This window comes from Emys orbicularis, chromosome 1 (genome assembly GCF_028017835.1).
Source record: "Emys orbicularis isolate rEmyOrb1 chromosome 1, rEmyOrb1.hap1, whole genome shotgun sequence".
Lineage (NCBI taxonomy): Eukaryota > Metazoa > Chordata > Testudines > Emydidae > Emys > Emys orbicularis.
Window position 1 is genome coordinate 255,586,879 of NC_088683.1, and position 60,948 is coordinate 255,647,826.

The 60,948-nt window shown below is 45.8% G+C and overlaps 2 protein-coding genes across 2 annotated transcripts; one reads left to right on the forward strand and one right to left on the reverse strand.

The window, feature by feature from the left end:
* Nucleotides 1–3,437: 3,437 nt before the first annotated feature.
* On the reverse strand, nucleotides 3,438–13,218 carry CHAMP1 (chromosome alignment maintaining phosphoprotein 1). The gene is made up of 2 exons (XM_065399934.1): nucleotides 13,148–13,218; nucleotides 3,438–7,109 (listed from the first exon to the last, which is right to left on the reverse strand). Exon 2 carries the CDS (start codon nucleotides 7,044–7,046, stop codon nucleotides 4,233–4,235), a length of 2,814 nt encoding a protein of 937 aa, XP_065256006.1. The 5' UTR covers nucleotides 7,047–7,109; nucleotides 13,148–13,218; the 3' UTR covers nucleotides 3,438–4,232.
* A 24,015-nt stretch (nucleotides 13,219–37,233) lies between these two features.
* Nucleotides 37,234–49,882, forward strand: LOC135893669 (F-box only protein 36-like). Its single transcript, XM_065421581.1, has 4 exons — nucleotides 37,234–37,329; nucleotides 39,249–39,357; nucleotides 43,506–43,678; nucleotides 49,718–49,882. The coding sequence occupies exons 1-4, from the start codon at nucleotides 37,234–37,236 to the stop codon at nucleotides 49,880–49,882; spliced, it is 543 nt and encodes a 180-aa protein (XP_065277653.1).
* The last annotated feature ends 11,066 nt before the right edge of the window (nucleotides 49,883–60,948 follow it).

Here is a 60,948-nt window from a genome sequence, read left to right on the forward strand (position 1 = left end):
TAAATAAAACAATTTAAATGTCTGTCTGGTGATGTTCTCCTCCTAATACAGAATGGCAAGAAAATCATCTAAATATTAATGATTAACCTGTGGAATTGGAGATAGTTCACCTTCCAATGACTTCATAAATATCTGCTTCAGTTACCTTTGGTAAATGAAATAACCAATCATCCATTTTCTGATATAGCTGTAAAATTAATCTGAAAAGTTTTCAAAATAAATCACTTTAAAAATGTATAGTGTGTACCTTCTAAAAATGAAACCTACATCTCTCTCTGAGTTGTGAAGAATATGTATTAAGGTTATAACAACCAACAATAATGCACTTTTATGTAGAAATCCATGATTAAATCAAGTCTTCCTGATAATTTAAATCAATTTGATTTAAACCAAATCCACCCTGGCTAGAGATATCATCCCTGCCCATCCTGGCTAATAGCCATTGATGGACCTATCCTCCATGAACTTATCTAGCTTTTTTTTTTTTTTAAACGCTGTTATAGTCTTGGCCTTCACAACATCCTTTGGCAAGGAATTCCACAGGTTGACACTGCATTGTGTGAAAAAATACTTCCTTTTGTTTGTTTTAAACCTGCTGCCTATTAATTTCATTTGGTGACCCCCTAGTTCTTGTGTTATGAGCCCATGAAAGTGACCTTCAAATCCTCATGTGATTATGGGAAAACTAGAAGCATATTGCCTGGTACATTATGTACTTGCCCTCCTTACAATGCAGGACTATTGTCTACAGTACAGCCTATAGTATATTGCTTTCATTGGAAGTAACAGGTTGACTTCCCACCGTTGAAAAGTGCAATGAAAATACACAGTCCGTTACTAATATTTATTCCAGTGTAAGTGCATTAATATATGGCCAAAGCAGATAAGCATAACTTACTGTATCTGTTGGAAAATAGCAATGTTAGGTGAGTAACATCCAAAAATAATTAAAACAAAAGGATCCTGACAAAAGGAAGAAACGAGAGTAGCAAAATACGGACCCTGGACTTCAGAAAAGCAGACAGACTCCCTTAGGGAACTGATGGGCAGGATCCCCTGGGAGGCTAATATGAGGGGGAAAGGTGTTCAGGAGAGCTGGCTGTATTTTAAAGAAGCCTTATTGAGGGCGCAGGAACAAACCATCCCGATGTGCAGAAGGAATAGCAAATATGGCAGGCGACTAGCTTGGATTAACAGTGAAATCTTCGGTGAGCTTAAACTCAAAAAGGGAGCTTACAAGAAGTGGAAATTTGGACAGATGACTAGGAAGGAGTATAAAAATATTGCTAGAGCATTCAGGGGTGTAATCAGGAGAAGGCACAATTGGAGTTGCAGCTAGCAAGGGATGTGAAAGGTAACAAGAAGGGTTTCTACAGGTATGTTAGCAACAAGAAGGTGGTAAGGGAAAGTGCGGGACCCTTACTGAATGGGGGAGGCAACATAGTGACAGATAATGTGGAAAAAGCTGAAGTACTCAATGCTTTTTTTGCCTTGGTCTTCGCAGACGTCAGCTCCCAGACTGCTGCACTGGGCAACACGGTATGGGGAGGAGGTGAGCAGCCCTCAGTGGTGAAAGAACAGGTTAAGGACTATTTAGAAAAGCTGGACGTGCACAAGTCCATGGGGCCGGATCTAATGCATCCAAGGGTGCTGAGGGAGTTGGTTGATGTGATTGCAGAGCCATTGGCCATAATCTTTGAAAACTTGTGGCGATTGGGGGAGGTCCTGGACAATGGGAAAAAGGCAAATATAGTGCCCATATTTAAAAAAGGGAAGAAAGAGAACCCAGGGAACTACAGACCATTCAGCCTCACTTCAATCCCCGGCAAAATCATGGAGCAGTTACTCAAGGAATCCATTTTGAAGCACTTGGAGGAGAGGAAGGTAATCAGCAGCAGTCAATATGGATTCACCAAGGGCAAGTCATGCCTGACCAACCTGATTGCTTTCTATGATGAGATAACTGGCTCTCTGGATATGGGGAAAGTGGTGGACGTCATATATCTTGATGTTAACAAAGCTTTTGATACTGTCTCCCACAGTATTCTTGCCAGCAAGTTAAAGTAGTATGGGCTGGATGAATGGACTATAAGGTGGATAGAAAGCTGGCTAGATCATCGGGTTCAACAGGTAGCGATCAACGGCTCCATGTCTAGTTGACAGCTGGTATCAAGCAGAGTGCCCCAGGGGTTGGTCCTGGAGCCGGTTTTGTTCAACATTTTTATTAATGATCTGGATGATGGGATGAATTGCACCCTCAGCAAGTTTGCAGATGACACTAAGCTGGGGGGAGAGGTAGATATGCTGCAGGGTAGGGATAGGGTCCAGAGTGACCTAGACAAATTGGAGGATTGGGCCAAAAGAAATCTGATGAGGTTCAACAAGGACAAGTGCAGAGTCCCGCACTTAGGAAGGAAGAATCCCATGCACTGCTACAGGCTGAGGACCAACTGGCTAAGTAGCAGTTCTGCAGAAAAGCACCTGGGGATTACAGTGGATGAGAAGCTGGATATGAATCAGCAGTGTGCCCTTGTTGCCAAGAAGGTAACGGTATATTGGGCTGTATTACTAGGAGCATTGCCAGCAGATTGAGGGAAGTGATTATTCCCCTCTATTCAGCACTGGTGACACCACACCTGGAGTATTGTGTCCAGTTTTGGTCCCCCCACTACAGAAGGGATGTGGACAAATTGGAGAGAGTCCAGCGGAGGGCAACGAAAATGATTAGGGAGCTAGGGCACATGACTTACGAGGAGAGGCTGAGGGAACTGGGGTTATTTAGTCTGCAGAAGAGACGAGTGAAGTGGGATTTGATAGCAGCCTTCAACTACCTGAAGGGGGGTTCCAAAGAGGATGGAGCTAGGCTGTTCTCCGTGGTGGCAGATGACAGAACAAGAAGCAGTGGTCTCAAGTTGCAGTTGCGGGAGTCTATGTTGGATATTAGGAAACATTTTCACTAGGAGGGTGGTGAGGCACTGGAATGGGTTACCTAGGGAGGTGGTGGAATCTCCATCCTTAGAAGTTTTTAAGGCCCAGCTTGACAAAGCCCTGGCTGGGATGATTTAGTTGGTGTTAGTCCTGCTTTGAGCAGGGGATTAGACTAGATGACCTCCTGAGGTCTCTTCCAACCCTAATATTCTATGATTCTATGGTTCTATGAAAGGGATTGGAAATGGGACAAAACACTAAAATAGTGTATGCGTTCCCTACCATGGTATATTACAAGTATTTTCTTCCTCTTACATTTAATGCTCCTTTCCAAAGTACAGACATGGGAGTTTAAACTATTTTTACTTCCATGAACAGAAAGCTATAATACCTACAGAAAAACTTCAGATTTATTCTGCACTGAATGCTGCTATACAAAAGTATTTGAGACTACAACATAGTGGACTATCACAGGCTTTTCTTTTAAAGACTAGACAAAAACAATGCCTAGTGTTCAAGTTAGCCTTTTATTAAAAGATTGAAGCATAACATTTTACCAGATACAAGAAATTCAGTTTTCTCTGGCATACCAAAACATCGGAGTCAACAAGAGAAAATTCTGGTTGCTATATATATATAGTAAATCTGATATTACTCCATCAATTTAATGTATATTAGCACATGCTTAAAACATGGTCAAAATACGTCACAAAATAAGTACCTTGACATTTTTATAGTCAGACAAATAATTCAAAGAGATGAGAGCAGTGAATTTCCAACAAATGCTACATACTCAATCACAAGCTCATGGCATAATTATTCCAGAGAACCAACATCATTCTTTCATGCCTGTTCAAACTTTCAGTTTCATGGGCTACTAATTTTGAGGCTTTGCTTCACATTTTAAAAAATAAGACATTTGAGAGATGTGAAAAACTAAGTTCAGTCTTCACAGTAATATGATATGGATTGTTTGCCACACACACCTCCACTTTATTGCCTGAATGTTTTACAACAATCTTTACAAAACTAGTTTTCACCCCTGTTTTGGTTTCAGAAATATAGCATCTCTGACTAATAAAGTATGAATTTATTGATGAATAAAACAGGGACATGAATGTGTATTTAGAACAACTTTTGAATAATAAATCCTTTCAGTAATACAGCTATAAGACAAGTTAAACACAGTACAATAAACCATGCATCTTTTGACTTGTCAGATCAGCTAAACTACTTACTTAGCTAACATACAGCAATACTTACATATTTTAGTAAATTAAACTCATTGAGTATAAGAAAAAAAATCACATTTGTTCAAGTGGTTCAAGGCTGTCCAATTGCTTTTTATTTGTATCTTCACTATGACGGCTTTGGCAATGGGTTAAATGTTTCTTAAAGCCTCTGGGAAAATTTGATTCAAAATTACAGCGTGGACATTTAAGCAAACTTTGACCATGAGCAGCAACATGGTTTTTAAGAAGGGACTCCAAAAGAAAAGCCTTTCCACATATTTTACATTTGTAGGGGCTTTGAACATTATGCTTGTTAACTAAATGATGCAAAACAGCACCTTTTTTCATTGCACGACAGCAACAAATTTTGCAATAATACTTTCCCTTTCCACGCTTCATATATTTTGCAATCTCTTCTTCTGAGATGAAAGCCTCTTTCTCTTCTGTAAACTGCAGTATGCACTGTGGCTGAATGGGAGTAGTTGCATCTATTTTGCTCTCTTTGTTGTAATCAGATGATTCCGTATCAAACTGTTCTTGATCACTATTTGATTCTTGTTCTTTTACCTCGACAGAATCCATCTCTGTTTTTCCACATTCACTGTTATTTAGTTCATTATCGGAGGTCTCCTGGTTTTCCTTCTTAGGCTTCTTTTTGGGGCATGAATACAACATATCTTCTGAAGGCTCCTTCACTAAGATTGACTGCTCTTCCTGAGACAATAGATCATCAAGTGTTTTTTGGTCTTCTAAACTCTGAGCTAGGAAATCACTCTCATCGGACTCAATGGGTGTCTGGGGCTCAGAGGAAACAGCTGAAGCAGGTTTGAGAGACTCAGGAAAAAGAACATTTTTCTGGACCTCAGAGGAAACAGAAGGAGCAGGCTTGTGGGGATCAGTAGAAAGAGCATGTTTCTGCACATCAGAGGAAACAGCGGGAGCAGGTTTCTGGGTCTCAGAAAACAGAGCATGCTTCTGGACATCAGGGGAAACACCACATTTCTGCGGCTCAGTATAGGCTTGTTTCTGCGCCTCAGGAGAAACAGCAGGAGCAGGTTTCTGGGACTCAGTGAAGAGGGCATGTTTCTGCGCCTCAGGAGAAACAGCAGGAGCAGGTTTCTGGGACTCAGTGAAGGGGACAGGTTTCTGGATCTCAGGGGAGGCAGCAGGAGAAGCTTTCTGAGACTCTGGGAAGCAAGTATGTTCCTGGACTTCAGGGGAAACAGCCGCAAGTTTCTGGGGCTCTGGGAAGAAGGCCTGTTTCTGGACTTCAGGAGAGAAAGGAGCAGGTTTCTGGGACTCAGTAAAGAGGATATGTTTCTGGACTTCAGGGGAAACAGTAGGACCAGACACCTGAGGCTCAGGGAAGAAAGCACGTTTCTGGACCTCAGACGAAGCAGCAGGAGCAGATTTTCGAGGCTCAGAGAAGAGGGCTCTTTTCCGGGATTCAGGGAAGAGGGCCCGTTTCTGTCCCTCGGGGGAAATGGTGGGGGCAGACTTCTGAGTCTCAGAGAAGAAGGTTGACTTCCGGGACTCGGAAGTAAGTTTCCAAGACTCTGGAGACATTGAGGGAGCAGGTTTACGAAGATCAGAAAACAAAGATGATTTCCAAACTTCAGAGGAAACAGTGTGACTAGGTTTTCGGAGTTCAGGTGAAACAGGGGGAGCAGACATCCAAGTATCAGGAGAAAGAACAGGTTTCCAGCCTTCAGGGTATACAGAGGAGATGGGTTTCCATGGCTCAGACGAAACAAGAGTAGATTTCTGGGGTTCAGAGAAGGATGCAGGTTTCCAAGGGTCTGGAGCAGGCCTCCGCGGCTCGGGGGAGACCACCGGGGCAGGCCTCCGCGGCTCGGGGGAGACCACCGGGGCAGGCCTCCGCGGCTCGGGGGAGACCACCGGGGCAGGTTTTGGAGGCCAGGGAGAGACAGCGGTGGGAGATTTCTGTAGCTCATGAGAAATAGCAGCAGCAGGCCTCCAGGGCTCAGGAGAAGCAGAGGGAGCAGGCCTCCACGATTCTGGGGAAATTGCAGAAGCAGGTCTGCGGGGCTCCGGAGACAAAGCAGGAGCAGGCCTCCGCGTCTGAGTCATATGCCTGCGGGGTTCCGGAGACACCGCCGGGGAACGCCTGCGGGGCTCAGGGGACACCGCCGGGGAACGCCTGCGTGGCTCAGGGGACACTGCTGGAGCAGGCTTCTGGAGCTCCGGAGACACCACTGGTGAACGCCTTCGAGGCTCAGGGGACACCGCTGGGGCAGGCTTCTGGGGCTCAGGGGACACTGCTGGGGCAGGCTTCTGGGGCTCGGGGGACATGGCTGGGGAATGCCTGAGGGGCTCAGGGGACACTGCCGGGGCAGGCTTCTGGGGCTCGGGGGACACTGCTGGGGCAGGCTTCTCAGGTTCAGGGGACACCACCAGGGCAGGCTTCTCAGGTTCAGGGGACACCGCCGGTTTCTGAAGCTTGGGGGAAATAACTAGGTCAGGTTTTGGGGGTTCAGGGGAAAGGGCAGGTTTGTGTGGTTCAGGGGAAAGGGCAGGTTTGTGTGGCTCCCGAATGAGTGTTGTTTTCAGGGATTCAGTCTCAGCTTCTAACTGATCTTTCTGGTCTTCATTCCACTTTTCAGGTACTGCATGTTGTGATGTGATGTGATAATAAACGTTGCAATACATCTTGCTGGTAAAGAAACATTTGTGACAGTGGAACAGTTTTGCACTTTTCTGATAAAATATAAGTTTACCTAAACCAGCAGCATCCATTTCATCACAATACTCTGGGTGGATGGTACCCATATGAATTTGTATGTTTTCATAATCTGTCCCTCTGAAACTGCAGTGATCACATTCTAAACGCTCTGATGTTTTACGCAGTATCTGGAACATGTCCATTTTTCTATGGTCCGTTGGAGCTTGCACAGCACTACAAGTCTAAAACAGCAAGCTTCTGTATTCCTGCAATAGAGGTAAAACAGTGCATATTTAGCTCATATAATACAAAATTTACTTTTTAAGTTTTGTTCATTTTGAATTAGCTTGAGGCCCTTCTCCATTTCTAGAATAAAAATTAATCCCAGCTAGATCAAGCCAATCCAGACATTTACAAACTCTCAAGATAGTTACGAAAAGTGTCATCACCATCTGAATCTTTCTTCACACAAAATCCACCTACTTCTCTTACATAGCAAATTGATATATGAATTTAATAAATTATTGAAGAAATACAAGTACGATTTCCCCTAGGCCTGCAAGTCACTGCACAAAGTGGAGTTTGTGCAAGTAATTTAAATTCTATTTCTGTTTACCAGGTGGATCTGGTTGGTATATATTTATCAGCGGAGCGACTCTGCAAATAAACCACATGCAAGGGACCTATGTAACAAATACTTAGCTCATGGCACCATGTTCATCTGACAAACATTTCTTTGCTTGAATATGAGAATATTTATACTACACATTTCATCTGAAAAGTAGACAGCACTTTGCAAAGTTAATCTTTGCAAAACCACTGTAGGACTGTTATCTTCATTTTACAGATTAATAAACTATAATGAGAAATTAACCATCTGGGACAAGGCCACATAAGCATTTCATAAAGCTGTAAATAGAATCATGAGGTCCTGACTCTGTCAACTACTCTATTCACTAAACCCTCCTTTCCATACAGTAATTATTTTTCATGAAAAAACACATTTGTGGCACACAAAATGACTGTAAATTACAAAACCATGCTGCGGTCTGAAGTCTGTCTACCTGCTGTTGTTACATTTAGGATTACCGACATTGAAAAAGCAGAGAAAAAAATATTTCTTTTTCAGTTTTTGTGCATTTGACAGCCCTCTTTATAGGTGGTTTCTCCAGTATGTATGGGTTTTTCACACAATGGAAGGGAATAAAAATGTTTATAAAATAAAAAACTGACTGTAAAACCAAAACAAAATCACAAAGAGATTAAGACAGATGCAGTAGAATGGGTGACAGCGGATGGATCACTTGATGATTACGTGATCAATTCATTCCCTCTGGGGCACCTGGCATTGGCCACTGTTAGAAGACAGAACACTGGGCTAGATGGATCTTCGGTCTGACCAATGGCCAGTATGGCCGTTCTTATGTAACTCATTTTTAAAAAACTGACTAGATTTCAACTGATAGCGTCTCCAACAGTGAAAAGTGACAGTGTGATAACAAGATGTCCAGATAAATTATTGCTGTAAATAGAAGACCCAGTCTAACCATATCCCATCAACCATTTTCACCTGTTTTCATCGGTGCCCTTGTACTGGGAGAGGAATGTGTGTGTGGTAGTAAATTATTAATAATATTATTGTTAATATTATTTATTTGTATTGAGGTAGTGTCTAGGAGACCCAGTCTGGAAGTAAGGTTGAGTCACTGCTCTAGGGCTGAGAAAAAAAACCTTCACATACGCACAGAAAAATGGTCACCCAACTGTACACTTCCGTATTGAGAAATAATTAATCTACCTAAAAGATGGAAGCTTTTTCTTTTTTCCTGGAAGACATGGCTTTGATTTACACACATCTTGAAACCACAGAATCTGAACTAGAAACATGGGTTAAAAAAAAACTTTGAGATTTTATTATTTATTTTAATCCTTACTATAACTCTGGATGGTCTCACTACTCATACTAAATGTTCAATCCTTTTATGAATCCTGCTAAACTGCTGGTTTCAATTATATCTTGTGGCAACAAGTTCCACAGGCTAAATGTACATTATGTTGCTTTTTAATTTTATTGAACACCTTATCCTTTTATTGCGAGAATGGGTGGATAAGATGGGTCCTTTTACCTTTTCCATACCACTTATTATACATATCTTTATTATATCCCTCTCTATACTAAACCATCCCAAATCTCTTCAACATCTTTTCATATGGAAGCTCTTCCATACCCCTAATTATTTTGTTGTCTGTCTCTGAGCCTCTCTCTTCCTCCCTTCATGTCCAATTATTTTCAGAATTTCTTGATACATGGCATATTACTAAACATTCTTGGGAGGCTGAATTATTTTATACTTCAATGCATTTTATATTTATAGGAATTTCTGTGGTTTGACACTACCCTTTGGCTTTCATTGTCTCCCAAATGAAAGCATAAAAATAAGATGAGTCTGTAACAGATTGGGATCAGAATGCATCAAATTGTGAGCTCCATTTTTTATTGTAACCACCACACTGTGCTACATGCTAAACATGTGCAATGTTGACTAAGTCTATGTCTACACTACAGACATTAGAGTGGCACAACTGTACCACTGCAGCTATGCTGCTGTAAGGTCTCCCATGTAGCCACTCTACGCTGATGGCAGAGAGCTCTCCCGTCAGCATAATTAAACCATCCCCAACAAGCAGCAATGGACACAGTGCTGTCCACACCAGCGCTTTTGTCAGTGAAATTTATGTAAGGGGTGTGGTTTTTTCACACCCGACTGACAAAAGTTTTACCAACAAAGGTGCTAGTATAGCCATAGCCTCTAAGACAAGTCTATTGTAACATATTGAGCCACTATCCTACCCAGGAGAGGTGCTTGTCACCTCACTGAAGGACTACCACTGAAGGTATCAGAGCAATCTAGGCCAGTGGTTCTCAAACTTTCGTATTGGTGACCCCTTTCACACAGCAAGCCTGTGAGTGCGACCCCCCTTCTAAATTAAAACCACTTTTTTTATATTTAACACTATTTTAAATGCTGGAGGCGAAGTGGGGTTTGGGATGGAAGATGACAGTTCTAGACGCTCTACATAATAACTTTGGGACCCCTCTGTTTGAAAACCCATGATCTAGGCCCATTACTTTTAACTGTTCTCATCTGCTGATTACTCCCATGGATTTTCTACACAGGACCATCAGCATAGTTGGTAGATCTGCAGCTTCTCAGCCTGGATACATGACAAAAACAAAGGGGGGATTGCTTCTTTGAGAAGGGGACCATCCATCCTACATGCAAGAACAACCAGCTGGAGAGAGAGAGAAGGCAAGAGGGACTCTGCCTAGCCTAAAACACTGATAAGACCTCACACTTACAGAAAGAGTGACTAGAAGGGTGTGCATCTCAAGACATCTGAAGAAGTGAGGTTCTTACCCACGAAAGCTTATGCTCCCAATACTTCTGTTAGTCTTAAAGGTGCCACAGGACCCTCTGTTGCTTTTTGCAAAGATCTGTAACTTTACTGTTTTCTTAAGAATAAAGTGAAGCTAAGAAATTCCTTTGTTAAGCCTGTGATTCTGGCTTCCCTGCCATGTTGTCCCTGATGGGGTTAAACTAGAAGCCAGAGTGCCAGCGTGTAAAGGACTGGGGGGCTCAGGAGGTCAGAGGCACTGGTCCCAGGGTCTGGGGTGGCTACACTATGGAGTCCATGCAGGGTGGATTGATTTAAATCACCCATTTTAATCATGATTTAAATCCGCAAGCAAGAAACCTTGTTTTATATCATCAATTTTAGTGTTGTTTGTACAAATACATGTACTTTTTATTTTCCTAAAGAAAAGTGATCATCATTGGTTGGTAAGTATTAAAACATGTTCATTTCCAACTAAATATAGCCTGTAAATTACTGATCAATGTATCTTTCAATATTTTAAAACTAATAGATCTCATCTTCTCATCTAGTTTTTAGTCACAGAGCAGATGAGGAAAACAAGCTGTTGGGGTTATTTTTTTTTTTTAAACTTTTAATGAACTAGGTATTGAACTGAACTAACTGAATAAAGTGAAATGAAGGAAATATTCCTGCTTCACCTACGAAAGAGGCTACTGTTGTCAAAAGCTGGTTTATCATCTCAATATACTCTGGTTCCAGGTTCTTCACCAGGGGCTTCCACTAGTTCAGTGGTTTGACTTTAAAATTTTGCCACCAAACGTACTGTTTGATTTTTTTTTAATTTAAACTATTTTAATAAATTATAGTAAATTTAGGCTTAGCATAGATAGACAATTTCAAATTTAATTTTAAATAGATTTATTTTAAAGAGAAAAATGTATTTAACAAATAAAAATATGATTTAAATACAAAACAGTCCCTGTGATGCTCTTTTTCAAGTATATTACATGAGGATATTGAATTGGCTGAAAATTCATCCCATGCCAGACAATTAGTTTTCAGAAACATTTATAATATAATTAACAACATTTTCTTGGTAATATCAGACTTAGAATCTAAGTTTAGCAAAAAATTAGATTAATTTAGCTGTAAAGATAGTTAAATTGGAAAGAAAAATTAAATTGGCAAAATCCATCTATAATCACATCTGAACATATTCTCCTGAACTCTTATCTCTCTTTCTTTAGTGCATCTTAATTTCTTTCCTTACTGACTTTTCTAACTCCTTTCCTTAAGATTTCCCAAAGTCACTGCTACTCAGGCACCTGCACCAACTACTATATGGTACTGCTGCCCACCTTCATAGATGTACCAAAAAGTGTGCACAAATCACACACAAACCATTTCAGGATCCACTTCTAAAATACCACTCAATAGACTTGCTCGCACCTTCTTCATATACCTAAAACCATTATCCAGACGTGGCCAAACTGTGGCTCATGAGCCATATGTGGCTTTTTTACAGTTAAAGTGTCTCACAGCCCACGCCACCCCCACTCCTTCACCTACCAGACTGTGCAGGGGAGTGGGGGGGAAGAGGGGCCTCAGGGCATCTGCCCTGCAGCGAGGTGGTGGGATTCTGCCCTCTGGAGAGGGGGGAACTAAGGGCTTTAGCTCCACAAGGTGATGTCAGGGCAGAAGCGCAGCGCCACAGCAGTCACTGCCCCGCAGGGCAGGTTGTGCATTTCTTGCGGCTCTTGAGCTTCTGAAGCTTATTGTATGTGACTCGGAAGGTCAGTAAATTTGGCCTCCCCGACATAAAAAAAAAATTATTGCCACTCTGAATAGGTTAATTTGCACCCCTCCCTATGGAACTATGGGATTATATAGCCCAGTGGTCGGCAACCTGCGGCACGCAAGCTGATTTACTGTGGCACGCTGCTGCCGGCCTGGGGTCCCCCCCGCTCAGCCCGCTGCCGGCCTGGATGGACGGAATCCCAGGCCGGCAGCGGCTGAGCAGGGCCAGCGGCGGGGACCCCGTCTGGCACGGGGCGGCAGAAAGAACCCCAGACCGGCAGCCGGCTGAGCGGCTCAGCCCGCTGCCGGCCTGGGGTTCCATCTGCCGGCCTCTGTAAATGTAAAATTAATTACTCGCACGCGAAACCTTAAATTACCATGAATAAATGAAGAATTGGCACACCGCTTCTGAAAGGTTGCTGACACCTGAGATAGCCCATCAAGTTGATTCTAATAACAAGTGACGGGGACAGTCCCTTAAAAATTGCACGCTGAAGAAAAACTCCTTTACTTGAGAAAACATTATCCTAAATTATTAAAAATGAACGAAAGTTTGCAATTCAGTTAACCTGTCTCTATTTCGGGCAGCTGTTTTTGTTTGCTTACTTTTCTCGCCACTGGGGCAATGAAATCGGCTGCCCGCCCAGGTCTCAGTACCGCACGGCGCGGGTTTCAAAGGCTGCTGTTTACATTAACTACAGCTTTCACCATTTTTTTTCTTTAGTATTTTGATTCCGCGTTTTCTATTGCTGTAAACCTCAATATAAACCTGGGGGCAGGGTTTACACATGTGAAGGCTGGGACCAAAATCGCGCGGGGTGGGGTGGGGGGAGTTCACGCCCCCACACGGGGGCAGCCCCCTCGCACTTCCGGCTCGGGCCCTAGACGGGGCAGCCCCGGGGGCGTGTGGGGGGAGGGGATCCCGCAGCCCCGAAGAGCTGGGGAGGGGCCTGAGCGCGAGTCTGACCGGCAGTGACCGGCCCCGAGCACTTTACGAGGGGGGGGGGGGCGGGTCTCCAGCGGGAACGGCCCCAGCACTGGGGGTGGGGGGGGATGCGGAGGCCTCGGTCCCGCTCCTGCCCAGAGATGGTTTCCACACTCGCACCCGCCCTTTCCCGGCCGGACTCACCGCGGCGGCGCCGCCGCAAGGGGCGGGGGGTGTCTCGATAGCGTTGTTCCCGCCGCTCCGGTGAGGCGGGGGCTCCGCGCGCGGCCAGACCCCGGGGTGGGCGCGGCCCCTCCAATGGCGGCGGCGACGGCTGCTGCAGGCCGGGCTGAGGGCGCTGCTGGCGGAGATGGGGAGGGGGCGGGGGGGAGAACAGGGGAGGCGCGCGGCCAAACAGCGGAGGCTTTATTGGGTCTCCGGCCCTTCCCGCTGCCCAACCGGAAACGCCGCAGCTGTCTCGGCCCCGCCCCCCACCGCGCGAGACCGCAGGCGCCCCCGGAGAACGTGCCGCTGCCTTCTGGTGTCGTGCGCGCGCACAGCGAGACTGGGTGGGCGGGCCAATGAGACAGTTGCGGCTGGAGCGTGTGGCGAGGGCAGTTCGGGTGGGGAGAGAACGCGCGGGGGCCGTTGCAGGCGGGGAGGCCAGTGGGAGGCCCCGTTCGGGGGAGCGCGCGCAAGGCTGGGGCAGGTGCCGCACGTGCAGCAGCCAGGCAGGGACCGATCCTGGGGTGGGAACCAGCTTGTGCCTAGTGAGGGGCCCTGGTGATGTGATTCGCGGGGAGGTGGCCCCTGTAATGGGTGGGAAAGGAGCATCTGTTACACACCCCCAGGCGGTGCCAGTGCCTCCCACTCACTGCTGCCCCTCTCCCCGCACCCATCCTTCACATTCTGGGGTTTCTTCTTGCTCCCTCCCCAAAAACTCCCTGAGGCACTGGCTACATTGGGAATTTCCCCTGTTTTCCAACTGGGCTACACACCACTGTTGTGACTCCAGGCTTTGCTCACCTACGCGTGGTGTTTGCATATTCTGATATGCCAGTGGCTAGAATTGTGCAAATTCCCAAAGCAGACAAGGCTGGAGACCCAGCATGAGACTTAACTGGCTAATGTGGGTTTGGCTTTTGTTTTTGACAGAGGACCTGAAAACGGAACTTAGAATGTGTGATGCTGGCCGACCAGTTGCCAGCTCAGGCTAAGGTCCCCAGGTCTCAACGGAACACTGACAAACTAGCTGGCATCAATCTGGCTCACCTTTGTGTTAGTATTGTTAAAATAGGTGTTTGTGTTTAGTCTTTATTGAATGTATGTGAGTTGCTGCAAGAGACATTATTAAGGGCACAAGAGCAAACTATCCCACTGCATAGGAAAGATAGGAAGTATGGCAAGAGACCACCCTGGCTTAACCAGGAGATCTTCAATGATCTAGAAAACAAAAAAGAATCTTACAAAGAGTGGCAACTAGGTGAAAATACAAAGGATGAAAAACAAATAACATAAGTATATAGGGACAAAATTAGAAAGGCCAAGGCATAAAACGAGATAAAACTAGCTAGAGACATAAAGGGTAACAAGAAAACATTCTACAAATACATTAGAAGCAAGAGGGAGACCAAGGACAGGGTAGGTCCATTACTCAATAAGGGGGGGGGGGGAATAATAATAAAAAATGGCAGAGGTGCTTAATGACTTCTTTGTTTTGTTTTTTACCAAGAAGGTAGGTGGTGATTGGACCATAGTGAATGGTCCACTATAAATGGTCCACAATAAAAGTGAGGTAGGATCAGAAAAGGCTAAAATAGGGAAAGAAAAAGTTAAAAATTACTTGGACAAATTAGATACCTTCAAGTCACCAGGGCCTGATGAAATACATCCTAGAATACTCACAGAGCTGACTGAGGAGATATCTGAGCCATTAGCGATTATCTTTGAAAAGTCATGGAAGACGGGAGGATGAAATTCAATAAGGACAAATGCAAAGTACTCAATTTAGGAAGGAACAATCAGTTGCACACATACAAAGTGGGAAATGACTGCCTAGGAAGGAGTACTGCAGAAAGGGATCTGCGGGTCATAGTGGACCACAAGCTAAATATGAGTCAATAGTGTGACGCTGTTGCAAAAAAAGCGAACATCATTCAGGGATGTATTAGCAGGAGTGTTGTAAGCAAGACACGAGAAGTAATTCTTCTGTTCTACTCTGTGCTGATTAGGCCTCAACTGTAGTATTTTGTCCAGTTCTGGGTGCCACATTTCAGGAAGCATGTGGATAAATTGGAGAGAGTCCAGAGAAGAGCGACAAAAATGATTAAAGGTCTAGAAAACATGAGCTATGAGGGAAGATTGAAAAAATTGGGTTTGTTTAGTTTGGAAAAAAGAAGACTCAGAGGGGACATGATAACAGTTTTCAAGTATGTAAAAGGTTGTTACAAGGAGGAGAAAGAAAAATTGTTTTTCTTAACCTCTAAGGATAGGACAAAAAGTAATGGGCTTAAATTGCAGCAAGGGAGGTTTAGGTTGGACATTAGGAAAAACTCCCTAACTGTCAGGGTGGTTAAGCACTGGAATAAGTTGCCTAGGAGGTTGTGGAATCTCCATCATTGGAGATTTTTAAGAGCAGGTTAGATAAACACCTGTCAGGAATGGGCTAGATAATACTTAGTCCTGCCATGAGTGCAGGGGACTGGACTAGATGACCTCTCAAGGTCCCTTCCAATTCTATGATTCTATGATTAATCTCACTTATCTGTTTCCCATATTTTAAGATATTTGAGTGGCTATATTGGGAGCTTCTGTGACAGTGTAAATCATTAGACAGGAGAGAGACATTAACTAGTGTGCAGAGCTAGTCTCCAACAGAATGTGTTATGTCCTGTCCAACAGGAAAGGTCCATTGACACCAGATGGACTAATGTGGGACAATAAAGAGGGCAAATGACATTTGTTGTTTTGTTCTCCCTCCCCTCCAGTCACCCTGGATATGAGTCATACAAGTGGTTTCCTCCCATTAGCTGAGCTTGCAGTTCAGAGCACAAGGGATGAGAAGAATAAAAACACCTACAAGAAGGAACTTGTATCTCTACTTGGACTCTGTGGGGCAGGTTACTAGGCATAAGTGAGTGCCTGGGTTAGCCCTAAAGGTCATCTAGATCTTGCTTATTATAGAAGCTTCTATTACTTTTTGAAATTTAAGATTGTAATTCATTTGTGCATATATGTTTACCTGCTTTAACTTTGTAAATAACTCTCATTTCCTTTTCCTATTTAATAAAATAGTTTATTATAGGATTGGCCACACGTGTTGTCTTTGGTGGCAGTCTAAGGTGCAATTGACCTAGGGTAAGTGAGTGGTGCTTTGGGATTGGGAGTAACCTGTGTATTGCTGTGATTCTTGGTGTAAGGGACCATCTATCATCTGGGTGGTGAGATAGATCAGAGTAGCTAAGGATACTGCCTGTGACTCCATGTTTAGGCTGTTATAGTGCCCACGGAGTTTACATTTGATAATTGGTGGGCAAAATCTAAATATAGATCTCAAAACCAATTTGGGCTTTGTTTCCTGGGTCTTAACAGTCTGCCCCGAGGTTGGTACTCATGCTTATGAGTCACTGCAGGCAGCTTTACAGAATGAAAGGCTGGTTTTCAGCTCTAACTGGAGTCTTCACTACATTACTCCATAATGAACTAGTCTGCCAGGGATGTCTGTCACAACAAAATGGTTCCCATGGCATTGGAATATCATTGTGATTAAGAAGGCAAATGTTCATGAAGAGAGGTCAGAAAACATGCAGTTGAGTGTATACCTGTTGCTCGTCTGCTTTCTGTCTTTCCTGACCTCTCCAGATCCCAACAAGGCTTGTCCATCACACACTTTTGTCTTCTGGTGGGCTGTCATGATGTTATGACAGGCAATAAGCTTGGATTGTACAGTGGCTTTTAGTTTAAACAGAAATTGTATTTGTGTTAATTCTTTGCTTTTTGCTAGGGAATGGAATATTGGAAACAAGTATATGAGCATATAAGCATAAAAGGGAAAGAAACGGAACAGTAACAAGACAAATTCCATCTCTGATTATCATTTGATCTTGAATCTCTATCCCTCCCCTTTTCTTCTTGGGCATCTTTTCAGCAGAATGCTCTGACCTCTCAAGGTTCACCAGCTTCCCTTCTTTCTTCATCAAGGAGTAAATCGGGGATTCTCAAACTGGGGGTCGTGACCCCTCAGTGGGGTTGCGAAGTTATTACGTCAGCCTCCACCCCCAAAACCTGCTTCACCTCCAGCATTTATTATAGAGAGGCTTGCTGTGTGAAAGGGGTCACCAGTACAAAAGCTTGAGAACCACTAGGGTAGATGTTATTTAGTCACCCATGGCCCAGGCTGGGATTTAGCTGGTACAGGCTGGTTCAGCATACCAGTCTGTTTAGGGGCTGCCTTTTTATTCTCCAGAATTTAAGCTTTCATTTAAAAAAAAAAAAAGGAAATCGCTACCTGTTGTGGTTGCTGAGATACACTTGGTTCATATTCTCAAATCTAACTGATTTAATGACATCTGCCTGCTTTTTCAGAGCCTTTACCAATAATTCGGAAGGATGTAATCTGCCCTCTACATCTTAATAGGCACCAACTCTGATGCCAATTGATGACAATGTTGGCATTTAAAATATTGTAAGGGGCTTCCTTTTCCCCACTGGCTGGGTTGCAGGTTGAGAGAGAAGCTGGGCGACTGGGAAATTGGAACAAAGTGTTCTTGTGGGTGGTTCTGCTGGTCACTAGTTCTAGGGGTAGTAAACACTGCTGTGTTAGGGCTCTGACAGTATTAAAGTTTGTTGGATTTTTAGATAAGGTGGTCTCAGTTAATTCCTTTGGTACTCAGACGTTACAGTATTAACTATTTTACTGGTCATCAAAACAGCTAAGAGTGGAGATAAAGGATTATAATATGAAGATCTGCACATTCTACTGAGAGTGCTAGGCACTCATTTTGTCGCCTCAAGAGAGTGGGCTTGGGAGAATACCACCATTTTTTCCCACCCCCCAATCAAGACGGAGCCAAATCGAAAGACCCTGGCAGAGCCCACCAGGATGTCAGTGGAGTATGCCTCACTGGGAGTCTGACCACACACACCCTCCCCCACAAAGAGAACCAAGTTAAAGAAGACCAGTGGAATATACGAGCCTCCCTGAGGTGAAGCCAAGCCCAAGAAGACCTGAGAGTATGTATGGTCATATTTTCAAACTACTTTGAGTGGCATCTCATATAGGTGGATCCTATTCTATGGTGGATCTTGGAAGAGTACCACCATCTCTTCTTCACCCCCAAATATGACCTCCTTCCCATTACTACTGCTGAATTTTTTAGGGTCCTTTCTCATGGCTTCACATGATGTTAAGCCTTCTATCTTTATTAGCTGAAACAAGCAGGAAAACTGCAAGTTACAAAACCTGTTTAAATCCTTTGTTTATATAATTTAAAATATTAACAGGGTTAGTAAAGAAGTGAAAAACAAAGATAGTCTCAGAGAGTGGGAATCAATTTATAAATCAAAGGAAAAGAGAAAATAATGGAGGCCAATTTTTCCCAGATTTCATCAAAAAGGCAGCCTTTTATCTGAACTTCAACATATGGTCTAGGCATAAGAGAAGCACAACTAATTTGCATCTTACAACAGAAAATGCTTTTTCTAACAAACATTGCTTGACATATAGAATCATAGAAGATTAGGGTTGGAAGAGACCTCAGGAGGTCATCTAGTCCAACCCCCTCCTCAAAGCAGGATCAACCCCAACTAAATCATTACAGCCAGGGCTTTGTCAAGCCGGGCCTTAAAAACCTCTAAGGATGGAGATTCCACCACCTCCCTAGGTAACCCATTCCAGTGCTTCACTACCCTCCTAGTAAAATAGTTTTTCCTAATATCCAACCTAGACCTTCCACACTGCACTTGAGACCATTGCTCCTTGTTCTGTCATCTGCCACCACGGAGAACACCCTAGCTCCATCCTCTTTGGAACCCCCCTTCAGGTAGTTGAAGGCTGCTATCAAATCCCACCTCACTCGTCTCTTCTGCAGACTAAATAACCCCAGTTCCCTCAGCCTCTCCTCATAAGTCATGTGCCCCAGCGCCCTAATCATTTTCATTGCCCTTCGCTGAACTCTCTCCAATTTGTCCACATCCTTTCTGTAGTGGAGGGCCCAAAACTGGATGCCTCCCGTACTGTGCTGTCCCGTGTAGCAGTCTGGGAGCTGACCTTGTCTGTGAAGACCGAGGCAAAAAATGTTTTATATGGCTTCATTTAATTACAACAGGTTCTTGTCATAGTCTTAAAATCCTCCCTCTCTGGTCCAACATCTTTAGGCGTCCCTTTCTCTTCCTGGACCATCAGTATTTGTTTGATTGTGGCCATTAAACCCCATTAGTCATTTGGGAGACTACTTGAAAAGACCACTGTGTTCAGCACAAAAAAAGCTGTGACTCCCTTTTAGGTACAAGTATGATATTGTGAGGATAGTGAAACCTAGTCCTGCTTTCTCTATTAACATAATATGGATAACAAAAGGAACGTATAATGCGCTAGCTAGTGTGCATGTTTATGCCACCCATTCTGCTACATGGAAAGTCAGAACTGTTCAAAACGGTGATAGTCTCCCTCTAGTGGTTGGTCACTCAAAAGCAGCAGCCTAAACATGATGTCTGCCTTTATCATGATGAGTGAAGACAATAGTTTAAAAAGTGATATGTTAGTAGTTACTTGTCTGTAATATTAAAAGAAAAATTGTCTTTATTCAGAAAGTCTCATATTTTTCTATAGAGGGTTTATTGGTGAGCCTTAATACACATTAATACTACTACAGCTAAGTAGTGGAGTGTCTTTGGTTTCTCCTTCGAGTGATTCTGTACATATACTGTAGGCGTATATGTATATACTTTAGTGCTCCCAATGCACTCATATCAGACTTTTGCCAGCAGTATCGCTAGGCAGCGCATGCACCCCTACTCTCCTCATGCATTGAAACGAAGCCATGAAAGGGGCGTGTCTGGTGCCTCCTTCTCAGTTCCTTCTGGCTTCCCATGACAAAAGCCAGAGCTGTCCATAGCTGTTTGCTTCAGTTATCCAGTATTTTCTAAAAAGCTTCTTCAATATAGTATCCAGAGCTGAACTCATAGACAGGCACTCTAAGTGTCCTGTTACTAAGATCTCCGGCAGTACCAACGGATCCTGCTGCTTCTTAGCCTTACCCTCCAGCTGGGGGGCCTTCGGTATCAGTTCTGTGGGATCTGCTCGTGACATCTTACCTGACCTGGTGTGGCTTAGGGAGGGATCGTGTCTCTTATGAGCAGCCCTCTGCAGGGATCTGCTTTTATGCCCAGGAGAGTGTGTCTTACTCTTGGGGTGAGGCTTGTCCTTAGGCTTCTGTGGCTCATGATCAGAGGGGCACTGCTTGTCTGTGGAGGCCGCTGTACAGGGCTGACTCCTTGGCCAGGATCAGAGTGTGTCTGGGGTGTCATTTCCTCTTCCATCAAGATCTTGTGGAGACGGAGCTCATGGGCCTCGCTGGTTCTAGGGGGAAAGGACTTACACTTCACCGAGATGTGTGCTTCTCCCAGACAGTATAGGCACCATTGATGCTCATTACTGACGGAAAAGGAACAAGGGCAGGAGATGCAGTTCTTGAAGCCTGGGATCCTGGGCATAGTCCCCAGGTGATGAGGGGTTGAGTCACCCAACTGGGGAGGGACTATACTACAACTGCATTAACTATTCTAAGTAAACTATAAACAAAGTATAAAACTATTTACAATAGTGTAAGGCAACTCTCTTATCTAGGTAAGAGTGAAGGAGGAATAGGGGTTCCAACTCAGGCCATGTGGCGGTAAGAGGGAACTGGAGAGGCATTGACCCGCACTTCCTCCTATACCCTTGATCGGGAAAATGAGGAGACATACCGCACACATGTGGGTCAATGGACACTGCTTGGAGACAACTTCTGGACACCTGTAAGAGAACTGATATTAAGTCACCTGCCATGCAAAATATATGTGCACAATCACATGAAGAAAAATAAACAAACAGTTACTTACCTACAATAACGGTTGTTTTTCAAGATGTATCATGCACACATACACTCCATGACCCTTCCGCCTTCCCTGGCAATTGGGGCAGTAATTTTACTAGCAGCGAGAAGGAACAGAGAGGGACGTGACAGACACCGGACACACCCCTTTTATGGGCTCAGCTCAATGCATGAGGAGAGCTGAGGCCCATCTGCTTCCTAATGGCACTGCTGGCTGTGGTATTCCAGTAACATGAAAACCACTCAGGTTTAAATGCAAACAAGAGCAAACTTTTATTCCAGGGGTCTGATGGGCACTCTAGGTGTCTCCATGATCCTCTCAAGGCTCCTCCTCCTCCTCCCCTTCTTGGCTCCAATTCCTGATTTCTTAAAAGAGCCATGCCTCATAAGCAGACATTCCCAAATACTACATTTCCCCCCTCCAAACGCTTTTGTTTTTATACAACTATGCAATAACACATTAAACCTTCAAAATTCCAGTAATTCCTCTGTATATTACACCACAAAGTCCTTCAATCAATTTGGTGGCCCACAGGACCGTAAAGGTATATGCATCACCCTTGGGACACCTGCAGCTGGCAGAAGTGGCAGTGGAAGCAAAATTGGAGCCTCTGCCAGAACAGGCAAAACTTCTGTTGGGGAAGGCAGTACCACTTCAGCTGCTGATGGAGCAACAGGTGTTTTCAGACCCATCTCACCTGTGATGGGCTCCCTCATGGACTAAATTACTGATATGCCAATTATCAGAGGGGTAGCCCTGCTAGTCTGGATCTGTAAAAAGCAACAAAGAGTCCTGTGGCACCTTATAGACTAACAGACATATTGGAGCATAAGCTTTTGTGGGTGAATACCCACTTCGTCAGACGATTCCTGCGTCTGACGAAGTGGGTATTCACCCACGAAAGCTTATGCTCCAATACGTCTGTTAGTCTATAAGGTGCCACAGGACTCTTTGTTGATATGCCAATGGGACCCATCATGCAATTCATATGTTACCACTCCCAGACGCCGTGTAACCTACATTGAAATTGAAAGCTGTCACCCCAACTTGACTCCCCTGCATGGCCTGCATACATGTACCCATTACCCCACTGCCAAGGTCTTCACCCTAGCCCTCCCCTTGTCATTGGTGCAACCTTTGGAGTATGCCCGATACTTCTGTACATGTTTATGAACCTCCCGTGGACCTATATTCTTGGGATTCTTAAGAAAGGGGTGTAATAAGTCTAATGATAAGCATTACTCTCACCTCAGCAGCAGCAAAGCTCTCGGTGGAACAGGCCATTAATGCTGTAATACTGAGCAGAGAGCGTGCAGAAGGGGCAAACCCTGGGATAGATGGGCCTGAAGTGCAGTCTTCAATGTAAGATTAAATCTTTCTACATCTCTGTTAGCCTGAGGGTTGGTATCTGGGAGTAAAACCATGCCAACTATGAATACGAAGGGGTCAATGCCCTGACCCAAACGGTGTCAACACTGTGGTTAATGCCTGGTGGACAGTGTGTAATGTGAAAGTGTGGCCATACAAATAAGGATCAGGGCCGGCTCCAGGCACCAGCCCACCAAGCTGGTGCTTGGGGCGGCACCTGGAGGGGGGCGGTGCGGCGCTCCAGCCCGAGAGCGGGGCCGCGACTGGGCTCGCCGCCCTCCCCCGGCGCTCTGGCCGCCGGGGAGAGCGGAGCCCCGGCAGGGCTCTCCGCCCTCCCCTCGGCGCTCTGGCCCCCGGGGAGAGCGGAGCCCCGGCGGGGCTCGCAGCCCTGGCTCCACTCTCCCCGGCGGGGCTCGCCGCCCTCCCCTGCGGGGGGGGCGGCGGGAGGCTTTTTTGCCTGGGGCAGCAAAAAAGCCAGAGCCGGCCCTGATAAGGATGCCAACTTTCAATGTCCATATGCAGGCTAGGGCCTCCTGCTCTCCAGCTGAGTATTTCTGCTCAGCTGAGGAGAGAGCTTGGGAGGCAAATACCACTGGGTGTTCCACCCCCTGGTGGATCTGAGATCTACAGCGGTGGCATCACACATGACTAGGGCCTTACCAAATTCATGGTCCATTTTAGTGAATTTCATGGCCATAGAATTTTAAAAATTGTAAATTTCATGATTTCAGATATTTAAATCGGAAATTTCAGTGTTGTAATTGTAGGGGTCCTGACCCCTACAGAACTTCTTTCTTTTTTACAACAACAAGATTTGACACCCACAGAGAAGAGTCAATTGCTTCTATAATGTCCTCCTTGAGCAATAGATAAACCTCTGTGGCTACAGTAAGATCTGCAGAATGTTGTATAATTGGGATGTCCAGTGGATTCACCCATGGACGATGCTCAGAGGTATGGCAACAGAGAGACCAGAGGAGACCTCATGGAGTGCATTTCTCCAATCATTCCCCACAAGGTGGATTTCTGTTTACTGTGTGTTTAATACTTGAAAGTCCAGTGCCTGGAACCATAGGTGCCAACTCTGTGGGTGCTCCGGGGCTGGAGCACCCACGGAGAAAAATTAGTGGGTGCTGAACACCCACCGGCAGCTCCCCGTGACCCTGCCCCACCCCCCTGCTCCAGCTCACCTCCGCCTCCGCCTCCGCCTCCTCCGCGAGCGCGCTGCTGCATCCTGCTTCTCCCCCCTCCCTTGCTCCCTCCCAGCGCTTGCGCCGAGAAACAGCTGTTTCGCGGGGCAAGGAGGGAGTGGGGAGGAGGGGAAAGGGGCATGCTGGGAGAAGAGGCCGGGCTGGGGTGGGGATTTGGGGAAGGGATCCAATAGGGGCAGGGAGGGTGTGGAATTGGGGCGGGGACTTTGGGGAAGGGGTTGGAATGGGGGCAGGGCCAGGGGCGGGGAAAGGGTGGAGTCAGGGCGGGGCCAGGGGGCGAGCACCCACCGGCGCCAGAGAAAGTTGGCGCCTATGCCCGGAACAGATCCAGCCTGAGAATGTTGGCTCCAGAACAGGCCACATAAAGTGGGAACATTCCCTTTTCTCACTGATGATACGTCATGGGGAGATCCATCATCCTCAACAGAGTGATTTTCCCATTGCCATATCTGGATAGTGTGGACTGCACTGGCTGCAAGGTGAAATAGGCAAAATATATATGGTACGTGGGTGTAGTTTACTAGTGACACTCATGGTCCAGTGTCCACCAGCAGCAGTATCTCCACACCCACTAAATGGCAAGGGCAAATTTTAAAACTCTCTCAGTCCCATGTAACCAAGTTGATCCCCTCAGGGATGGAATCTTCCTCCATCTCCTGGTCATCCATATAGGTGATGGCTGGGGCAGAGCAACACCATTTGGCAAAATGGTTAAGTTTTCCACATCGGCAGCATATTTGTCCCTCAGCTGGACACTCCCAGAGCCCCTGACAGTGCCGGTCTCAGCAACACTTGCTGCAGTGAGGACTCGTGTCAACACTCTGCTCCTGCCTCCGCCAATGATTAGAGTGATTCCCCTCATTAACCCACACGGTTACCTGACCCTCTGTCAATATGCTGTACCAGGGTGGCTTCAGTGATGGATGGTGTGAATGAGGATCCTGAAGAAGAACCTGGAGAGGTCTGGGTCTGGGAAAGTGTCTGAGCCTCTTGAGTTGCAAGTACAAATTGACAGCCAATCTCCACCACCCTGTAGTGTCAGGGAATCTGGTCCATCAGGAGGCACTCCTGCAAATGTGGGGATGAAATCCGCTCCATAAATTGATCTTGAATTATCTGATCAGTTAGGGGTGCAAATTTGCACAGAGCTGCCAGTTCCCAGAGGCTGGCTGCAAACTGCCAGACTGACTCCCCAGAGAGTTGCCTTGCTGCTGAAACTTAATGCGTTTGAACATAGCATTGGGTGTAGGTGAAAGTGGGCTGCTAGTGCCCTCACTGCCTCCTGATACAATATGTTGGTCTCCAGAGTGGAGAAGATCCAAAAGCCTTCAGCACATGGAGTAGAAGTGTGTGCTGGTGAGCTTCAGGTGCCACTTCCAGACCAACTGCCTTCAAGTACACATCTAATGCTGCAGTTCACCTGGTCCATGACAAACGTGGGTCTCCTGGAAGCACCAGGAATGGGGCAGGTGTGGTCACAGAGACTGGGAATTGCCTGGTAGCCGGGGCCACCCCTGGGTCCAACATCTTGTTGCCATTGTGGTATTCCAATAACTTAAAGACTGCTCAGGTTTAAATGCAAACAAGAACAAACTTTTATTTCAGGAATTTTATGGGCAGCCCCTTGTGACGTTATTGATATAATATGGGACCATATAGATCATTGTTGCAACCAAGGTCCTGTAGTGGCACCCAAATCTTGTATAAAGGGGGTCAAATGGGGTGTCTAAGACAAGGCTATGGTTTACTGGGTATGATTATGCTGTCTATATGTGTGTATCAATTTTGTAGTTGAAGTTATGAATATTGGCTCTATACTGTCTGTATTTCAAACTTATGCTATGCTGCTGGGTGACATCCCAGACAGACTGGTGTTAGCTCTGCCTAGCCTGCTTGATGGCCCATTAAGGACCATCAGCTATACAATGGACTCATTGAGAGAAGGCAGATACGCCTTGTAACCCAGCAAAGTATGCAGGGACTGGCCCATGTGACTCCAGACTCCATTTTGCTGTAATTTTCCACAGTAAGAACAAAGAGGTGTTCTTACACCTGGAAAAGACTATATAAGGCTGATGCCTCATCTCCATGAGGTCTTCAATCCTGCTTCATACCTCTGGAGGAACTTTGCTACAAGCTGAAGCTTTGAACAAAGGACTGAGGACCCATCCCAGCGGGGGATGTATTCCAGAGACTTGATTTGAACCTGCAGTTTATTCTATCGCTGCTGCAAGCCTGAACCAAGAACTTTGCCATTACTGTATGTAATTGATTTCATTTAACCAATTCTAACTCTCATCTCTATTTTTTTCCTTTTATGAATAAACCTTTAGATTTTAGATTCTAAAGGATTGGCAACAGCGTGATTTGTGGGTAAGATCTGATTTGTATATTGACCTGGGTCTGGGGCTTGGTCCTTTGGGATCAGGAGAACCTTTTTCTTTTATTGGGGTCTTGGTTTTCATAACCATTTGTCCCCATAACGAGTGGCACTGGTGGTGATATTGGGAAACTGGAGTGTCTAAGGAGATTGCTTGTGAGACTTGCGGTTAGCCAGTGGGGTGAGACCGAAGTCCTCTTAGTCTGGCTGGTTTGGTTTGCCTTAGAGGTGGAAAAAACCTCAGCCTTGGGCTGTAACTGCCCTATTTGAGCAATTTGTCCTGAGTTGGCACTCTCAGTTGGGTTCCGCCAGAACCGCATCATCACAGTGGCGTAGTCGGCAGGATCCACAGAACCAGGTCAATTAAGCTTTGGGTCAGAACCCCACGCTGTCCACATTTGAATTTTGGGATTGAGAGTTTGGTTGGTTAAAGAGCTGCTGCAATGGCGGAGCAAAGAGCATATGAGGGACTTGGCAAAAAAGCCCTGGAAAATTTGTGTTCAGAAAAGAGGATAAGCTTTAGAAAGAAAGCTACAAATCAAGAACTGAGAAATCTGTTAATAGCCAGTGATCAGGGGGCAAGAGCACAGCCCTTACATGAGGCTACAGAAGATGCAGAAAACATTAGGATGCAAAAGGCGACAAGTAAACTGCAATTTGAGCATGAACAGAAGCTAGCAGATGTTCGATTGCTGGAGAAGCAAAAAATAGCACAATTAGAGAAGGAGGCAGATGAGAGAGAAGAGAGAGCTCGTAAGGGGCATCTAGAGCTGCTCGCGGCTGAACAGGAGACTCGCAGGATGGAACAGGAGATGGCCAGACTTCAGCTCCAAGTAATGGAAGAGCGGAGAAAGTCATCCCCACCTGGTACTCCACTTCCCCCCCGCCATGAGAAAAACTGGGAAAGGATGTGTCCCATTTACAATGATACTGAGGATATAGAGGAGTTTTTGTCTACCTTTGAACGCTTCTGCAATCTGTACCAGATCCCCGAGGGTCAGCGAATGCCTTTCCTGCTGACCAGACTGACTGGAAAAGCCAGGGAGGTATTTAATGACTTGGGGGAACAAGAAGCCTTGGATTATGAGCGGTTTAAGGATTCTGTGTTAAGGCGGTTCAAGGTTACTCCTGAATCTTACAGAGTTAAGTTTAGAGAGTTTAAAATGTCTAATGATTGTACTTTTGTAGAATGTGCTCATAAGCTGATGGGTTTTGTTAAAAAGTGGGTTGTGGGAGCCAAGGCGCATGGGAGTTTTGAAAAACTGCTGGATTTAATAACTTTGGAACAGTTCTTAGACATTGTGCCTGACAATGTGAGAGCAGCTGTGTGTGATAGGGACCCTGAGTCAGTCCTACGGGCAGCAGAGATTGCAGATGCCCATACCCAAAACAGGGCTCGAGAAGGGTGTAAAACCCCGGGGAAAACTAATCACCATTCTCCCCAGTTCAAGAGGAGGGAAGGATTTAAAAGTAAACCTGTCCCTGACTTTTCTAAAGGAGTTCAAGGGGGCCCGGAGGGTAGGAACTCTCATCCCAGGACAGAACAGATTACCTGCTATCACTGTGATATGCTGGGCCACATGAGACCAGACTGCCCGACCCTGAAGGGCAACCCAAAGCCAGCAACCCCAAATGCCACGATAAATGCCAACTCCATTACCCTGAGCACTCAGGCTGAACCAAGCCACAATAGCTCCACCTTAAGTTCAGGTGCAAGCACAGCAGTAGCTAATGTCAACCCCATCGTCTCCAGTGGCATGGGAGGAGGTGATAAGCTCACCAGTTATGTCAGGACTGAGGCATGGCAGGGGAGTGAGAGGTTTATCATGGAGGCAAAGGTCAATGATGTTGAATGCACGGGATGGCGAGACACTGGCTCGGATGTAACTATAGTCAAGGGACATCTGGTGAAGCCAGAGGACATGCTGCCGGGGGAGTATGTGACGGTAGTGGCGTTATCCGAGTACTCTGTGGACCTGCCGATGGCTAGAATCCACCTGGAGTGGGATGGCTTTAAAGGCGATGTGAAGGCTGCTGTCTGGGATTTGATTCCGGCTGATGTTTTGGTAGGAAATAACATATTGGGGGTGCCTGGCCAAGTTAATGTAGTGACCAGGTCACAGAAAGAATTTGGGGCTGTGGCAGATACCCTGACTGATGGCAGTGAGGGGGGCAGCAAACAGACAGAGAGTGCCTCTCAAGATGGATCAGGTGAGGGTTTGTCTGAAATATCAGAGATGATTCTGAATCCAAACAAAACCCAGAGTGAATTCATTGTGGCTCAGCAGAGTGATGTATCTCTAGAGAGAGCCAGGAATGATGCTCAGAGTCAGGTCCCAGCCTGTGAAGAGAGAGGCAGGTTTTTTATGCAGGATGGGCTGTTGTATAGGGAACCGCCTAGGGGAAGAAAGAATTCCCAAGCAGCAGCTCGCAAACAGCTTGTGGTACCTGAGAGTTACCGCAATGATTTGTTAAAGTTGGCTCATGATAGTCCCTTTGCAGGACATCTGGGTATAGGCAAAACGTGTGACAGGCTAGAGCAGAATTTCTACTGGCCTCACCTTTTTGCGTCGGTGAGAGATTACTGCAGGAGCTGTGAGCTGTGCCAGAAGCGTAAGGGGTTAAGGGGGCCTAGCAAGGTGCCCCTCCAGCCTCTGCCCATTATTGGGGAGGCTTTTGCCAGAGTAGCTGTGGATATTGTGGGGCCACTCCCAAAACCTTCCAGAAATGGGAAGAAATACATCCTGGTGTTGGTAGATTTTGCTACCAGATATCCGGAGGCTGTAGCCTTGGCTAATATCGAGGCAGAGACAGTGGCAGTGGCCTTGTTCTCTATTTTTAGCAGAGTGGGTTTTCCCAAGGAAATATTGTCTGACCGTGGGTCTAACTTTATGTCTGTGGTTTTCAAGCAGTTGTGGGAGTTATGTGGGGTGAAGCACCTGAAAGCTGCTCCCTACCACCCCCAGACTAATGGTCTAGTGGAGAGGTTCAATGGAACCCTGAAATCTATGTTGAAAATGTATGTGGATAGACGCCAGAATGACTGGGATGTTATGCTGCCGTATCTACTATATGCATACAGGAGTGTGCCCCAAGAGTCTACAGGGTTTGCTCCCTTTGAACTGCTCTATGGGAGGCAGATCCGGGGGCCCCTAGATTTCGTTCGTGACTCGTGGGAAGGTAATGTGGAGGAGGCAGAGCAGCCGGTGGCCGAGTATGTGGCTCAATTCAAGGAGAGTTTGCAGGAAATGATGAAGTTGGTTGAGCAGAATCTGAAAGAGAGCCAGGATACGCAGAAAGCCTGGTATGACAGAGATGCTAAGGAGAGAGCGTTTGAAATAGGGGACATGGTGTTGGTGCTAGATCCTGTCCGGAAGAACAAAATGAAAGATGTTTGGACTGGACCCATGGAGGTAGTGGAAAGGATTAATGAGGTTACCTATGATGTGAGGAAGCCCCAGGTCCAGGGAAGTGTGCAAACAGTGCATGTGAACAGAATGAAGGCTTACCATGAAAGGGAGGTAAATGTGAACATGATCTGTTATGCTGAGGAAGAGGCAGGGTCCGTCCCTTTAATTGACATGGTTGCTGAAAGCCAGGAGGAGACGCCTCTGGAGAGCATTGGGATGGGGGAGGATTTAACCCCCCCTCAAAGAAAGGAACTGCTGATGCTGTTAAAACACCACAAGCGAACATTCTCCAATAGGCCAGGGCTCACAGATAGGATGACACACTCCATTCAGACGGTGGGTCCCTGCCCAGCCCCTAGCAGAGCTTACAGGGCCAAGGGAGAGATGCAAAGACAGATCCAGGAAGAGGTGGAAAGCATGTTGACAATGGGAATAATCACCAGATCCCAGAGCCCCTGGGCCTCTCCCATTGTGATGGTGCCAAAAAAGGATAAGACCATGAGGTTTTGTGTGGATTACAGGAAGCTAAATGCTATCACCCAGCCTGACCCTTACCCCACACCCAGAATAGAGGATCTGTTGGATACACTGGGAGGGGCAAGGTTTATAAGCACCCTGGACCTGACTAAGGGGTACTGGCAAATACCCCTGGATGCCGAGGCACAAGGAAAATCCGCTTTCATAGTGGAATCGGGCCTATATGAGTTCAAAGTGCTGCCCTTTGGGATGCGAAATTCAGGGGCTACGTTCATGAGACTTATAAATGAGGTCCTACAGGGATTAGAATCTTTTGCAAGGGCCTATATAGACGACCTGGCCGTATTCAGCAGTTCGTGGCAAGATCACCTGAACCACATAGGGATTGTGCTGCACCGGCTCAGGGAGGCCAATCTAACGGTTAAGGTTTCTAAATGCAGAATGGGAGCTGCTGAGGTGACCTACCTGGGGCACAGGGTGGGCAATGGGCAACTGCGCCCAGAGTCTTTAAAGGTAGAGGCCATTAAAAACTGGCCAACCCCTAGAACTAAAAAGCAAGTCCAATCCTTCATTGGTCTGGCCAACTATTACAGGAGATTTGTACAGGGATTCAGCGACATTGTTGCTCCCATCACAGACCTGACGAAAAAGGAAAAACCAGACCGGGTGCTGTGGACGGAGGCCTTTGAGCAGGGTTTTCAAAGCATAAAGAGCGCTTTGGCCAAAGAGCCTGTTTTGGCCAGCCCAAATTTTGAAAAGCCTTTTTTACTATGTACGGACGCTTCCAATATTGGGCTGGGGGCAGTGCTAATGCAAGAGGGGGAAGGAGGTAAGAGACATCCCGTGGCATATCTAAGTAAGAAATTGTCCCCCACTGAGCAAAATTACGCTACCATTGAAAAGGAATGTTATGCCATTGTCTGGGCTGTCAAGCAAATTAAGCCCTATTTGTACAATAAAAAATTCACTGTGTTGAGTGATCATGCCCCTCTGGTATGGCTGCACAAGGCCAAGGGCAACAACTCCAGGTTGCTGCGTTGGAGTTTAGCCCTTCAGGAGTATGAAATGAATATAGTCCACATAAGGGGAAAGGAAAATGTTGTAGCTGATGCATTGTCCAGAGTGGAGAGCTCTTAGGATGCAGTCAGGGATGTTTGTGACATCCCTTCCTGCATCAATTTTGCGTTGGGGGTGTGACGTTATTGATATAATCTGGGACCATATAGATCATTGTTGCAACCAAGGTCCTGTAGTGGCACCCAAATCTTGTATAAAGGGGGTCAAATGGGGTGTCTAAAGACAAGGCTATGGTTTACTGGGTATGATTATGCTGTCTATATGTGTGTATCAATTTTGTAGTTGAAGTTATGAATATTGGCTCTATACTGTCTGTATTTCAAACTTATGCTATGCTGCTGGGTGACATCCCAGACAGACTGGTGTTAGCTCTGCCTAGCCTGCTTGATGGCCCATTAAGGACCATCAGCTATACAATGGACTCATTGAGAGAAGGCAGATACACCTTGTAACCCAGCAAAGTATGCAGGGACTGGCCCATGTGACTCCAGACTCCATTTTGCTGTAATTTTCCACAGTAAGAACAAAGAGGTGTTCTTACACCTGGAAAAGACTATATAAGGCTGATGCCTCATCTCCATGAGGTCTTCAATCCTGTTTCATACCTCTGGCGGATCTTTGCTACAAGCTGAAGCTTTGAACAAAGGACTGAGGACCCATCCCAGCGGGGGATGTATTCCAGAGACTTGATTTGAACCTGCAGTTTATTCTATCGCTGCTGCAAGCCTGAACCAAGAACTTTGCCATTATTGTATGTAATTGATTTCATTTAACCAATTCTAACTCTCATCTCTATTTTTTTCCTTTTATGAATAAACCTTTAGATTTTAGATTCTAAAGGATTGGCAACAGCGTGATTTGTGGGTAAGATCTGATTTGTATATTGACCTGGGTCTGGGGCTTGGTCCTTTGGGATCAGGAGAACCTTTTTCTTTTACTGGGGTCTTGGTTTTCATAACCATTTGTCCCCATAACGAGTGGCACTGGTGGTGATACTGGGAAACTGGAGTGTCTAAGGAGATTGCTTGTGAGACACTCCAGTGTGAGCTGGAGACCGAAGTCCTCTTAGTCTGGCTGGTTTGGTTTGCCTTAGAGGTGGAAAAACCCCAGCCTTGGGCTGTAACTGCCCTGTTTGAGCAATTTGTCCTGAGTTGGCACTCTCAGTTGGGTTCCACCAGAACCGCATCGTCACACCCCTCTCTATGTTTCTCCCGGACCACCCGGGGCTCCGCATCCTCCAGGCTCCACTTCCTGGTTTCTTAAAGGAGTCACACCCCATAAGCAGCCATTCCCAAATATTACACTGGCAAAAGTCTCAAACTCAAGTGCATTGGGAGCACATACACCTGCAGTGGAATGTATATGTGCACAACGCATCTTGAAGAACAACAATTGCTGTAGGTAAGTAGCCATTTTTTCTTGAAGGTCCTGAATTCTATCCTCAGTGCCATACCTGTACATAAGAACATAAGAATGGCCCTACTGGGTCACACCAAAGGTCCATCTAGCCCAGTATCCTGTCTTCCGACAGTGGCCAATGCCAGGTTCCCCAGAGGGAATGAACAGAACAGATAATCATCAAGTGATCCATCCCCTGTCGCTCATTCCCAGCTTCTGGCAAACAGAGGCTAGGGACACCATTCCTGCACATCCTGGCTAATAGCCATTGATGGACCTATCCTCCATCAATTTATCTAGTTCTTTTTTGAACTCTGTTATGGTCTTGGCCTTCACAACATCCTCTGGCAAGGAGTTCCACAGGTTGACTGTGCGTTGTGTGAAGAAATACTTCCTTTTATTTGTTAAACCTGCTGCCTATTAATTTCATTTGGTGACTCCTAGTTCTTGTGTTATGAGAAGTAGTAAACACTTCCTTATCTACTTTCTCTACACCAGTCATGATTTTATAGACCTCAATCATATCTCCCCTTAGCCGTCTCTTTTTCAAGCTGAAAAGTCCCAGTCTTATTAATCGCTCCTCATATGGAAGCTATTCCATACTTCTAATCATTTTTGTTGCCCTTTTCTGAACCTTTTCCAATTCCAATTAGAACCCGAACCTTCAAATAAAACAGAAGGGGTTGATCTTGCACTAATCTTTGTGTGCAGGGTTTGCCTGGCCCTATTCTATCTTCTAAATGGAATGGAGTATTAAAGCTTGTCTGACGGAGATGGGATATGTTACTCCTTTTTGTTTTTATTCCTTTTGAAGAGGGTATTAGTAATTAGCTCTATAAATAAGCTGTAAACAGGAGGGTTAGATTTGCTTGTTATCCATGTTGCCTTGGGAGAGAGAAAGTTTTGTGCACCAAACACTTGAAACTGTATAGCTGTTGGCTTGCATATTGTTTACTTGTTGATGCTAGCCAATAATGCTAGCAGTCTTAAAAGTACAATGTTGTTTGGCATTCTACTTCAGAGCACTGAACTGCTGGAAAAGCTCCAAGACCCAGGCAGAGAGTGGACAGAACAGATACATTGTAAATTGAGTGTAGGGATATTGCATATACCTTACCTGGATTCATTTTATACTAATGCTCAAATTGGAAGAGAAGTGATGCTATTCCCCCCACAAGTTATGGTAAATTCCAACTTACTTCATTTTTGCATCCAGTAATGTTTAGAAGTTGGGGAGTATCGTACCCACCCATCTCCCCTAAATTACCACTGATATGTACATGAATCCAGCCTCTTCAGGGCTATGTAGCTGTAACAGTGCTTCTTGTAATGAATCTCAGATGTCACCTGATTATTATTTGTTGCATCAGTCCTGCTAGATGTATGCCCTGTTTAGTCAGTCAGTGTTTACAACCAGCCACTTTCTGCCAGAATAGTGCTAAACTAGACTTCAGTGGAGTTGCACTGATTTACACTAGCTGAGAGTCCCTCCTTCAGCATACAAGTCTGAGACAAAATGAGTATTTAAAAGAGAAGCACTGTATGAGTTGTTTACAAATAACTCAGTCATTTTGCTCTGACTATAAGGCAGACATTTCTTAAGGAAATGCAATGTCTGGAGAACTATACAAAAGCTATGGAAAAAGACATTGCAGCCAAGCATGCAGAAGCATAGAAAAGTGTCATAGAAAAGTTTTAAAGGGACCATGCAGAGAATTATAGAGGTGCGTGCATCCCAGAGTAGGCCATGGAGATGGATTCTCTGGAACCCAGTTAGATTTATATTGGCCTAGAAATTATGGCAGTATGTGAGCAATTAAAAGTGGTTTGCCCACACCCAGCAACTTTGTATAAATGGTAATTCATTAAAACAGGCCTTTATGAGGGACATGCACTGCAGCCGAGGGTGCTAAAGGAGTTGGCGGATGTGATTACAGAGCCATTGGCCATTGTCTTTGAAAACTCATGGTGATCGGGGGAGGTCCTGGATGGCTGGAAAAAGGCTAATGTAGTGCCCATCTTTAAAAAAGGGAAGAAGGAGAATCTGGGGATCTACAGGCCAGTCAGCCTCACCTCAGTCCCTGGAAAAATCATGGAGCAGGTCCTCAACGAAAATTTTTTGAAGCACTTCGGGGAGAGGAAAGTGATCAGGAACAGTCAGCATGGATTCACGAAGGGCAAGTCATGCCTGACTAACCTAATTGCCTTCTATGAGGAGATAACTGGCTCTGTGGATGAGGGGAAAGCAGTGGACGTGTTATTCCTTGACTTTAGCAAAGCTTTTGATACAGTCTCCCACAGTATTCTTGCCAGTAAGTTAAAGAAGTATGGGCTGGATGAATGGACTATAAGGTGGATAGAAAGCTGGCTAGATCATCAGGTTCAACGGGTAGTGATCAATGGCCCCATGTCTAGTTGGCAGCCGGTATCAAGCGGAGTGCCCCAAGGGTCGGTCCTGGGGCCGGTTTTGTTCAATATCTTCATTAATGAACTGGAGGATGACATGGATTGCACCCTCAGCAAGTTTGCAGATGACACTAAACTGAGAGGAGTGGTAGATACGCTGGAGGGTAGGGATAGGATACAGAGGGACCTAGACAAATTGGAGGATTGGGCCCAAAGAAATCTGATGAGGTTCAACAAGGACGGAAGAATCCCATGCATTGCTACAGAGTAGGGACCGAGTGGCTAGGCAGCAGTTCTGCAGAAAAGGACCTAGGGGTTACAGGGGACGAGAAGCTGGATATGAGTCGACAGTGTGCCCTTGTTGCCAAGAAGGCCAATGGCATTTTGGGCTGTATAAGTAGGAGCATTGCCAGTAGATTGAGGGACGTGATCATTCCCCTCTATTCGGCATTGGTGAGGCCTCATCTGGAGTACTGTGTCCAGTTTTGGGCCCCACACTACAAGAAGGATGTGGAAAAATTGGAAAGAGTCCAGCGGAGGGCAACAAAAATGATTAGGGGGCTGGAGCACATGATTTATGAGGAGAGGCTGAGGGAACTGGGATTATTTAGTCTGCGGAAGAGAAGAATGAGGGAGGATTTGATAGCGGCTTTCAACTACCTGAAAGGGGGTTCCAAAGAGGATGAATCTAGGCTGTTCTCAGTGGTAGCAGATGACAGAACAAGGAGTAATGGTCTCAAGTTGCAGTGGGGGAGGTTTAGGTTGGATATTAGGAAAAACTTTTTCACTAGGAGGGTGGTAAAGCACTGAAATGGGTTACCTAGGGAGGTGGTGGAATCTCCTTCCTTGGAGGATTTTAAGGTAAGGCGTGACAAAGCCCTGTCTGGGATGATTTAGTTGGGGATTGGTCCTGCTTTGAGCAGGGGGCTGGACTAGATGACCTCCTGAGGTCCCTTCCAATCCGGATATTCTATGATTCTATGACATGCTGTTAGACAACAGGAAGGTGGTTGCTCATTCCTCTACTGCTTTTTTGAACTTTACAAGTGGAAATGGGGCTCCCCAGTGTGAAACGTATGGGTGTAAAAAGGAACATGTCACAAATGAGTTAAATTGTTGAGCACCAAGTAATTTTATGCTGCTAAAATTATAATCTAGAGAAAAAAATTCAGTTAGACCAAATTATTAATAAGCTTTTTATGATAAAAGTTTAAGGATGTGCCCCCCCCCCCCCCCATTTGTCACACAAAGGTTCTTACCATGGTTTAGGAGACACCATGCCTTACAGCCACATTCCCAAGCATCTGGCTCAAAATGTGTTGCTGGAGTCATAATGTAACAACCGTAACTTTTAATTTTGTATTAATGCATTTTTGTTCACACTCCAGAAAATGCATTATTGCAAAATTAAAAAGGCATTGAACCACACAAAATATTTTAGAAAAAAACCTATGAATTTGAAAACTTATATTTAAAGCTTTACATATAAGTAACTGATCCCATGGAGACTTTGGGGGCCAGATTCTTTGATTCAACAAGGTCACCTTGTACACTCCCAGCAGAGAATTCACTCTGTGTAGCAGGAATCTCCTCAGAGTATGCCAGATCAGGATGGTGACCTGTCGGGGGTGGGGGAGGGTGAGAAAAAGCATAGCGGAGCTGAGGTCTTCCATGCCCAGTCCTATGCTTGCATAAAGAGACTTTATGCAAGGCTGGACAGCCCTGAATCAGGGAGCCACAACTGGCACCTTCTGGCTGCCACTCTCAGCTCACATCATTAAGCTTCAAGTAGTAGATTCTACTACACCTACCTTTCTATTAGCAGGTTAAAAATGAAGTGAATGATGGTTCCTGCTCCAAACCGCTTTGCACAGGCAGAAAGTTCCACCTGCGTCAGCAATAGATGATTATGGCTGTGATCCTGCAAGTGGATCTGGGTGGGCAGATCTCAATACTCGCATAGATCCAGTTGCAGGATCAGGGACTTAGTTGTCCGGATACAAACCTGATCATGTGATACTGATATCAGGCTTAGATCCAGCTCCCTCTCCCAACGGTTTTCCTTTTACTGACTTCAAAGACTTATTTTCTCTCTCATATATGTGAATGTCCTATGGGATTAGTTCTGGTCTTCAATAGCTAAAAAAGCTTGCCATGAAATCAAACTAACCTATGCTGCAAAGGGTGGACATTGTGCAATTATTTAACTTTCATTTTTAATAGAGCACTCTAATAATTTTTGACAGCTCAAGAGTAATAGTCAATGCTGTGAACATAGTACTCCTGAGGAGAGATTTGCCCAGCACTTAGCCCTCCCCTCAAGTAGGCTGGCCTCAGGAATGTGGATGCTTGTTGTTATAAAACAACATAGAAAAAGTTGAGTTCAACCACTTACTGCACAGAGTCCATAGAAACAATCTAGTGAGGCTGTGATCTGTCTTGCAGTCCAGGCAAGTAGGAAAAGCCAGCATGACCTCCCTCCTGCAAGATAAACTTTATGAGATCCATAGTCAGGCTCCTTCTCCCAGCAAAGACTTCCATCACTTTACCATCACCAAAACAGAGGTAAAAATTGTTCATTGACTTTCAATTAGCATTGTAAAAAAATCATCAGCTCATAATTGTGTTTCTAAAAATGTTACGCTTTGTATTCAAAGCATATAGAACATCACACAATGTTTCCAACCTTTTTTTGCTTCACAGTAATGTCAGAAGATGTCTTTTGTGAAATAAGTTTAGTCCTATAATTTGTATTGACTGATCTTTAATGCTTTGCTAAACAAGATGCTTAAAAAAAGTGAATTTGAATTTCTTTTTCAAACTTGCAGTAAATTATCTGACATTCACTGTGCTGTTGGTAGTGACACTTTTACTCCTTGCTTTGTTAGTTTTGATAGTTCAATAGCAACCTAATATTACATCATCATAGCAATACATGCAAAAAATTGTCTTAATATGACAGTAAGCTTGCAGAGCTTAAATCACTTATTCAAGAAATGCAAAAGCTAGGTTCCAGCAGCAGTCCAAACTTGGCTGTTTTTCACATGTTGTATGCCTTGTAGTATATGGATAACATTTTCAAAAGCATCTATTACTTAGGAGTCTAAGTCCTATTCTCAAAAGTGACTTAGGCAGCACAGCTGAACTCTTATACACAGTTTTACCCTATATTTAGAAAATGTCTAATCCAATAGTTCTCATCCTTTTCCATTCTGGGACACCAGGCATACGCACCGAGTTTCTAATGTGCCAGGAGGTGCTTGCCCTGACTCTTCCCCAGGCCCTACCCCCACTCCATCCCTTCCCCCAAGGCCCCACCCCCACTCTGCCTCTTCCCACCTCAGCTCTGCCTCTGCCCCAAGTGCGCCAGGCCCTCGCTCCTCCCCCTGGCGCCTCCTGCACGCCACGGAACAGCTGATCTTGGTTGGTGGGAGGCTCTGAGGGGATAGGGAGGCACTGATAGGGGGTTGCCAGTGAGTGCTAAGCACCCACCATTTTTTTTCCATTGGTGCTTCAGCCCTGGAGCACCCGCAGAGTTAGCGCCTATGATCCCAGGTAACAATAGGAATAAAAAGCACCTTTAATTCTACTGTCTCTCAAATAGGTCAGTTGGAAATTCTAACAAAACTGATATTTTGACCACTTCTTTTCCCCCAAAAAATGTTTAATTTTTTTTCTGATCAGCTTGTAATATGAGATCGGGTTTCTTGATAAACTTAAAATTTATCTGTCACATCTTCCAGAAAATTGTTTTAGAGAGAATTTTTTCAGTAGTCAGGGCTAAATTTTCAAAGAATCAAGCTTAAACTCACTGTAAGAGTACAATGAAGGGCTTTTGGATTTCTTTGTATAGTTGACGAAGTAAGATTTAGTACTGACAGAGAATTTTTCCTTCCTTATATCTGGAAATAAGACTCTCTGGCCTCTACAGAAGAATACTATGGGATAGCACGATGGACTGCATGTATGTCTTGTTTCGTATAGTATTGTCCTAGGTTCCTTTCCTTTTGTTTTCATGTATGGTATAAGAGTTGTGCTTAACAAATCTTGTCATAATTGAGAAAAATAATGTTAATAAAGAGACAAACAAGTGCAAGACTGTGTGTGATGTTTATTCAAGTTTTTTAGGCTGGTGAATTTAAAAACATCAACAAAGAAACAAAATCCTGTAGATAATTTCAGAGAGGCTGTGTGGTTTTGTTTTACACTGATTTACAAATGAGCGTGTTTAATTGATGCATACATCTACAGCTTTGTGACCCCCAAAAGCAGTATTGGAAGAGATTTATACTGTACAATTGTTTTGGTAAGCATTGATAAAAAGCTTCTTTGTGATTCTAGTCCTAAATTTGTATCTTTTCTTGTACGGTATGAGATCAAAGACCTTGGCATAGCTGGTTTTTGTTTGAATTTATTTTTGGCTCAATTAAATTGAATTTAGTCCCTGTATCCACACTCATTCTTCTTGGTGCTGGTTGTTGTAGGTGATCTGGAGGTCATGGAGGATTTCCTTGCGGCCTAATCAAGAAAAGATTTTCCCAAAGGAAGTGAGGAAACCCCACAGTGATTTTTTGCTGGATGAACAGTTACACAGCAAGTATTGAGTTAGCAAACAAAGAACAAACAGTATGACTAATGTTGTCTCTCTCCTCTGTGATATATAGATGTCCTAATACCACTGCTGGTTTTGGGTTACATGTTGTCGTGGTGTATGCACACTCCGTCCCCATTTTGGGATGGGTCGTGGGTGTGGGGGCACCGCGGTTACAGTCTACCAGACTGTCCTCATGCTTAAGAGAGTATGGGTCACAGGTTAGAGTCAATATGGCAGCTCTTGAGTTTGGGGCTGCGTGGCCTAATGGCCAGAAACAATATGGCTGCCCTCGGGCACAAGGCAATATGGCCTAATGGCCAGAGTCAATATGGCTGCCCTCGGGGACAAGGCAGTATGGCCTAATGGCCAGAGTCAATATGGCTGCCCTCGGAGACAAAGCAGTACAGCCTAAGGGCCAGAGTCAATATGGCTGCCCTGGGGGCAAGGCAGTATGGCCTAAGGGCCAGAGTCAATATGGCTGCCCTGGGGGCAAGGCAGTATGGCCTAAGGGCCAGAGTCAATATGGCTGCCCTGGGGGCAAGGCAGTATGGCCTAATGGCCAGAGTCAATATAGCTGCTCTTGGGATCAGGGCTGCAGGGCCTAATGGCTGGAGTCAGGGGCCACAACCCAGGGGGGGTGACATCTGGGGTAGAGGGACCTGGGCCCTCCCTGCTCCACCGGTTCCCAGCCCTGGGCCCTGTCAATGGCAAGTGTGGTCACCATCCAGTCAGCAGGGCTCCTACCGCAACACTCTGACTGACCTTCCTTGGGTGGGAGATACCAGTCACACCGCCTCCCTGGGCAACTTCCTACTGTGTCTCCTGAAGCCGGGATCTGTACTCTGTCAGGGTCTCTGAGCTCCTCAATGCAGGTAGTTTCCTGGGACTCCGACTCCGGTTGGCCGGCCATAGGCAACAGGTCTCCAGTCTGGTCCTCGGCATTGCTGGTTGCTGCAATCAAGTGCTGAAGTGGTTCCTGGGCTGGAACCTCCACCAAGCATCCTCCCTCCTCGGTGACCAGCCTAGAATGAGTTGGCTGGTCCCTTTTATACTGAGGCAGCAATCGGAGCATACCCAGCAGGGTCTGAGGGGGTGGGACTTCCGCCACCCATAATGTGGGGTTAACCCTTTCTTGTCTAGTGCGGGGTATGCACACCCTGTCACATATACCCTTCTTTTTACCTGGGTAAAAAACTTTATCCTCAAATCCACAACTCATTCCTGAAATCATTTTATACTATTTCATAGATTCCAATTTATGGAATATCTATCATGTGTCTGTCTCTTCCCTCCCCCCGCCCCAACAATGTCAGTTATATAGAAGATCCTTGGACATAATTTGCAGACCAGGATTTATCCTTCGTGCCCATGTAGAAGCAATACAATTATCTATATTAACAAATTAAGTTTTTCTCATAGTGAGACGCTTGACATAACAAAGCTAAATGTAGTGGTGTGCAATATAGTCAATAGGACTATTTTAATTAATTTAAATCCTTTTTTGGATCAGTCAGTTCTTTTAGAATTATCTGTTTGTTTTTGTTACATGGTGATGGTTGTAATGAACAGGGCAATAAACATGTAACCCCATATGGTACAGTCGCTGTGGAGAAATCCATTAATCATTGTACATGTCTTAAACACACATTGAAAACCCTTATGCCTTTTGTGACAAATGTGATACTTACATTTCAAAGTGTTTTCTTCTGAGGTAGCTGGTGTTTATATAAGGAACTGACATGCTTTCAGTATGCAATGGTCTACGGCATTTCTATTGCAGCATAGTGTTCTAAGACAAGGAAATGGCCTGTGTTCATTCTGCTGAAGAAAACTCTACATCTTTCATTTGACATGCCTGGGCAATTCACCCTTATTATTCCACTTTTAATTATTATGGAAGCTTGCCCTTTTGGAACCTGTGGAGGTTTCCCCCTCAATCTAGAGTGTCCTCACATCCCCTTCCGCTGACTCTGCCTACTGGCTGTCAGGAGCATTGACACTGCAAACACCTTGCATCAGTACCAGGCCCAGCACCGAAGAGGTTCAGGGCCCTTCTTACAGGCAAGTCTGAGAAGAATGGGAACTAGACCAGCCCCCAGAACCAATGGCACCCTCTTCCTCATTCCCTTGATGAGGCAATTGTGGCAGACCCTATTTCTCTGACTCCTGATGATTTCAGGACACATCAGGAGTTGAAGACGATGACTTTGGCCCTGGACATCCACCCAGAGGAGGTCTAGGAAAAGTCCCACAGGCTTGTGGACATCTTGACATCGGTGGCCCCAGCTAGTATAGCTCTGCCTATTAATGAGACTATTTTAGAGCCCAACTAAGTTCTTTGGCAGACCCCAGTTCCCTTGCTGCCTACTGCAAAAAAGGTGGAGAGGAAGTACTATATCCTCTCTCGGGGGTTCGAACATCTATATCATCATCCCCCTCGGGGCTCCCTGGTAGTTTCAGCAGCCAATAAAAGAGAGACAGGGACACCAGTAATCAACCCTGAAGAACAAAGAGGCCAAGAAGTTGGACTTACTTGCAAGGAAGCTTTATTCCACAGGTGGGTTACAGCTTGGTATTACAAGTGAGAAAGTTTTGCTGTGGTGATAGAATTTTTCATGTGGGATACAGTTTTAAAGTTCAAGGACAAGCTCCCAGATGATGCAAAACAGGATTTCCACATGTTGATCAAGGAGGGCAAGTTGGTTGCCAGAGCAGATCTGCAGGCTGGTCTGGATGCAGCAGATTCTGCAGCTCATGGCATAGCCTCTGCCATCGCTCTGAGACGCTTGTCATGGTTGCAATTTTCTGGCCTCCCTCCAGAGGTTCAGCAAACAGTCCCTATTTAGAAAAGTAACTGCTCTTCTCTGTAAAAACTGACAAGACACTGCATCGTCTCCAGGACTCTAGAGCAACCCTAGAGTCCCTGGGCATTTACATCCCAGCAGTAAAGCAGAAAGCCTTCTGTCCCCACCAGTCCCAGGGATTTCAGGGGTTTGCCCCTCAAGCCCAGCGGTTGCCAAGGAAGAAGAGCAGAGGTTACTAAAGACACCCACCAGCATCCTCTGCCCCTGCAGCTTCTGGTTCATCAAGGCATCATCCTCCAATACCTCATTTTGATGAGCTGGTCAGGAACAGACTGCCAGTTCTTAGAATGCCATCTTTTTCTTCCCTGATTTTTGCAAACCACCTGTCCCACTTCCATAGTGCTTGGGTCCACAACACAACAGATCAGTAGGTTCTAAGCATGGTGGAAGTGGGATAAACACTCCAATTTATTTCTAACCTCCCATCCCATTTCCCTGTCCCTCTTCAGTGGCCTCTTCATGAGGCTGTGTTGCTGCAAGAAATACAGTCACTTCCCCTTGTAGGAGCTATAGAGGTCCCTCCATTGTTCAGGGGGAAGGGGTTTTACTCCCAATATTTCTTGATCCCCAAAGGGAAAGGGGGGTCTCGGGCCTATTTTAGATCTAAGGGAGTTAAACAAGTTTGTGGGGGAGAAGTTCAGGTGGGTTGGGGAGAAGATCCACAGACCCCAAAACAGGCCAGAACATTGAGCTGCAGTGCAGCTCCCTATGGTCACTTCTCCAGTCCATGGGCTAGAGTGGTGGCTGCAGTCCTCCTTTCCCATTTGCATGTGGTGTTGAGGCTACTGGATCAATATAAATAGCGATCCTGTGACCCCCTTCCCAGGCCAGTCCCCATAATAACTTGCCATCCCAGCCTGTATGCGACCTGGTGCAGAGACTTCTGTGGTACAGACAGCCTTTTTTATTCTCCTCTTCCTTATAGCTGTCCTATCCACCACATAGCCATGAGTTGAAGAAGGTGAGCATGAGTTATCTCCTCCCCCCCCAGCCCCATCCAGACTCTCAGCAAATCCTGTTGCTTCTTCCTCCCATAACATCTCTAAAAACTGCCCCCTCTCTTTTGTCCCCTACTGTTAATTGTAATCTTTTTCCTGCTAGATCACAGTCTCTTTCCTCCTAACACAAGGGTGTGCACATGCTCCTAGAGCTGGATCCTTCGTCTAATTATAGTGTCACGCTCGGGACCTTGCATTCATGAACATGGCTTAAAATTACTCATTTCCAGAGAGCTGTTTATCTGCAGTTTATTTAGTATCTATTCTTTTCTTCTTTTTACACAGAGCAAGTGCAGAATATCTTTGGTAACAAGATGCTGGAATACACGCTGAATTTGTGTCAGGGATGTTATGATTTCCTAACTCGAATGCCTGATAACCTGATTATGCACATCCTGTCATTTCTTAACTCAGATGACATCAGACAGCTGTCAAAAACTTGCAAGAAGTTTCAGCAGGTAATTGTATAAGTACTCACATTACTACTGATGTTGCAATGAATTTGAAGCGAAAGGAGTCTTAAGGTTATGAAGGCTGGAGCTTTACATTATCATTTTTGACACAGGGGCACTGTGATCAGTGGATCCATCACCACTGATTTCTGTGATAACTAGAGATGGGACTAAGTAGGAGAATGCAGATCTGGATTTTGAACAGTTTAGGGGTATCAGGATCTTCCCTTGCTAGTGGGAATTAGAATCTTGCTATGGACACAAATAATCTAAAACCATATTCCACTTGGCCAGTTGAACCTTTATGATGTCACAGCCATGCCTCCGAACACAAGAACTGACAGCTTGAATCCTAATCAAAAAGAAAATCCCTATAATTGTGATTTAAAAACATATGGACTTGGGGGGCGGGGGGAAGGGAAAAGATGAAAACTGCTAGCTCTTTCTGTTTCTTTTCTACCCTCATCTAATATGTGTTTTGTATCTGAACCCCTCTGAGGAAGCTTGATAACAGCAAAGGTAAGGTTTCTTCCCCTTACTCTTTCACAGAACCCATTCTTCATTTCCCTTTCCCTCTGCACTTCCACCTCTCCCTCTCTCTCCCTGGTGCATCCTGGGAATTGTAGCACCTGAACTCAAAGCTACTAGAACCACCTGGGAACAAACTTACAAACACAAACTGGGGTAGCTATCGGCGCCAAGCTATATACAACAATGGGCTAAGAGTTTCACTTTTAAAATGTAGCTGCATTCTCTCCCTGCACCTTTCCTACCAACCCTTTCCCCTGTCTGTCTTTGTTTTTTCCACCTCTCATAAGCTCTTTAGCAACTGAATGGGGAGCCTTAAACCAGTTCGCCACTCAGGTTATTCACTTAAACTTTACCATGAAAGCTGCCTAGCCAAGCTGGAGAGCAGCAATTGGGTTGATAGAAGTTATGGTTTCTTTTGAAGTTCTGCTATGGGAAGCATGGGACAGGATTTCTATGTGCTGTAGAAACCTATTTCATTCCAGGGCCGCCCAGAGGGGGGGGCAAGTGGGGCAATTTGCCCCAGGCCCCGGGCCCCGCAGGGGCCCCCACGAGAATATAGTATTCTATAGTATTGCAACTTTTTTTTATGGAAGGGGCCCCCGAAATTGCTTTGCCCCAGGCCCCCTGAATCCTCTGGGCGGCCCTGTTTCATTCTACAAAAATCTTTGAAAGTCAGTTACCCGGAGGCAGTTCCAGCACACTGCCAGAATTGAATGCTTGCCAGACGGTCAAAGGGTCAAGATGTTTCAGTTATTTTCCTATAGTATCTCATTGGACCTGCACTTTGGACTTCTAACAGCACTTGGCCTGGGATTTGCTAGCTATATACACTGTACCTTTGTGTTGAAGTTAGCAGAACATCCTACTTTCTCAAACAAATCAAGGGCTGTTGACAGGGTGCACGTAGGCCAAATAATTTAATATCCCTTTCCTTTATCTAGGTCCTTATGTGACTCCTCCTCACCCTGACAAGCCACCATACTAAGCACCATGCCACAATGTCTGTTAAAATAGTTTAATATATATATATATATATATATTTTAATTATTTAATATATTTTAATTAATCATTTAATTTAATTAAAATAATATAATGATAATATAATAATTATATAAAAACAACAATGAAAATCTCTTTCTTCCCAGCTTGTAGGAGAAATAGCTGATTAGTTTAGTTGTGTATGTGTATGCATGAAGAATTTATGGAGAGAAAACTAAGTAGAAGAGTTAGTTGTGAATATAGTAAATAACGTACGGTTCATGATGATTCCTATCTCTTCTGATGCCGAGTTCCATAGTCTAGGTCCTGTGTCTGTGAAATTCTATCTCCCCCACTAATCAGCCTTGCTGTCATAAAAGATAGTGGTCATGGGAGGGAGAGGTAATCTCTCAGGTAACTAGGGCCAGTCCTAAGACCTTTAGTTGCACCCTATATTCAATGGGGAGCCAGTGTTACGCTCATACAAAGCACACGGTATCTTTATAGAGGAAGGTAAATACACAGCATTTATTGAGAATACCACAGTTAGCAGCAGCTTTTTAGACACACACACACACACACACACACACACACACACACACACACACACACACACACACACACACAGTCCTGCCAGTGATGATCATAGTTACCACTCTGTTGTAGCTCGAGTCAATCTAATGGCCAGCTAGATTGAGCACGAGTGTGGAGCTGGGTTCTGTCGGTCGTGATACGATGCTCCGAGGCTTTGCAGGACTGAACCCAGAGTTCCATGGCAAAACACCCCAGCTTTATAGTTGTAAATTCTCATTTGAGTCCATGCATTTTGCAATGTCATCCTGTAATCATTAGTCCTTAAGTGGTGTTATCATTTGATGGTTACTGTCCCGCTTCCCATCGTTATCTCCTATTTGTTGTCTCGCCTTCGGGGGTGCCTGCCTCACCTCTGAGGTCGTCAATGCTGCTAACATGTTTAACATCGGATACAATGGATGTTTTCTGATTGTCTCCTGGTCTTTCCAAGTCTCTCACTTCTTCTTGACCATCTGGACATTTGTGATGGCTTTCACACCTTATCTTTTCCTGATGCATGCATTCCTCATTCACACAAACAATCTCTTACAGAAACCTTCAAAGGTATACAGACAGCAGTATGGTATATTCAGCAGAATACATTGTAAATCAAGCCTTGCTAAATCTTATAACTAAAACAATTCACATTGGGGCTTCAGGCTCTCAACATTCCTCTAATCTTCTTAACATAGATACAATAGAGAATCCTGTCTCTTCCTAATTTGTAATACATATAGGAAACCATAGTAGCTTTATAACTTATTCTAAAACAAAAGGATGACCATAATTAGTCATAAGGATTGTTCTGGTCTGTCATTCCTTTCTGCTATTCAAAAAGGGTGGCTGACAAGATGAAATCAAATCATACATTAATTCTCATAGTACATTATAAAATCCAGCTCCTACACCAGTGCAAAGTAGAACACCAAGGTAGCGTGTTGACAGCAATCCATGTTGTTAAGCAGATGGCGGGCTGAGTGTTATTTCTTCTGAATCCCAGTCAGTTTACTTCTCTCTTTAGTCATTGGCTCTTTCATCTAAAATTATCAACTGCATTAACCAATGTATGAGAGAAGTTACAACACACAAACAACTTTTACTATTCTGGTGCATCTCTGGCTTTGACACTGGGTAGCAGAAAAATAAAACAAGCTATAGCTCTCAAATAGAACTTGCATAAAACCTTCTTCTAGTACTACAGCTTGCACTTCATCTTTGTGGTAGCATCCAGATATATTCAGGAATCAAATTACCAGCAATTTTTTTGTTTTTGCAATGAATATTTTACAGTACCCTGAGCAAGCCCAATGAACACAGTGCCTTCATTTAATGTGCATCATTTAGTCCCTATAATCATCATTTCTCACTTTAGTGATTTTAATTACTGAGAGATCAAGTCATTCAAACAGAACACGTTCAAAGGAGAAGGTAGTGGGCCTGATTGTGCTCTCAGGTACAAGAGTTTTGCAGAAATGTTACTTCATTGACTTCAGTCACTCGAGATTACAATGAGGGAGGAGAATCAGACCTAGGTGACCCAGATTTTCAAGTGTCCACTAATATTTTGTGGTTAACTTAAGATATAATCAGCCTGTTTGTTAGAACTGGGTGCACAGGGCCATCTGGCAGGCATGAGACCCTCCCCCACATCAGTGAATGGCCCTCTGTGCTGGTGCATTTTTTGCAAGGCTCCAAGCTGAATGCCAGCACTGTGCACACCCACATAGGGACCCCCAGCAAAGGGGGGGGGGTGTTGGAGCATTGTGGGTGGGAGGAGGCATGACCAGACATCCCTTTGGCACACTGATTTTTCTGCTACCGCAAGGGCCAAGGACTATGGAAATGGGAGGTGCAAATATGGATAATCCTCAGGGCTGCCTTAGTCTGTGCCAGGGGCCAAGACAGCACCAACCAGCTCCCAAATAGGGAAGGCATAAGGTACATTTCCTCAGCCCCCATGCTGGCACTGGACCAGGGGCATTTCCCCTTCCTTTGGGTACATTTTGTAGAGTAAGATATTGTGGGGGGCAAGGGCTCCCTCAACCCCCTCCAGATCCCACTGTCCATCATTTATACTGTCCCCCCCACCCAGTTCATAACATGAGGGGTTATCTGAGTCACACAAATAAGCAAGAGTAAGGTCCTCTCCCCTTTCCCTTAGGAGAGAGGGCAGTCTGGGTGACACCAAGACAGGCAGAGGTGGCCTGTCTCTCAGGTGGTCTTTCTGGACTCAGCTCTATGTGCTTGGTCTATCAGGATCTATTGCCTGTTAGTGGGGCTACCTTCAGCCCCTCCTCTTGGGACGTACTGCTTTGCAGCTGGCCTGTGCAGCTTTGGGAGCAGCACAGTCTGTGACTGTCTCCTTCTCAGCTGACCTGTCTCTGTTATCAGCAGTCTCTAAAGCTAAGCAGCCTTCTCCCTGTTCACCCCTTCCTGTGGCAGGTTTTCCTTTTTAAGCTCCTCCCCTCCAGGCAGAATAAGTCTTGCAGGTGTGCCTCATTAGGGCTGAATAGGCCCAGAAGAGCTCATGAATCTCTTCTCCCGTAGAGCAAGGGCATGTCCCTTCACAGATGTAAATAATTTCATTCAATAAAACTGGCATAAGTGGCAATTGCACCGTTTGGCATTCAGCAGATGTGCAAACCAGAAACATACACCCCAAGGAGATGAAGGTATAGGGAACTGTAGCAACAGGAACTAACAGGGGATGCAAGTTAAAGCAGCTTCCCACAACAAGTTTAAACTTACATCCACCACATCACTCCCACAGGACAAATTCAGCTCTAAGATAAGGAAGTTCATCTTCTACTGATATCATGATGCTGATCTCACCCTGTTTTTACTAAGGAATTCCATTTACTTCAGTGGACTTACTCTTGTTTCATCTGGATGGGAGATCAGAAGCAGGCCAACTGGCTTCAATAGGCATTGTAATCACGTATGCCAGGGTTTGGTATGCACAGAGTGCAAATTCATTTGTTCTGCACACCCAGTGTCCCACACTGTCCCCTTAAGAGCTGCACACAGAACACATGTGGAAGGAGGGGCAGTTGCCTCCTCTGGACCCAGTGGAGGCCTCTCCCTGGGATCTGGAACATGCATGGGGAATGGAAATGGGATAGGCTGTGGGGAGAACACACATCAGCCTCCTTACAGCCAAAGGGAAATTCCCTAGAGAAGATAATACAGGCTGTATTTTCTGCAGAGCCTTCTCCCAGTGGTTGCCAAAAGCAGCCAGCCATTGGAGTGTGCTGCCAGGGTCTGGAGCTAGTGCAGCAGCACAGGGCCTCTGCATGAATGGCCTGACCTCCTCCTACTTATCCCCCAGGCTTAGAAGTGGGCCCAAATGCCTTTCCCATGGTGGGGCCAAGCTCCTGTCTTCCCTCCCCCATGGGATGATGTAGCGGAGAAGAGGGGATCACTGCAAGGGGATCCTCATGGAGGTTTCCTTCCTGGGCCTCCCTCCTACAGGTTTATCTTTGGGAGGGGGTTGACCCGGGACACTGAACCAAATTACATTACTTTGTTGCTTATGTTCATCTTCTTATACAACTTATACTTAAATTAGTCCCTGGTCTTGTTGTGAAATATTTTGCCAAACAAGGGTATTATTTAGCTTGACATTTTGGAAAAGGTAGAAGAATTTGTATTGATATTAGCAGTCAAATCTCTTCTAAACTTGTGCCACTTTTAACCAAAGTTTTTTCCCCATTGGCTTCAATAAAATAATGTAAAGGAAAAACAAACAAAAACAACTAACCACCCCCTATCTCTCCCCCCCTCCCCCCCCAAAAAAACCCAACTAGCTATGAGGGAGTCAGATTCTGAGGTCATTTACACTACTTTAAATCTGGAGTAACTCCTGTGATTTGGGATTTACACCAGTATGTTCTAAAATGAGATCAGACTATGGCCTAATGAAGTGTATATTGTGTAATAACCATTGCAAATATTTATTTTAGTTATGTAGCAGTGAAGAACTTTGGGAAAGAATTAGATTGCTAGAAGATAAACACACTCATGATCTGAAGATTATGAGGTTCCCAGTTTACAAGAAGCTAACATACGTCAATCAAAAGCCCAGTCATCAGACGCAGATGCAGAGAAGACAGACCACATTCTTTTAAAACTGTTTGGCAATTATCAGACTAGACTGACAGACCACACATCTTTTTTCATATTATGTTGCTATTGTTATTAAAAGTCTATTGTGGAGATAAAGAGAATTATAATACGTAAATATGAATTTTCTCTAGAAGTTTAAGAGATCACAGAGCTTTCCTTTCACAAGTTAAAACTGAAAGGTACCATTAATTTGAAAACCTCATTCCCATCTACATTTTTTAAAAAATCTTTATTACAAATAATTCATCAGAAAAAGATTAGTGATTTTTATACCTTTCTCTTTGTGTGTGTGTTTCCTTTGTGCACGTAACATCATTTTTGTGTATAGTCCGTTTCACTGTTTTATTGATGATTCACAGCTCTATTGGGGCACTACTTAGACAAATCTGAAAGCGAACCCGTGGTGTAACTCAGACGCCTGCCTAAAGGAGTCTTTGAAAAAAATAAAGACATGAAGGAATGACTTACAGCAATTTATTTTATTTTATTTGTTTATGTAGAAAACTTAGGGCCTGCTATTTAAAGGGTGCTGTATCAGAAAACTGAGTTGTTCAAGTTGCCAGTGGGAAGTTTTTGAAATTTAGTCAGTGTGCATTTATAAATGCTTCAGGCCATGAATATATTTTACTTTATGATCCTTTGCAGTCCACTTCATTCTGCCTTACAAAAAGTAGCTTCTAAGATGCACATATTCTTATTGTGGTTCACTACATACAGAAGGACTTACCCACTATAAAATATTGATGACTTGACCCATAAGTAATGTTTTCAGTGAAAAAAGGGTGCAACAGACAGAGATGGCTGTTGGTCATTAAAATGCTGAAAGTTCTTATTAAACACAGAGTATAACCTCTTACAACCAACATAGTGAACTAAATTCAGCTGTAGTGTCAGTGGATGCAATTCCATCGTCGTCAATGAAATTGCAAGAGTGAGTTTGGGTCATTGTGCAACGCGAGTTAATATGGTAGAAATAAAAATTTTCACACCATTTGTACTCTGCATGAAGGCTGGCTGCACATCTGCATTTATTTGTGTGCTACCAGATTGCCTCACTGGGGAAGTGCAGCAGGTTGCTAGGCAGATACACTCATTTTCAGCGCAAGTCAGCTGGTGTAGTATGAGCCTACTGCTGTTGCTTGGCAACAGGCAAGCAGCTGTTCTTTCTGGCTAGTCTGAGCAGGGGCAGAGGCAAGTTCAGCCAGCAGAGTCTTTGCATAGCAATGGGAATGCTCCTGAAGATTTTAACAAGGACCTACCAGGGGAAATAATAATAATAATTAATAATAAAAACCCTTGGGGAGCATATGCTTAAGAGAGGAGTGGATCAAGGACTGGGAAACCTATTTCATTTATTCTGCCATCTAAAGAAAAACAGTTTCTCATAAATATAACCAAGGGGGGAGGCTAAATTTCTCAGAAAAAAATTAAGTCAATTTACTGTGGATATGTAGATTAAAAAATAAACAGAGCATATTGACACTGTAAGAGCGTGCTCCTCTTGCGTCCTTTGAACAACGGTGGAGGTGGGACAGGGGATGAAGCCTTTTCAGAAAACCTTGGGCTGTCCTGTCTCGTGCACATTTTTTGAAAATATCTGTGATTTTGGTGCAATCTGTTTCATTCCAATGCAAAAACCCTGGCCCCATAAAGCAGGCAGATCTGGCCAGCTGATAGTTCCCCTGGTGTGACAGAGCTCTCAGCTGGCACAGAGCAGGTGTGGCCAGCCCCCAAACCACCGTCTCCATTTAGCCCTAGCACTTGGCATGAGTCATGGGGAGGGAAGGGCTGTGGCTGATATGCTCGGCTGTCATATGGCCACTTAGGTACTGTACCCTTGTAGAAGTTAGAGCAGCTCCCAGCCTATACTGTGGGGGCCATGACTGCAGAGCCACCATGAGACTCAAGAAACTTGGTACGACAGAGCATGTGAGACACGTTCTTAAAGTATTTTTATGAATTGCAGGGCTAGTTACAGCATTGCCAACACTTGCAATTTTATTATTGAGTCTTGTGCTATTTGGTGTCTTTTTAAGCCTCAGCTCCTGAAGTAAAGGGATTATTTGAGCACCTCAACTTTTATTTAAAACAAAACAACAGGTTTTGACCCCTTCTGGCTGCAGAGAAAAGTTTGAAAGCATGCCCAGTGTATACCTTAGATGTTCAGAACCCAGGAGTCAAATAAAAAGAACTCCAAGTTTGTAATATTAAAAAAAAATCAGGAGGGGCAACTCCTGACTGTGAATACTTGGGGCTGGTAATACTGAAGTTACCTCTGGGGTAGCAGTATAGATACGTGTGACGGACTCTATCAGAATCAGATAACTCATCCCTTCAGCCCGTCACTATGTCAGGTGCTCACAGGGAAGATCCACCAACACAGCTAGAACCATACTGAGATCCCAAGAGGGTAAAAGGTGGGAACACATGTCTGAGGCCTTTAAGAAATCTAGCCACTGTATGATGTGAAAACTGTGTGGTTCTGTATCAGAGAAAGGTACACTGATATGACTGCCAGGTACACCCTGATAGAAAGTCCTGATCTTTTTAATTATGTTACGTAGTCCAGAATATTAGGATCATCTAATTCTGTTGGAGAAATACTGTGTTGCTGTGCCCAAAGGCAGAACTTTTCCTGCTTTGCTGCATAGGTGATTTTTTTAGATTCCCTTCTACTTTGTCTGAGAATATTTTTGACATCCTTAGAACAAGATCTCTTCATGGGAGTCTGCCAGCCTACAGTCAGGCTATGAGCCATAGAGAGGTCAGGTTCAGATGCAAGATGCTCAGGGAGACTATGTCTGGACTTACTGGCAAAGTTTTGGAAGTTGAATTGACTCTCATGAGGTCTTGATATCCGAATTGTCTGAGCCAATCTGGTGCTATCTGGATCATTACCACAGATTCTTATTTGAGTTTCCTTAAAACTCTCAGTGTAAGAGGAATTGGGAAATATGCATACATTCGATGCAGTGTCCAAGGAGTGAGGAATGTATCCGAGAGGGCTCCTGGACTTGGGACTCCCCTGGAGTAAAAAGGTGGGTAATTTTTTCTTTGTTTCTGTTGCAAACAAGTCCATGTGGGGCTGGTCCCACTTTCAAAAACCTTTCAGAATGATAGAGTCCTTTATTGTCAAGTCATGGTAATCTGAAAACTACCTGCTCAGGCCATCTGCTAGAGTGGTCTTTAGTCCTGATAGGTACACAGCTGTCAGGCTGATGTGGTAACAGATGCCTCAATTCCACAGGCAGGCTGCTTCTTCATACAGAGAATATGATCCTGCTCTTTATCTGTTCATACAGAACATTGCTGTGGTGGTGTATATCATCACCTGCACCGTCCTGCCTTGAATCAAAGGAAGAAACAACAAATCACTCTGAGTTCTAACATATTTATGTGGTATCCTCTCAAGACCGCAGACCCTGACATTGATGTTCTAGGTATGCTCCCCAGCCAAGGTTAGAGGAATCTGTCACTACTGTCTTTGAGGGAAGTGGGGGAGAAAAAATGGGACACCTTTGCATACCTGATCAGGGATTTTCCACCAATCTAAGAATTTTAGGACATGTAGAGGAATAAGGAATATTGTTATGATAACTGCTGGGAAGGTATATGGACTTCATCCAGCCTTGCATCTCATCTCTGAAGATCTAGAGATGGGATAATTGAGGCAAAGCTCACCATTCTGCGCTAGATATAATGAATAAAGGTTTTCAATTCCCTTAAATCCAGAATAAGATGCCATTCTCCTTTTTTTCTTAGGAATTAAAAAGTAACAGGAATAAATACCTTTTCCCTTGTATTAAAGAGGCACTTCTTCTGTTGGTCTTACAGTAAGAAGGCTCTCAACATCCTGTTGTAATAGTCTCTCATGAGAGGAGTCCCTGAAAATGAACAGGGAGGATGAATGGGGAGGGAGGGCTTTCAACTGAATTCAGTATCCCACTTGGATTATTTTCAGGACCCAACAGTGATGGGTGATTGTGATGGGATCCCTGGGGTACAACCTGGGGCTGTGGGACCACTGTGCCCCCTTATCTCTCCAGCCTGGGCTGTCTCTCACAATGCTTTGCTAGTGACAAGCAGCAAACCCCTCCAGGAGCTGTTATCACTCAGCACAACAGCATGTGGAGCCCCACATCCAGCTAGATTGCACAAATGCTCCCAGAGCCGCTCATGAATCACACAGAGAAAGGTACCAGCCAAATACCCCCAGCTCCCAGTACGGTACCTCAGGAATATACCATTTTGCACAGCTCAAGATGAGCAGTGCGAGTTTATTAATTGGTTCACTACTTCATCAATGGAAAGTGGATATACACCAACCTTTGTAAACCTGAACAATTTACCAAACACTTCAGGCAAACTCACTGGTAAAGATAAACAGTAAAACAAGTTTATTGATTACAAAAGATAGATTTTAAGTGATTATAAGTGATAGGCAAAAAGTCAGAGTGGTTACCAAAATAAAAATAAAATATAAGCATGCAGTCTAAACTCTCAACCCTATTAGATTGGGCAACATCTAGATTAAGCAGTTTTTCTCATCCCAATGGATACTGCAGTTCATAATATACAGGTTTCACCTTTGAAACCTGGGCCAGTCTCCTCTGTTGGAGTCTTCAGTCTTCTGAGTGTCCTTGTTGCTTGCAGCGTAGGTGGGGAGAGGAGAAATGGCCAAGCATGGGACCACTGTATTCTGTTTTATACCCTTAGTCCCATGTGCCTGGAGAACACAAGTCCAGGCATGTCTGGTGTGCATTGCTGAGTCCCCAGGCAAGGTTGAGCAATTCCCCTGGTGTGGCCTTGTGTAGCTCCCTTGCTGGACAATGGCTGTTGATGGTTGTTCGAAACCCACCTGGGTGTTGGTTACTTTCCTTGCTGTTGTCTCTGGGGAGCTAATATCTGGCCGATTCCCCAACTTACAGCATGTTTTAGTGACAACCATACTACACAGTCTCATAACTTCATATGCACTAATGATATACATATTTAGATACAACAGTGATTTGCAGCAGATCATAACCTTTTCCCTGATACAGTAACTCCTCACTTAAAGTCGTCCCGGTTAACGTTGTTTCGTTGTTACATTGCTGATCAATTAGGGAACGTGCTCGTTTAAAGTTGTGCAATGCTCCCTTCTAACGTCATTTGGCAGCCGTCTGCTTTGTCCACTGCTTGCAGGAAGAGCAGCCTGTTGCAGCTAGCTGGTGGGGGCTTGGAACCAGGGTGGACCGGCAGCCCCCCTATCAGCTCCCCCTATCGCTCCCCGCTCCTCTAAGTTCCCTGTGCAGCAGCTGCCAGCAGGCTAGCAATTGCAGCTATCCCTCCCCCCACTGCCATGTGCTGCTCCTGCCCTCTGCCTTGGAGCTGCTCCCCGAGCCTCCTGCTTGCTGTGCAGGAGGGGGGGGGAAGGTGGGGGCTAATGTCAGGTGTCCCCCTCTCCCCTGCTCCTACACCCCGCTTACCCCTTCTTCTCCATATAGAGCAGGGTGGGGACACGGGAGAGAGAGGCTGGGGCAGCAGCTGCTGTCTCAACTTCCTGATCCACTTAAAAAGACAATGCACTTAAGAGTGGGTCAGCTTACTTAAAGGGGCAGTGTGCATTTCTCTCTCTCTCTCTCCCACACACAAGGTGTGTGTCTGTCTCTGTCTGCTATGCTATCTCCCCTCCCCTCCATTCCTGCTGCCTTGTAGAATGAGAGGCTACATTAACAATAATGTGTTAACCCTTGAGGACTCAGACGAGTGCTAGTTCATCATTTAGCACAGGAGTTCTCAAACTGGGGGTCGGGACCCCTCAGGGGGTCATGAGGTTATTACATGGGGGGTCACGAGCTGTCAGCCTCCAGTCCAAATCCTGCTTTGCCTCCAGCATTTATAATGGTGTTAAATATATAAAAAAGTATTTTTAATTTATATGGGGGGTCGCACTCAGAGGCTTACTATGTGAAAGGGGTCACCAGTACAAAAGTTTGAGACCCACTGATTTAGCAGCAAGGCATTCCCTGGGAAATATCCCATCCTCTTCCACCCTCTAACTTCACCACCTCAACCAAGCTTCACAATCATCATAGCTATGAACAGTATTAAATTGTTTGTTTAAAACATATACTGTGTGTGTATATATATATAAATAAAATATATATAGTTTTTTGTCTGGTGAAAAAAATTTCCCTGGAACCTAACCCCCCCATTTATATTAATTCTTATGGGGAAATTGGATTCGCTTAACATCGTTTCGCTTAAAGTCACATTTTTCAGGAACATAACTACAACGTTAAGTGAGGAGTTACTGTATCTTACATGGCATGCTTTATATGCAAGATCACAATTATATATAAATGAGGAAAATGGGGGTTACAGGGTGCTCCCCCGAGGTATAGTGTCACAGTGAGATTGGTCCACACAGCTTGAAAAAAGACGGTTACTCACCTTTGTAACTGTTGTTCTTCGAGATGTGTTGCTCATATCCATTCCAATTAGGTGTGCGCGCACCGCGTGCACGATCGTCGGAGAATTTTCTACCCTAGCAACACCCGGTGGGTCGGCTGTGGAGCCCCCTGGAGTGGCGCCTTCACGGCGCTGGATATATACCCCAGCCGACCCAGCGCCCCCTCAGTTCCTTCTTGCCGGCTACTCCGACAGTGGGGAAGGGGGGCGGGTTTGGAATGGATATGAGCAACACATCTCGAAGAACAACAGTTACAAAGGTGAGTAACCGTCTTTTCTTCTTCGAGTGCTTGCTCATATCGATTCCAATTAGGTGACTCCCAAGCCTTACCTAGGTGGTGGGGTCGGAGTGAGACATCGCTGTGTGCAAAACCGCTGATCCGAATGCAGCATCGTCTCTGGATTGCTGTACCAGCGCATAGTGAGCGGCGAATGTGTGGACTGACGACCAAACTGCAGCTCTACAAATGTCGTGGATCGGGACTTGAGCCAGGAAGGCAGTCGAGGAGGCCTGGGCCCTCGTGGAGTGAGCGGTGAGGCGCGGCGTTGGGACACCGGCCAGGTCGTAGCAAGCACGAATACAGGACGTGATCCAAGAGGACAGGCACTGTGAGGAGACCGGTGAGCCTTTCATCCGGTCGGCCACTGCAACGAAGAGTTGTGTCGTCTTCCTAAACGGCTTTGTACGGTCAATATAGAAAGCCAGGGCCCTGCGTACGTCCAAGGAATGCATACGCTGGTCTTGACGAGTAGCGTGTGGCTTAGGATGGAAGTCCGGGAGAAATATATCCTGGTTCACGTGAAAAGGTGAAACTACCTTGGGAAGAAAGGCAGGGTGGGGGCGAAGCTGCACCTTGTCCTTATGGAACACAGTGTATGGAGGCTCAGACGTAAGCGCCCTGAGTTCAGAAACACGTCTTGCTGAAGTGATGGCTACAAGGAAGGCTGTCTTCCAAGATAGGTACAGGAGTGAACAGGTAGCCAATGGCTCGAACGGAGGCCCTGGGAGCTTTGAGAGAACCAGGTTGAGATCCCACGTCGGAACGGGCTGGCGTTGCTGTGGGTACAGTCGGTCTAAGCCCTTGAGGAATCTAACGACCATCGGGTTAGAGAAGACCGAGGAAGCGAGTTCTCCTGGGTGGAACGCTGAAATAGCGGCCAGGTGAACCCTGACCGAAGATATTGCCAAGCCCTGCTGTTTTAGGGATAGGAGATATTCAAGTATAAGAGGAATAGGCGCCTGCAAGGGGGGCGTGGCTCGTTGCTCGCACCAACAGGAGAACTGTTTCCACTTGGCTAAGTAAGTGGACCGTGTAGAGGGCTTTCTACTTCCCAGCAGAATCTGTTGGACGGAATGCGAGCATTGCCGCTCTGTCCGATTCAGCCATGGAGCATCCACGCTGTGAGGTGGAGCGATTGTAGGTCGGGGTGATATAGTCGGCCGTGGTCCTGAGAGATCAGATCTGGGCACAAGGGAAGCGTGATCGGTGTTTGAACCGATAGCTCCAGAAGCGTGGTGTACCAGTGCTGCCTTGGCCAAGCCTGAGCGACTAGAATCACCCGTGCCTGGCCTCTGCATAGCTTGAGCAGTACCCTGTGGACCAGTGGAAATGGAGGGAAAGCGTAGAACAGGTGGTCCTTCCAGGTTAGAAGGAACGCGTCCGACAGGGAGCCCAGAGATCGCCCTTGCAGGGAGCAGAACGCGTGGCACTTCCTGTTGGCTCGAGATGCGAACAGGTCGACCTGGGGAAATCCCCACCTCTGGAAGACGGAATAGATGATGTCCGGGTGAATCGACCACTCGTGCCTCTGGAAGGACCTGCTGAGACGGTCCGCTAGCGTGTTCTGGACTCCAGGAAGGAACGATGCCGTGAGATGTATTGAGTGGGCGATGCAGAATTCCCACAGGCGAATGGCCTCTTGGCATAGAAGCGACGACCGGGCTCCTCCTTGCTTGTTGATGTAAAACCTGGCCGTGGTGTTGTCGGTGAGGACTAACACACAACGGCCCTGTAGGAGACTGAGAAATGCCTGACAGGCCAGGCGCACCGCCATCAGCTCTCGAACATTGATGTGCAGGGCTAGTTGGGGTGCGGTCCACATTCCCTGGGTATGGTGCTCCCGAAGGTGAGCGCCCCAACCTAGAGATGAGGCGTCCGTGACCAGGTGCAGGGAGGGTTGAGGGGCGTGGAATGGCACTCCTGCGCAAACCGCCTTGCGGTCCAGCCACCAAGTGAGAGAGGCCAGGACCGAGGTCGGGATCGTGACCACCATGTTTAGGCTGTGTTGATGAGGGCGGTACACTGACGATACCCAGGCCTGCAGTGGGCGAAGTCGAAGTCTGGCGTGCCTGGTTACATAAGTGCAAGAGGCCATGTGACCCAATAGGGCAAGGCACGTCCTTATTGTGGTAATCGGAAAGGCCCTGAGCCCTCGAATGATGCTTGTGACGGTATGAAAGCGATTGTCTGGTAGAATAGCTCGGGCAAGTCTGGAGTCTAGGACTGCCCCAATAAATTCTATCCTCTGGGTTGGCTCTAGAGTGGACTTCTCTTTGTTGAGTAGAATGCCCAACTCGTGGAATGTTTGTACTATTATGTGGACGTGAGCTTGAACTTGCTCTCTGGTGCGGCCGCGTACCAGCCAGTCGTCTAAATACGGGAACACCTGTATCCCTTGTCGACGAAGGTATGCTGCCACGACAGCCATAAACTTTGTGAACACTCTCGGAGCCGCGGACAAGCCGAAGGGAAGGACTGCAAATTGGTAGTGCACCTTGTTTACCACAAATCGAAGGAAGCGCCTGTGAGGGGGATAGATCGCTATATGAAAATATGCGTCCTTCATGTCGAGGGCGGCGAACCAGTCTCCAGGATCCAACGAAGGGATAATGGTCCCCAAGGAGACCATGCGGAACTTCAACTTTACTATGAATTTGTTGAGTCCGCGTAAGTCTAAAATGGGTCGCAGACCCCCTTTTGACTTGGGGATCAGGAAGTAGCGGGAATAAAACCCCCTGCCCCTTAACTCTGGTGGCACCTCCTCTATGGCTCCCATAGATAGGAGGCCAAAAACCTCCTGTATAAGGAGATGCTCGTGAGAAGGGTCCCTGAAGAGGGACGGGGAGGGGGGTGGGAGGGGGGGAACGAAGAAAATTGGATAGCGTAACCCCTCTCCACTGTGCGAAGGACCCAACAGTCTGATGTTATGAGGGACCAAGCACGGTGGAAACGGGAGAGGCGATCCCGAAAGGAGGGAGATGGATCCTGGGTAGTGGCTGGGGCGCCGTCCTCGACCGCACCTTCAAAAGTTTTGCCTAGGACCTGAAGGTGGTCTAGGCGGGCCCTGGTTCTGACCGGGTTGAGGGCCGGTCGACCTTCGCCTACCACCTCGTCCCCGCCTTCTGGCTAAGTCCTGTCTCGGACGAGGCGCGGGAGGATAGAACCTTTGAGGCTGGGGCCTAAAGGGTCTGCGCTGGGGCCCTGGGACATGCATCCCCAGGGAGCGCATGATCGTTCTCGAGTCCTTGAGGGTCTGCAGCCGAGAGTCCGTCTTCTCTGAGAACAGCCCCTGGTCCTCGAAAGGTAAATCCTGCAGGGTCTGCTGCAGTTCCGGCGGCAAGCCCGAGACCTGGAGCCAGGAGACTCGCTGCATGGCGATACCTGATGCCAGCGTCCTGGCGGCCGAGTCCGCTATGTCCAATGAGGCTTGTAAGGAGGTCCTCGCCACCTTCTTACCCTCCTCCACTAAGGCCCCGAACTCTTCCCTTGAGTCCTGGGGAACCAACTCTTTGAATTTCCCCATGGAGTTCCATGAGTTAAAGTTGTAGCGGCTCAAGAGCGCCTGCTGGTTTGCCGCTCTGAGCTGCAGCCCTCCCGCCGAGTACACCTTACGCCCGAACAAATCGAAGTGCTTAGCGTCCTTCGATTTGGGCGCTGCAGCCTGCTGGCCGTGATGCTCTCTTGCGTTTACCGATGACACCACTAGTGAACACGGTGGGGGATGAGTATATAAGTACTCATAGTCCTTGGAAGGGACGAAGTACTTCCTTTCTACCCCTCTGGCTGTGGGTGGAATAGAGGCAGGAGTTTGCCATATGATAGTGGCATTAGCCTGAATCGTCCGAATTATTGGTAATGCCACCCGGGATGGGGCATCAGCCGAGAGGATGCTCACCACCGGGTCCTGCACCTCTACTATCTCCTCCGCCTGGAGGTCCATATTACGCGCCACCCTACGTAATAGGTCCTGGTGGGCACGAAGATCTATCGGGGGCGGGCCCGAGGTTGTTGTACCCGCCACCGCCTCATCCGGGGAAGATGAGGAGGATTCCTCAGGGGGCAAGGGGTCTAACGGAGGGTCCTGTTCTAAGGGTCCCTGAAGCGGAGCATCGCCTGCCCCTGGACCCAGGGCCTGAGGTGGTGTAGGCACGGGAGCCTCCATGCCCCCTGGGGGAGGACGGGAGATGGTGGCCTCCGGGACTCTGGGCTCAGAGCGTGCCGAGCGAGAGGCTGATGGTGGAGCCCCTTGCGCCTGGTGATACGCCCACGCGGTCCAGAAAGACCAATGCGTAGGGTCCTGCGCAGGGTCCTCTGCCGCCTCCTGCCAGTGGCTC

What these genes read in the sequence shown, in the direction of transcription:
- CHAMP1 (XM_065399934.1), bottom strand. Translation starts at nt 7,046, where the DNA reads ATGGACATGTTCCAGATACTGCGTAAAACATCAGAGCGTTTAGAATGT.
- LOC135893669 (XM_065421581.1), top strand. Translation starts at nt 37,234, where the DNA reads ATGACCTCCCTCCTGCAAGATAAACTTTATGAGATCCATAGTCAGGCT. An exon ending in TTACCATCACCAAAACAGAG is followed by an intron (nt 37,330 to 39,248) that starts GTAAAAATTGTT and finishes TGGTTGTTGTAG; the next exon opens with GTGATCTGGAGGTCATGGAG. An exon ending in CTTGCAAGAAGTTTCAGCAG is followed by an intron (nt 43,679 to 49,717) that starts GTAATTGTATAA and finishes TATTTATTTTAG; the next exon opens with TTATGTAGCAGTGAAGAACT.